Source organism: Haliotis rubra, unplaced genomic scaffold (genome assembly GCF_003918875.1).
Source record: "Haliotis rubra isolate DU_JTF1 unplaced genomic scaffold, ASM391887v1 Scf423, whole genome shotgun sequence".
In the NCBI taxonomy this organism is placed as follows: Eukaryota; Metazoa; Mollusca; class Gastropoda; order Lepetellida; family Haliotidae; genus Haliotis; species Haliotis rubra.
Window position 1 is genome coordinate 606,279 of NW_025767106.1, and position 72,089 is coordinate 678,367.

A 72,089-nucleotide genomic window follows, 5' to 3' on the forward strand; every position below is an offset into this window, starting at 1 on the left:
AATGGTGAAAATGACGTGCAGTTCTAGCGACCGAATGGGATGTGATTTTTCACAATCAGGAATGATTTAGCTTTAATTCAAAGCCGGTTGTCCATAAAAGTAGGCACTGAATCTTTTGTATTTAAAGCAATACGTTCCTGTCGTAATAGATTCAAATATTCCTTCGTGATAGCATGCCAACTGGGAATACACGATGACTATTAAAACCAATAGATTCATATGGAGGAAATGTATTATGATGACATGACTGACTTGATGAGCTTTTAGCAATATTCCAGCAACATCACGGCGGGGGGACACCAGAAATGGGCTTCACACATTGTACCCATGTGGGGATTCGAACCCGGGTCTATGGCGTGACGAGCCAACGCTTTAACCACTAGGCTACCCCACCGCCCCATACACTTAAGAGCTTTCTGTTATGTTGTGTGATTTTAATGAAAGTCCAACAGTATCTTCAACATATTTGGTATCGTTGTCACTGTGCAAAGCATGGAGCATGCCAAAACTACTATTTTCATGAAAATCGGTTAATCCAAACAAGAGTTATGAAATTAAACCATCCAGTTATCAGTTAAAATATATGATATGTTGCACCTTAAAAAGGGCCCTTGCATGGTAGTCCGGCACGGTAGTTGGTGACAACCGGTTTGAAATCAAGGCTAAATCATTCATGATTATGCAAAATCACATCCCATTCGGTCGCCAGAACGGCAACACCACATTTTCACCATTTTGGGGGTCTGGCTTCTGCACCATAAGAGCTAGACGTTCAAATGTTGTAGAATAGCAGATTGTTCAGACGAATAAAATAAAATTAGAAACCTATTATGGATGCAGAGACACAAGGGAAGCAGAGACTGACTTATGTTTTACAAGTTAGTTTTCGATGAGGATAAGTTGTACTATATTCTTTTACAAAACTATCATTGAATGACCGTATCATAACAACAACCTGTCTGAAACTGCCATAAAACTTGTTGTGGAAAATAAACAATATCTGAGTAACGATACAATGTCAAAAGCTAGGATCTGTCGCCAGCTGCAAAAGGAGGTTCACGACACTAGGAACGTTTCTTTTCTATATGTCTGGTTCCCCACCTTTTTCTTAGTCACTTGCCACCCTTGTGGAGGGCAACCCATGCTTGGCCTAAGCGGCGACTACTGGGATCGACTGGTCAGGCTCGCTGATTTGGTTGACACATGACATCGTGTTAAAACTCTGGTCAAGAGTCTATTATTAACAGACCGCCGACAGCAAGATTGAATATTGCTCAGTGAACAAATCTTGGGGAAGGGATTAATATCTGGTACAAATTTATTGTACCATGTACTAATACAATTCAGTTAAAACAAACCAGTACCATTTGTCAAAAAGCCCAATTTCTTTTGATGAATAAACAAATTATAAAATTGCAGGATATATTCTTAAAATGTCTTTGACTGACGATGCATTGAAATATTTATACCTTGTGATTGAAACTTCAAATCAATGAAACAGTATTGCTTGACCGTGATTCTCCTTCGGCATCAGGTCACGTGAGTCCCCGTGAGATTGCGCGTGAGGAATTGGGTCAGTGCGCTTATGGCTTTGGATCGGCCAGTTTGCTAATTACTGGTCAGCATTGCTTGTTCCGTTTCTTGGATTATTTGTGATTTGGTGACTTTCCTTTTATGCCTTTGGATTGATGTGGACACCTGGATTACTTCACCGATGGTAAACTTCAGGTTTGATTGTTGTTCCTCGAATTTTGAACTTTTTGAAACTGTAACCAACTGTTGACCCTGACCAAACAAAATGGCGACCTCGGGCAACGAAGGCGCTTCATGTACACTTCTAGAGAAAATGCAGATAGAATTTCTGGGTCGGTCAGATAAGGATGTGCCTGTAGATATCCCACTCTCAGTCAACAAGGGAGCCGATGGTTTTTCTCAGTGAGGATATAATCTCAGATGATAACAATGACAATGATAATATGAATAATGGTTCAAGCCCTGCACGGGAGAACCGAGAACAAAGACAAGTGACTCTCGAAGAGGGCACTGCCAGTGACAGAGAGATTCTCATGTCACTTCATACTATGCAAAAGAAATACATGGAAAAAGTTGAAGCGTGTGTGTCCTCGGTAAAAACATTACAAAATGAATGGGTGTCTTATCAGGAAGCATGGGACGGTGAACCGTACGAGGAGTATGCTAATTGTAGCATAGACGAGGACAGAAGTGCTGGTTTGCAAAATCAGGCGCTTACCGCGTGTCAGCGAGAGGTGGGGGGAGGGAGTGAGTGCCTCCCCTGCGATGACGTCACCTGTCATGGCGGCGCCCATGAAAGTTGGAACAAATACGTTGGAGAGCTCCTCTAAGTCTGTGATAGAGCAAATAGCAGACAAATTCAAGGTTGCCGAAAATTCCGGACCCCTTGTGGATAAGGGTGTGTCAGACCTTATTGATGGATTAGTAGCCACGCGGTTAGATGAGAAACAGAGGGCGGAACTGTTTGATAAACACCTCTGTCCTGCCAATGTGCAGAAACTTAAACCACCCAGGGTTAATACCGGTATTTGGCAGTCGATGGATTTAGAAGCAAGGCAACGGGATGCCAAATCCCAGAAACTACAGGAAATTTTCTTGCGTGGTTTAGTGCCCTTAATTTCGGCAGTTGACAAACTAAATGACATGTCAAACCGAAAGTCTTCTGATCATGAATTGGTCAACAAAGTATCCTCTGTCATGGGGGATATAGTGGATGGCGTGGCTCTCATTGCCTCTGGGAACTACGAACTCAGCATAAAAAGGAGAGATGCCATTCGACAAAACTTAAGAGCTGAATACAAACCGCTGTGTTCTCACAGCAATCCTGTCACAGAGTTTCTGTTCGGGGATGACTTATCAGACAAGATAAAGGACTTATCTGAAACCAACAAACTTGTTTCAAGACTTGCCTCCCCGGGGCGTCAGATGTCTGTGAGGGGGAGAGGCAGTGCCAGAGGAAGGGGCTGGCGAGGAAGGGGTAGAGCTACTTTTTTAGAGTACAACACAAGCAATTTCCACAGTCCAAACAGGTACAACCCCTATCCTCCCAAGTTCCAGAACCAGCAGGGAAACCGCGGGTCACCCCTGAGAGGAAGGAGACCACACCGGATGTAAAGCAAGTGAGTAGAGAGGATGCTCAGATTGCTGGTAGACTTAACAAGTATATTGATGAGTGGTCAAATATAACAAGTGATGAGTATATACTGAATATTGTCAGAGGATATAAGCTTGAGTTTGCTGAGAATCCCTTCCAAGCATCGGTCCGTGAGACTAAGCTTAATGAACATCAGGGTCAATATTTAGATATGGAAATACAGTCTCTGCTATCCAAGGGTGTTATTGAGACAGTTGATTACTCTACTGATGGATATATAAGCACGGTTTTTCTGGTGCCTAAGCCAAATGGGACTTATCGAGTGATCCTCAATCTGAAACAGTTGAACCATTCAATAGAGAAGATGCATTTTAAAATGGAACACCTTGTATCTGCTCTTCGTCTCATGACACCTGGCTGTTACATGGGCTCAATTGACTTAAAGGAAGCCTATTATTCAGTAAGTGTTGCTTCTGAAGACAGAAAGTATCTCAGATTTATTTGGAGAGGTGTTATGTACCAGTTCAAATGTTTACCATTTGGCTTAACATCAGCCCCCAGGATATTTACAAAACTTTTGAAACCTGTGTTCAGTGAGTTGCGACAGTTTGGATACCTATCAGTAGCTTACATTGATGATTCCTACCTTCAGGGTGACACAGAGGAATCGTGTTCAGAAAATCTTGAAATCACTAGACGTAAGCTGGAGAAACTAGGATTCTTGGTTAACTATGACAAATCTGTTTTGATACCATGTCAGGTTATTGTGTTTTTAGGATTCATTCTGGATTCTAGAAATATGACTATTTCTCTCCCAGAGAAAAAAGTTAAAAACTTCTTGGACAAGTATAAACACATTTGTAAGAATGATTGTATATGTATCCAAGAGTTGGCAGAAATAGTTGGAGTGATGGTATCTTATTCTATAGCTATGCCATTTGGACCACTATTTATCAAGCAGTTGGAAAAAGAGAAATCAGATGCTTTAAAGGCATCAAGAGGTAACTTTAATGGTTCAGTGACACTGTCCTCTGCAGGCAGACAGGATTTGGAGTGGTGGGCAACCAACATCAAGTCTAATGGAGCCCCTATATCTAGACCACCACCTTCCCTTACACTCACCACTGATGCTTCAGGGTTAGGTTGGGGAGCAGTGTTTGACTCTGGAGATCAAAGGACTGGTGGCAGATGGTCAGATGATGAAATTGAGTTTCAAAGCAATATTAACTATCTGGAACTATTGGCAGTGTTAATTGGTATAAAGAGTTTTCTGTCAGTATTGTCAGGTCATCATGTGAGACTGAGAATTGATAATGCAACAGCAGTTGCATACATTAACCACATGGGTGGAACCAAGTCTGTAGTATGCAATGTGGTGGCTAGAGACATATGGATGACAGCAAAGGCAAATAATATGTGGTTATCAGCAGTACATTTGCCTGGTGTTCAAAACTGTGAAGCTGATAAAGAGAGTCGAGTGTTTAATGATGCAACAGAATGGATGCTCAACAAATGTTTGTTTAAGAAAATAACTGAAATGCTATTTATGCCTGATGTAGATCTATTTGCTTCCCGTCTTAATAATCAGGTTGTGAAATACTTTTCGTGGAGACCAGATCCTAATGCTCAGGCTGTTGATGCATTCATGTATGACTGGTCAAATCTCAGATTTTATGCTTTCCCTCCATTCAGCCTGATAGAGCGAGTGTTGCAAAAGATTCGGGAGGACAGAGCAGAGGGCATGTTGATAGTGCCCAGGTGGACCACTCAGAGCTGGTATCCGATGCTGTTGCGGATGATGGTGTCACCACCACACCTCATTCCCCAAGGACGACAGACACTAGTGCTCCCATACAGGCAACAGGAGGTGCATCCACTTCACAAGAAACTGCGTCTGATGGCGTGCCACTTGTCAGGTCATGTCTGGAAAGACAGGGTCTGTCAGATGAAACCATTAACATTATCATGAAATCTTGGCGAGGGAGCACCCAAAAACAATACAAATCTTATCTGTTTAAGTATATGAACTATTGTCAGGGTCTTAACCTAGATCCTACTTTGCCTAATGTGAGTGTTGTGCTTGATTTCCTTCGTCACTTGTATGAAGATGGATGTGGTTATAGTGCAATTAACACAGCCCGAAGTGCCTTGTCATCAGTACTGCACCTCCAATCCGGTTTGCCTGTGGGTCAACATCCACTTGTGAGAAGGTTCTTGAAGGGTATATTCAATTTACGACCTTCACTGCCTAAGTATCAGATGACATGGAATGTGAAAATAGTGTTGGACCACTTAGAATCCCTAGGGAGAAATGTAGATCTATCTCTTAGAATGTTAACCTTAAAATTAAATATGTTGTTAGCTTTAGTTAGTGGTCAGAGAGTGCAATCCCTGCAGTCACTATGCTTAGATCATATTAATAGAGTAGATGACAAGGTAATTTTTTCTGTAGCTAGTTTAGTCAAACAGTCAAGACCAGGGGTGCATGTACAGCCTATAGAACTTGAGACTTTTGACAATGAGAAGCTGTGTGTTGTTCAATGCCTAGATGCATATTTACAGAGGACGGAACATTTGAGGAAGGACCAGCAACTTTTTGTTAGTTTTAATGAACCCTATAAAGCGGTGACAAGAGAGACTATTTCCAGATGGCTCAAAATAGTGTTACGGAATGCTGGCATTGACATTACTAAGTATTCAGGGCATAGTACCAGAGCTGCATCTACAAGTGCAGCACTTAGCCAGGGGGTACAGATTCAGTGCATCATGTCAGCTGCAGGCTGGGCGTCTGCAGATGTGTTTGCTCGGTTTTATCATAGACCTGTAGAGCAGGTTCAGACCTTTGGTCAAGCAGTACTTTCTCTGTCGAAGACTAGCAAGACAGATTAACACCTGTGACTTGTTTGAGAATGTCCAACCGGTTTAGCTAGAAGTGAAATATTGGATATTAAAGAGTTGTGGATATTCACTTCTTGTTGTTTGCTCTTTGGAAATGCTTTGAAGTCTCACGGGGACTCACGTGACCTGATGCCGAAGGAGAATTGAATAATTAAACGAGACTTACCTGTAAGGTGAAGTTTGATTGAGATTCTCCGAGGCATCAGGGAACAGTGAGGTCACGTGCCTCACCCCCCCTCCCAGCTTATTCAGCTAGGTTTTAACGTCATTTCCTCGAGCAAACGCTTTAAAGACTGACCCAATTCCTCACGCGCAATCTCACGTGACCTCACTGTTCCCTGATGCCTCGGAGAATCTCAATCAAACTTCACCTTACAGGTAAGTCTCGTTTAATTATTCAATTCCCTGGCAACATGAAATACATCTAGACTGATTTTCGCCTTTCAATAATTATCCAAGTATATCTGGTGTGGACAATACGACATCAACATTATATAACGCATTCTCTTCGGATCTGGACTGACAATCCACAACAGTGGAACCAATGCTTGGTTTACTTTCGTTAAAACTGGGTAGGACTTCATTTGATGTTACTTTGATCTGGCGATCCCTGTATGGTATCCGACCCGATGTCAAAATTTGCTGAGAGAATTGCCTTTCAATAGCAATGAATATTTTTTTCCACGACATGTAATATTAAAACCATTCACAAACAACAATACGTCAGTTACTACTTGTTATAGACTATTGATTTTACATTAACACAGATATCACTGCCATTTATAAGATCTTCAGAGTGTGTACCTTTACCTCTGTTTTTGTATCACGTCCCACAATTTTATCAACGGTGAGCGTGACTTCATCTTCAGTACAAAGAACTTACAAGTCAGTCACAGATATGGTACAGGTGGGTCGAGCCTTGGTTATATTTGTTGTTTTGAAACTATGAACAGGAGAAAGCAAATCACTGCATTGTTTCTACAATTGCCTGTTTGCAGCCATCGTTAACGTTTAACCTTGGTTGACGAATGTAGGGGCAAACAGAGCATTACTAACCATATGCACCCTGAACATCAGATTGCTGAATTGCCAAACATGGATTAGGAACAACCTGGAAGTTGCAGTTAAGAATAATACGACTATGGTGATCCATTGCTTCACCAACAGTGGTCACTTAGAGGTGATAGTGAATGGTACAAATTGCGCGGGCAAATATCAACTGCCTATCTACAGACAGGTCTCCTAACTGAAATTTGATGGCTTATATTTTTATGATGATAAAAATTTCCTAATGTTAACTTTTCTTTCTAAGGTGAGCATCATCCTGTGCTATCTCTGGGCCTGGCATTGATTTCCATGAATTTCCTTTCATATTCCAATACTAGAACCGATTCCGATTGTATCAAGTTTTACCATTGCACAGTTTATGTAATTTGTGCAGGCTGTCACGAGCCATTAACATAACGGGGATATTTCCATGGCACAACTAACCCTTGCCATTTAGCAACATGCAGTGGATTTGGTCCACATGCCTCTACTACTCCGATGTTGCAGTAACTGGCTGTAGTTGTTTGGGGGAAAGTTCCTTGTCATTCCCAAAGTAAACAGGTTGGTATTTGTTCTTACAATGTCTGAATCCTGTTTCGAAGTGGAACCTTATACAGCAGTGACTCATGGTACTTTTAACATGGTTACAATGTCTTGTTTTGAATCACAAAGACAACAACGTGACCAGTCTCTGACGATGGCTGTACACGAGTACAATATCCTGCACATGGAGACAACAACCTGTTTGGTGATAAACTGCTGTAGAATCATCAGAATGACATATTTCTACCTCTGTATGTGAATCACCTATTAGGGTAGTGGTGCCTTTCGATAACAACTTTACTCTGCACCTACAATAATAAGTTTTCGAAAAGAATGATGCTATTGAAGAGAACTAAACTGACAGCCAAAGGAAGCTTCGCCGCTACAAAATTGTCAAACATGAAAAGTACAAATACAAACTAAATCAATGTAGAATACATCATTCAAACACAAAACGTAAAGGTAGAGCCCAAATTGTAGAGAGCTTCCCTACAACCAACAAGGTGAAGGTGGAGTCATAATTGTAGAGAAGTTCCTTAATTTGAAAATAGGGATGGCATATTTACATTGCGAAGAGCTGTGCAAAAATATGTGTCCGCATGATAAGGTCCTTTTCATCGTTTACTACTTGCTGTTGGTGAAACCTTTGATTTATGCCATATCATCGAATAATATTCACAGCTGAAAGCTGTGATCATGAACTCCAAGCAAGTGTTAATATCACTTTAATATCACTACAATTTCGGACCTCTGCTCTACTAGTAAGCTGATGACAAAAACAACATAAATCATGCACCAACCAAAAAACGTTTTTCTATTTGAATACTAGTATATATACTATTAAAAATAGACAAATAGACTTGAGTACATGAATTTTTACATCAGGTTATAAGAAAGAAATGTCTATACTACCTAGTGGATAATTTTAGATAACGGACATGTTGAGCGCGATGTTGACGACGTAGCACGGTCCCGATGTCGGGCTCTCAGTCCAATCTTTCTCAACCTGTTCCGTACAGTTTGACCGGATATCCTCCGAAGCCCAGGTACCCCGGCTGCTGTGCTCTTTCACCCGTGGAGGTACGATCAGGCAAATGTAGTACCCGGATGTACCGATCTTGGGCTGCAGTGGTGACTCGAGGTCTGCCTGTACGGGGACGGTCATTTGTTATACCTGTTTGGTAGTAAGGAGCTGCAAATCGTGATATCGTGCTCAGACTAACATTTAGACGCCTGGCAACAGAAGATTGTTAATCTCCATCGTAGATTCTATCAATGGCGATGTTCCGTGTCGTAGCGTGAAGACATAGTAGTCACTTGACACTGAAACTCCTTCAAAGCGAATGCCGATTTTCTCAAGTTTCTTGATTTTTATAGCCAGAGAGTGCATGCTCTCTGCTGCACAATTTCAACATGAAGGTGATTGCTTTTGCGTTGTGGCGATGCCTTCTTAATCCTTCTAAGAAATCTAATCAAAATGAACATTTTCAGGTAAAGTTGATTTTGTTCTTGTGCAATTGTGTAAAATCATGTTATCAACACTTTTGTTACATATTTTGACGATTGTCTGAACACAATAGGTAATTAATAGATTTTTAAAAATACAAATCGCCTATGCGTTTCCTTTTTGGGATAGTACATATAAATACCGAACAATAAATACAGTCCCAAAGGACTCAGAACATTTTCTTTTAAGTTCAGCCCAGGGCTGAGGTAGTCTAGACGTGCCCAATCATACTAAACCTGATCTCCTGTGTCTGGGAGACCACATGCTACGAAAGTTTTGAAGTGAGACACATTGTTATTTATGGTAAATGAGCGGTGGTTGCTCTGGAGAAGTCTTCTGCCTTGAAGTAGTCTGTCCGAACTCGTACTGACGGTGATTAACAGCAGTTTGAGTACCAGATGGGATATTTGGATCTTCGAGCTGAAAACCTGTGTTTGATTATCAATGACTGTTATAATGATGAAAAGCCACTTGTCATCGCCCTTCAACTTGGTATTGAGGCAGATGTACTCTATATCCCCATTTAACAGGATCAGTCTATACGTACCTTCAAAAGCATCTTGAAATTGAAAGACAAGTGAAATTGATTTGTAAAAAATAATATAGAATCATCAGTGTTGGTTAATAAATTATGTAAGGGAGCGTAGGATGACTACTATTACTTGAGTGACGCGTGCCACAAATCTTTACGTATTTCAAACGTAGTATCTTTGTAATTTTATATTATGGCTAAATTTAACTACAATCACTAACGGCTGAAGGGATGATGTAAATCAGGCTAGGGTCGATGCAGGTAGCAAATGTACCATGGGGACCCTAGTATGGTGATCTAGCTTCAGTTGCTGGTGATCTATAGCCCGTTTTTTATATCATATTGTCCTGCATTATCATATAAAATTTAAATTACATGCTATTTTTATATCTCTATCTGTGATAGCCTAGTTGTTTTACTGTCCTTTGCTGATAGGTTTTCATATTTTACCTTTAATTATTAGTCATCTATGACTTGATTTAGTCACGATATGGCTGAAATACTGTCAATGTGACTTAAAATCTTAACTCAATCACTCACTCACAAATCTTTAGGACATGTCAACCGTACAAGTGTCTTGTTTGAAGAACACATCATCCGCTCTGTTGTTTGCCGAATGTCTTAGGGCAGTAACACTGTAATGCGAATTACGACTGGTGGACAAAAACACAATATTTGAAACAAAATCCCTCATACTCACTCTGTGGTAGTATTTATTGCAGAAAAATGTATTGCATACAGCTGTTGTAATAATCATTCGAAGTATATCTGCAATGCTATACTAAAGACGGAAAAAATGAAATCAATGATAGAAACAAATTAACAGTTGATCAGTAAGTTGAAATGACAAAAAGACGTCATTGGAATTGTAAAAAAATGTGTAGATCCTTGATTGGCGCAGCAGCAGTAAAATGAGCTGGAATGGCAGTTATAAACAGATACATTTTCTTGGCTAGTGGCAGATATTCGATATTTAGTATTAAGGCTAATCATCATGGATGATATTATGTCATAAAACGATAACATTGTTCAGTAACATAACTAGTTGTTGTCGTCAGTTAAATATAAATAAATATGGACAACAAACATGCCCTGAAAGAAGATTGCCTTGAAGGCACCAAATCCTGGAGAAAGTAATTGGAGAATCTCTTTCCCCTCCCCCGGCTTCAAAAACGCACACACTGACACGCATATAGACAGACACCTATATACACACACGCACCTAGGATATCACAATTTTGAAGCTTTGAACCGTTCTCCGTTTGAAATTTGAATTGTGCGACAGATACAACATCTTATGTATGATTTTACCTCTTACACAATCAGAATGACTCATTGTATTGAAAACAACACGAATACATAAGTCTGAACTAGGGCCCTGAACTTGTGTGTACATTCGAATGCATTTAGAAAAGGCCCTAAAATGTGACCTATGAAAAGACCTATTAAAATCCCTTGGAAGCTTTTCAATATTAGCATAAAATAACTGAAATATTAATGAAATAGCATTGAAATAACAATGTATCATGAACTTGTGTATACATACGAATGTGCATTTAGAAAAGTTCCTAAAATGCGACCTATGGAAAGACCTATTAAAATCACTTGGAAGCTTTTCAATATTAGCATTGATAAAGCATCACCAAAATCAAAATCAAAATTCAGTTAAAAAAATACAAACCCTGGTCCGAACCCAAATAAACCCTTTGGTATTACCAAGGTCCTCAAGTCAGAACTAAAAGCCCTCCAGTTTAAAACGTCAACTGATTCAGGCACTACATCAGAAATGGCAGAGGATCCAAACGTTGGAAAGCGACGCCGGATCAGCAACATGAGTAAAAACACTTTGAAAATGTGAACAAGGAGATGGATGGATACTCCAGATACTGTCTGCAGATCTACACCGAGTCGATGGTGATTGTTTAATATGATCGTTTTTCACTGCATAATATGTGGTCTTTGTGATGTATTAACGACGCACGGAGTCCCAATATCGATGCCAAACGTCGTTACACTGTTTGACGAGACCAACATTCTGTTCTTGATTGCATCGTCCTTTAAACCTCTTCATCCAAAAGTCCATTATCTTCATCTTTCTTCAATGGAATACTTTTATAACCAACCATGACGTCGCTGTTGCATGGTTTCTTTGATGTGTTCGCCGTGGTGTCTTCCAGTGGCACCCCCATTGTCTCCTTCATGACCAGCGACAACAACGTGCACAGAAACATGCTGATGCCCACGATGAGGAATGGTGGCATCAAGTCATCCCCTCCCTACAAATAATCATCCATTGCGTTTTGTTCAGTGAATTAGTAGGAGTATAACTGCTCTTGAACAGCATACCAGTAATCTCAAGACGTGAAATATCACTGATGGGGGACAAACAGTCTGTACGTTTTCACAATATTTGCAACATCTACAAGCATCGGTTTGGACCAAGGGTCATGATTCTTCAGTCAGGATTCGAACCCACGACAGGGGATCCTGTGAAAACTAAAAGGCGCATGCTTGACATACACAACTGACATTGAGTTTGACGTTGTTCCTACCCTTTACCATTATTAATTTGTTCATGTCCACATGTCAACTGTATGCAGGAAATCAAACTTGGTTGGAGGCGTTACAAACAACGAGAAAACTATAAAGACGACTGACTTTACATGACTAGTCTCCTACGTAATACAGTTTAAAGTTTGTGCGAAAACAAACGGGTACGACACATACAATGGCACAAAGGGGCATAAACTATACTGTCTTGTAATAGCCAATATGATGCATTCAAACACACGATCATTCAATGTAAGATTACTCACCATAGTAAATATATAAGGAGACACGATACTCCCTACTCGGGCAGCCGTGTTAGCAGCACCATAACCCAGGTTCCTAAATCAGGGTTGAGAAATACAATCAAACAATCCAAACAACCAAAACATAATTCCTTTATATCTGGAACACAACTGTAATGACTTCAACGTGCTATCGCCCGTGCAACAATTCACCTGAGAGTAAACTGTAAACAGTAGCAGGACTTCTGCCTAATAACTGAAGGGGGTAACTTTCAACGTGTTATCGCCACCTTTCCACCTAATGCCAGTAATGCCACCGTTTACCCGATAGCAAAAGTTGAAACCCTTTCCACCTAATGCCAGTAATGCCACCGTTTACCCGATAGCAAACAGTACAAACCCTTTCCACCTGATAACAGTAATGCCACCCTTTACCCGATAGCAAACAGTACAAACCCTTTCCACCTGATAACAGTAATGCCACCCTTTACCCGATAACAAACAGTACAAACCCTTTCCACCTGATAACAGTAATGCCACCCTTTACCCGATAGCAAACAGTAGAAACTCTTTCCACCTAATGCCAGTAATGCCACCCTTTACCCGATAACAAACAGTACAAACCCTTTCCACCTGATGACAGTAATGCCACCCTTTACCCGATAGCAAACAGTACAAACCCTTTCCACCTGATGACAGTAATGCCACCCTTTACCCGATAGCAAACAGTAGAAACCCTTTCCACCTGATGACAGTAATGCCACCCTTTACCCGATATACCCGATAACAAACAGTAGAAACCCTTTCCATCCTGATAACAGTAATGCCACCCTTTACCCGATAGCAAACAGTAGAAACCCTTTCCACCTGATAACAGTAATGCCACCCTTTACCCGATAGCAAACAGTACAAACCCTTTCCACCTGATAACAGTATTGCCACCCTTTACCCGATAGCAAACAGTACAAACCCTTTCCACCTGATAACAGTAATGCCACCCTTTACCCGATAGCAAACAGTAGAAACCCATTCCACCTGATAACAGTAATGCCACCCTTTACCCGATAGCAAACAGTAGAAACTCCACCTGTCCACCCTGAAACATGTAATACCACCCTTTACCCGATAACAAACAGTAGAAACCCTTTCCACCTGATAACAGTAATGCCACCCTTTACCCGATAACAAACAGTAGAAACCCTTTCCACCTGATGCCAGTAATGCCACCCTTTACCCGATAACAAACAGTAACAACCTCATTCCACCTGATAACAGTAATGCCACCCTTTACCCGATAGCAAACAGTAGAAACCCTTTCCACCTGATAACAGTAATGCCACCCTTACCCGATAACAAACAGTACAAACTTATTCCACCTGATAACAGTAATGCCACCCTTACCCGATAACAAACAGTAGAAACCCTTTCCACCTGATGACTGTAATGCCACCCTTTACCCGATAACAAACAGTAGAAACCCTTTCCACCTGATAACAGTAATGCCACCCTTTACCCAATAACAAACAGTAGAAACCCTTTCCACCTGATGCCTGTAATGCCACCCTTACCCGATAACAAAAAGTATAATCTCATTCCACCTGATAACAGTAATGCCACCCTTTACCCGATAGCAAACAGTAGAGACCCTTTCCACCTGATAACAGTAATGCCACCCTTTACCCGATAACAAACAGTACAAACTTATTCCACCTGATAACAGTATTGCCACCCTTTACCCGATTCAAACAGTAGAAACCCTTTCCACCTGATGCCAGTAATGCCACCCTTTACCCGATAACAAACAGTAGAAACCCTTTCCACCTGATAACAGTAATGCCACCCTTTACCCGATAACAAACAGTAGAAACTCTGTCCACCTGATAACAGTAATGCCACCCTTTACCCGATAACAAACAGTAGAAACTCTGTCAGCCTGATAACAGTAATGCCACCCTTTACCCGATAACAAACAGTACAAACCCTTTCCACCTGATAACAGTAATGCAACCCTTTACCCGATAACAAACAGTACAAACTCTTTCCACCTGATAACAGTAATGCCACCCTTTACCCGATAGCAAACAGTAGAAACCCTTTCCACCTGATCACAGTAATGCCACCCTTTACCCGATAACAGTAATGCCACCCAGTAATGCCACCCCTATAAGCAAACAGTAGAAACCCTTTCCACCTGATCACAGTAATGCCACCCTTTACCCGATAACAAACAGTAGAAACTCTGTCCACCTGATAACAGTAATGCCACCATATACCCGTTAACAAACAGTAGAAACCCTTTCCACCTGATGCCATTAATGCCACCCTTTACCCGATCACAAGCAGTAGAAACCCTTACCACCTGATGCCAGCAATGCCACCCTTTACCCGATAACATACATTAGAAAACTTTTTCCACTCGATGACAGAAATGTCACTCTGTACCCGATAACAGTAGGGGAACATTCATAATTATGGGATGACTTCTAACTGTCAGATGATTTGCCACCTGATAAAAAAACCTGACCAGTTCATGATAACATGCAGCCGATAACAGAAGATTGACTTTCTACATGACAGCACAGCATCAGCATTCTACTTGACAGAACGATTTTCTGAACTTCCCACAGTAACCTGTGAATGTCTTTCTGAGAACATTTTGTTGGCTTCTTACCTAATGACCGTAGGGTATGTTTCACTGGCGAAGACAAGATGGCAGGCCCACGCCGCCGCTACCCCGAGTCTACAGACCAGTGCGAGGACGGTGGTAACAGATTCACCTACAGCTGCATCTGAAGATTGTGATAGATTTACATTTCAGGATCATTGCAACACAGCTGGTACATAACTGAAGTAAAAAGGTGAACAGTGTTTAATGAAGTTCGGTGCATTCACAAGCATTATGTACTGATGGCAAATGTTTGTTGGATAGTTTCTGAAATCCCCACATTCAGCAACATTCCCCAAAGACTCGTGATTATGTACATATGCTTGTTCATCAAAGAGATTATTTTCAAACTCACAAACCATACTCTGTAATCTGTATGAATTTTACATTTCACAAAATCCCAAAGCCAAAATGTTAAGAGTGTGTTTCAAGCGGTGAATGTTTAGTTATTTTGTTTACAGATTGGTGGTGATGTACAACGTTTGAAGGGGTTTTGTTATGACGAGTACGTTTGAAAATTGATAAATCCATCAAGCTACAAGTATGGTGATATTTATTGTACCTGAACATTTTATCAATACATTTAAAGTGTCATATATAAATACACTATGTTTATATGAACAGATTCAAAACTAATTTGAAGCATCTTTACGACCTTAACAAATCCTGAATTTACTTGATCTTCCTTGAACACACGATGAGTAATGGATGTCTAAATATTAACAACCTATTGTATAACTCTGAACTGATGATAAACCTTTTACCAAACACCTGGTGTCAGTTGTCCAAACAGTGTTAGTTTGGTATTTTGTAGCATTGTATTGTTTGTTGTCTTTCGCCTTGTTGCACATACCAACACTGGTCACGAAGACCACAGCGAAAGCCGCACATGACGCCAATGCAAAGAATATGAACGCCGTCCACCGTCTCCCAATTCTGGAAGGTAAAATATATATCACTAGCACGAAATAAAAAGTGGGTAATGTAGAATATTTCAATTGTAGCATGGAATCTTTGTAGCTCAATGTACTGAAGCGTTTTTCTCAATTGAACACGTCTACGTTCAGTTATATGAAACAACCAAGCTGTTTTCAAACATCGCTGTTAATTGACATTAACAATCGTCGTAGTAACAACTTTAAAAAGTCTACATACATACGCATGCACGCGCACTTACACACACAGGCAGACACACTGACACACGCTCGTCGACATGGTTGATACGCGTCATCGGATCCCAGTTGCGTTGATTGGTGCTCATGACGTCAATCACTGGTTCAGTGTCAATTATTTACAGACCACTGCGCGGCGTTAAACAACAAGCACACTGAACTACGGTCAACGTGTCCACATATCGAGCACTGGAGTGAGTGAGTTGGGTATTACGCCGCTTTTAGCAATATTCCAGCAATATCACGGCGGGGAACACCAGGGTTTCCCTCATTGTAACCATGTGGGGAATCGAACCCGGCCCTTCGACGTGACGAGCCAACGCTTTAACCACTAGGCTACCCCACTGCCCCTATCGAGCATTGGAAGCAACGAAGTAGCCTCGTGGCCACAGATTTGACTCTGGGTTGATTTCCGTAATGCGATATTTCCCTACGAGACCTGTATTGTCCAAATTGATTGCTATCAATGTAATGATTACAATTAACGTGTTACATGATGATACTTACTTGTTGCTGAGGAAGAAAACGACTAGCTTCCCAGGAATGTCAATGATAGCCACTAGGAACATGTTGAGATAAAGGTTGCCCGTCAGACGCCCGACGCCGAATGAGATGCCATAATAAACGGAGGATACATTCAGCCTGAATCATAAATACATATACAGTAAGTACCGTGAATCTGTCTGATTCAGTAAACTGTTACCGAAGACTTAACGAATCTCACGCACGAAAATACGTCTGTAATTTTCCTGATAAGACAGCGGACGACTGGAAAGCTGGGTACTGAGTAAAGGGCCCGTGAGTAGGTCACGGCACTTCGCGAGACTTTAGTACTTCCGGTGACAAAAAACGCTTCATACCTTTCCGAATGATCCCATGGTTGTCGGTTGACAGTAAGGAACCGATAATCTTTGCAGGAATAACAAATTTCCGATCTGTGACAGCCATGACAGCCATGTATGTTGGTACAATTGGTCCGGTCTAGTAATGTCATATTTGGCGGTCGCACAATTTAGAACCAGAATTGGCTCTTGAATAAACGCTTGTCACCGGAAGTAGGCTGGCTCGCGCGAAGGGAGCTGGGAGCCAGCTTAGTACCGGAAGTAGCGCCTCGCGAGACTTACAGGCCCTATAGGAGATCCAAGTCTTAAGAGTTGGGGGCATGTGCGCCACAGTTCGCTGCGCAGGGTTGCCGTTCTTTGGGTGTGCCAGAATCCGTTGATTGTGAGCTCGAAACCAGGGGGAGAAATAATGATTTTTCCCTGCAGCACCACACCCGTGGTTTTCACCACAGTGGTAAAAATCAGTAAAAGATTGGCACTGTCCTCTCACATTATGCTGACATGCTTGACTTTAACTAAAACGAAATCTTTATTGTGTACGTAGAAACTAACTGCCTGTTTATAACGGAACAAATGTGTGGCTGAGCTTTTAAAAATTATAGATACTTTGTTTGTTAACGAAGTTAACGAAATCTTGACCAGAGAAATCAATGATCCTCAATGATCTTCATTGATTTGCCTGGTCAAGATTTCGTTATTTGTCTGGACAAGAGTTTACCAGCAGAGACAACTTTCCGATTTACATGTGGGTTTGAAGGGTCATAAAATCATTAAGGAGCATCATTTTCACAATTTGGCGTTATCATTGAAAATGCTGTGTTTTCGCATCTCCAATACTGGGTCAGACAACGTAATAATTGGTTCTGCTGGATGTGCTGATTTCTCTTTCTTGACGCGGTATGTTAGGCAATAATACTAAGTGACTTTATCAGACAAAACTACTGAGGATCAAATTGTTCCAATAGTAGAAGTATGAATATAAGCTGTTCCCGTGGTCTTCGTATGAGTGAGTGAGTGAGTGAGTTAAAATATAACGTCACCTCGCGAATATTTCAGAAATATAGTAACAAGAAAGTTTTGCATACACGATAAATAGTATTAAATATAAGTTGATAAATAATCAGTCATCGAAGGACCGTAAAATAACTACGAGTATCACAGATGGTGTCTAAAACTAGCATGGAAATCTAAAACTGTTTTGATTTACGAAGACAATACAATATGAAAACAGGATAAGTCACCAACAACTGAAGGTAGATCACCATACTAGGGATATAATTGGGTGAGTGAGTGATGTTTAGCGTTACTGTGAACATTATTTCAGTTACGTCACGGCCTATCACTTTCATACGAGTGGAAAACTGTGGCTTAGACGTTTGCCCTCCAGCAAGTGTGTTGCTGACAAAACAAAACACAAATTGAAATCTACTAACATCGGGTTCATAACGAATTACCGCGCCCAAGATGACTAGAACATTCGCATATAGAGCGGACCAAACCGTTTTAAAGGATACGGGTAACTCATCCTATTTAGAGTCACATCGGCAGTGTTGCAGCCATATCGTGACAAGAATAGTTTTGCATACAAACTAGATACATGTTATAAAATCCTGTTATCAAAGGACTGTGAACTGACTAGACGATCACAGATGTTGTTTAAGACTAGTATGTAACCATACTCATATTCATATTTAACAATACAAGATATAAACGGGCTAAAGATCGCCAGCAACTAAACTGAGATAACTACTGAGGACTAACGGAACTTACAGTGCCTTTGCTACCTGCATAGATCCCAGCAGGATTTGCGTCATCCCTACATCAACTGGAGATTATCAGCAAATTCAGCCAAACTCCGAATACCAAAATTTCTACGATTAAATCCCCGGCAGTGAGGTGACGAAATGGATGCCGTATTGACACTTGATGAAAACATGTATGACACAAACTTGCTTAATGAAATATCAGATTTTATGTTGAGTTCATATTTCAACATCAAATACTCTATGGTGAATAAACTCGGAACAAACGTGACATACGACGTCATCGAATCACCTACGCTTCGTCAAAGTTAATGTAGGAAATTATATGCACAGCTCACCAAACGATTTGTATGATAAATGATTTCCAGCATAAACTCCATGGTCTGTAGAGATCAAGGTAGGTATATTTTCGGTTGGACTCTCTCCCTCGAAGTTCCTCCTCAGCAACCTGTTTGAGGATGGCTGCGGTGTTTACTGGTTTCTTCGTGCCGTTGTACCTGGCCATCTGGTCCACCACCTTCTCAGCCTCCTCAAGATGGCCATGTGCCGCCAGCCACCGCATGCTCTCTGGGACCACGCTGTAGGGATAATGAATGACGAGTGAGTGAGTGAGTGAGTTTAGTTTTACGCCGCCTTTTTCAACAATCCAGCAATATCACGGCGGGGGGACACCGGAAATGTTCTTCACACATTTTACCAATGTGGAGAATCGAACCCGGGTCTTCGGCGTGACGAGCGAACGCTTTAACCAGTTGGCTACCCCACCGCACCGAATGACGACTGGGACTAGTTCAAGGAAGCTTTGAACAAAATGTCAGAATATTACGGTGCGATCACCAGCTATCGAGTGAGTGAGTGAGGTAAGTTTTCTTAACTTAAGTCGCTTCTAGCAATATTACAGCAATATCACACCAAAAATAGGCTTTACACTTTGTACCCATTTGGGGAATCGAACCCGGATCTTCGGCGTGACGACCAACCGTTTAACCACCAGCTATAGACGCACTCAAATACCTTCTTCTATTCTGGGGAGCAGACAGGTGGATCTTAGCGATTTTGGAGATATCCAGTTTAGTTTGTTTTAACATTTAACATACAAATCAACTGAAATTCGTCGTAGCCAATTTGATGTTATTAATGAACTATGGTTAATGATCTCGCTATTTTTAATTTCCTCTAGGCTAATCATGAGTCGTGAGTCACGAGGCATGCAGGTTTGAGGCGGTGAACACTTTCATGAACACCTGTATATGGTGCCCATAGACCTAAACACAATCAGATCAAACCGGTGTTCGAACCGACGATGATAGATACCTGGAATAAATGAGAGACGCGTCTGGGTATTGACGTGTACAACTGGGACACTTTGAACATTGTTTCATAGCATGGTAAATTGTAGTATACTCTTTCTGTTAAAGTTAGCAGTGTGCTATATATAGACTTTGAGTCGACTTTAATCCGGAGGTTTCCAGAACGGTATGGAACCATCCAGAAAAGAATGGACATTCTTGGAACTTCAACATATTTCAGACTTCAGGTTTGTTAGTACCGTAGATTCTTTCAAAAGTTTGCACATGTTGTTGACCCTCACCAACTTCCAAGGCAAAGGGGTGAAACTTGTTTCTGACAGTAATTGCCAGACTGTTTGTAAAGCCATTGTCATGAATTCTCCTGTTCTACCATTGTCATGAATTCTCCTGTTCTTTTGCTGTTTGTTGATTTGACATTATCTTATCTAGTAACACATTCATTACTTGATAACCTTTTTTCATTTTTTGAACAGTGTATAGTAAAGTAACAGACCAACATTTGTATCAGGAGCGATAGATACTTACAACCACCCAAACAGGAAGGGCACGTGGATCATAGCCGTTATGATATGTAGATAGGACCAGTTAGGGCACAGCCAGCATGTCATAGCGAACAAGGCTGACCCCACCGGCCAGAAAGGCATTGTCCCTGTCATTGGCCGCCAGTATTTGCCGATGAACTCCATGTAGTAGCTGAAGCTGACGACTAGTAGGGATCCGACCATGGCTCCGATGAAGAATCTGAAATCATCAAAATGTACGGAGGAAATGGTTTGTCATTCTTTCATTAAAGTAATGTTACAGGGGTACAGATTATCAGCCTTCAAATGTAAGCCCTTTTAGGGTCTTTTTAAGGCCCAATCAACAATTTTAAAGAGCTATAGAAACACATAGGACACACGAGTAGTTGATTACACACAAGGTTGGTCAAATGGGGGACTGACTGTCAGAGGGAAATAACTCTAGGTTACATCGCTGCACTGGGAAATTGTTCCATCGCGAAGGAGATTAATTAACACCCACTGTCATTGGAAGATATCTTTATCATGCATTGGTTTCCTGTAAAATCATATATTGACAAGTTTTGCTAAATATATGGCCTCTCTAGGGCTAAAACCAAATTACTGCCTTTTGGGGGTAAAATGTCCTTGGGAACATGTGGGGTAACTAGTAAAGTAATGCCAATTATAATGTCAATGTTACTTACATTGTAGTTCATTCAGTAAGGCAATGTTGATTACAGTGTCGTTCATTCAGTAAGGCAATGTTGATTACAGTGTCGTTCATTCAGTAAGGCAATGTTGATTACAGTGTCGTTCATTCAGTAAGGCAATGTTGATTACAGTGTCGTTCATTCAGTAAGGCAAATTACAGTGTCGTTCATCCAGTAAGGCAATGTTGATTACAGTGTCGTTCATTCAGTAAGGCAATGTTGATTACAGTGTCGTTCATTCAGTAAGGCAATGTTGATTACAGTGTCGTTCATTTCAGTACCTAAAGGCAATGTTGATTACAGTGTCGTTCATTCAGTAAGGCAATGTTGATTACAGTGTCGTTCATTCAGTAAGGCAATGTTGATTACAGTGTCGTTCATTCAGTAAGGCAATGTTGATTACAGTGTCGTTCATTCAGTAAGGCAATGTTGATTACAGTGTCGTTCATTCAGTAAGGCAATGTTGATTACAGTGTCGTTTATTCAGTAAGGCAATGTTGACACATTTCAAGCCAATAGATTTCCCTACAAAATGAGAAATACAGCACAAAAATTGAAGCTGTAATGTGAGAGCTAGGGTCTTCGGAAGCTCGAAATATCGTGATTTCTCGATTCCGAGCCAAAATCCCTGCTCAGAATTTGTAGCGGTAACTCACCCATTTTCTTGTTTATTTCACAGTATACACATACGACATGCATCAAAACATGTTGAACTGATGGCGCCTGTCAGCGCGCTGGTCGCCATTCTTTCGGAGACACTTACATCTCACTATCATGATGAGTTTACGTACATTTATTCATCGCAAACAGAATTGTGTCGTGCCCGTTCGCCATTGACGACCTTGGCCTTAACCTACCCCGCACTGAAAAGGGTCAGCGATTTGATAGGACATATTTTATTTTTAGCCAATGAGCTCCCTTGCTCTTTTAAGTGCGGGGCAGGTTAAGGCCAAGGTCGTCAATGGCCAGCGCGCTGACAGGCGGAATCAGTTCAACATGTTTTGGTGCATGTCGTATGTGTATACTGTGAAATAAACAAGAAAATGGGTGAGTTACCGCTACAAATTCTGAGCAGGGATTTTGGCTCGGAATCGAGAAATCACGATTTTTCGAGCTTCCGAGGACCCTAGCTCCCAAAGTACTGCTTCGATTTTTTGTGCTGTATGTCTCATTTTGTAGGGAAATCTATTGGCTTGAAATGTGTGCAATATGCAATGGGATAAATGCAGTGATTATTGTTGAATTCGCCCTGAAACGGACTTGGTGTGTTGACCTCGTTACATCCCTTTCCTTTTATATAGTACTAAGACCCCGTCAGTGACCGTATATACCTTGAGGGCAGATTTTAGCGTTACAAGCCCCTGTGATTCAATGAAACTTCACTTTTATTGTCATTAGTACATTAAGGCCATATTACGTGTTGGGTTCTTCATACTGTAAAGTAATTTTGTTATGTTATTCATTCTATAAGAGGGACGATGGGGTAGTATAGTGGTTAAAGCGTTCGTCGTCACGCCGAAGACCCGGGCTCGATGGGTAAAGCCTACTTCTGGTGTCCCCCGACGTGATATTGCCGGAATATTGCGAAAATCACTCTCTCACTCACTAACTCACTCACGCATTCTATAAGATATTGTAAATCATAATGCCAGTCTTATGGAATGCTATTGCTACAACACATTTGGTGGTTTTGCAAGATTTAAGACGGTTGAGAATCTGGTAGGTCAAAATAAAATGCAAAATTACATGCATTTCACAACACGAGCATTATGGAACCGAAACAGTTTCCTTTTCGTCCCCGTTTTGATGAGGTCGTTGATTTCACAATTATAAACAAGGTTATCCTTCATTACATACATTTCTCTACTGAATATTGATGAAAGTATATAGATTGAACTTTGCATATTTAATTTCAGGACAGAGACCTTAAAACTGTGAACATCTGCCACGACACGGAGAAGGCTGCCGCCAAGTTGAAGAAGACGTTGAGAAGGAGAGAGAGGTAGTATGTCTTCTTCCTCCCGATGGCATCCCCTGATTGTCCTCCGAGAGCAGCCCCCAACACCACACCTCCCATCTGTACAGCAGTGATAAACGGCTTCACGTCACTTTGCTCGCAAACTAGGTTCCACTGGAACAGATATTTATATGTTAGTTTATTATGGGTTAGTTATCACTGAACACAAATTAGGGTAATGTGTCTGAGTGCGTTTGGCTTACTCCGCTGTGAGCAGTGGTTCAGGTGAGTCCATTCATTTCTTTATTTCAGCACAGATGTGGTCGTACCGTGTCGACCCGTGAAGATCCGGGACAGAATTGATCTTCAGTAACCCATGTTTGTCGTAAGAGGCGACCAACGGGATCGGGTGGTCAGGCTCGACAGCTGGCTTGGTTGACACATGTCATCGGTTCGCAATTGCGTAGATCGATGCTCATGCTGTTGATCACTGGATTGTCTGGTCCAGACTCGATTATTTACAGACCGCCGCCACATAGCTGGTATATTGCTGAGTGCGGCGTAAAACTTAACTCACTCACTCACTCGTACCGTGTCAATCTAATAGCGGGAATGTCCGAAGTGATAAAGAGGCAAGAGGTTTACAGGTTGTAAAATTCACCAATAGGAGTAAAGTGTTAACAAACCAATTTTGGATTTGAACCCATGACAGTTACTGGTTTCTGGGCGAGAACGTATTGGACATTTGACGACTGAGCTTATCACGACCTTAAATTAGTTGTTCAGTGAATCTCTGTGATGTGCACCCGCTGAAATACTGGTGTGTTTGTTTGTTGTTTTAACGGTGCTCTCAACAACACAACAGCTATATGACAGCGGTCTGTAAATACTAGACCAGACAATCCAGGGATTGATGTCATGAACATCGATATAGGCAACTGAGATACGATGGCATGTGTCAACCAAGTCAGCGAGTCTGACCACCTGAAACAGGTTCATCGACGGATTTGTTACAGGCATTCGTGAGTGAACACCACACTCAACAATATACCAGCCACTTTACGGAGGTGTGCTTATTATCAGGCATCGACCATATAATCCAGTGATAGAAAGAAGGAACAAATATAATTGACAGATTTATACCAGGTGCAACATACGGTAATGTTCCTGTTTACGTGTACATATTCCGTGGGGTTGCTGTAAGGTGTAACATCAATCTGAAACGTCGTGTTGCAAAGTCATCGGTAACAACGCAGATCTGTATATTCCAGTACGAGGGGCGTTCAAAACTTAGTCAGCCTATGTTCTCGATGTCCAATGTTTTATTTTGAAGGAATCTCTAGCAAAGCCATATGCAAAATTTCACATATGTGGGTAATGTGGTTAACGAAATATTAGTCATCACAACACATTGGGGTATAATATTTCTTTAAATTATTAAATTGCAGAAAATGAAAAATGATATGTCATTTTGATATACATCTTGGATAATGGTATACCCTCAGATACCATGATAAAAGGCAAACAAAATGGGCATCATGAGGCTGGAACATAGCAAAACCAATTTGCTTGAGGATGACAGATAATATGTGGAGAAATAAAACATAAAAACAGCTGCATTTGTATCATTTTCTAGGTGAGGCCGACCATTTTTTAACCAACCCTCGTATTGTAAGTGAGTGAGTGAGTGAGTTTAGTTTTACGCCGTACTCAGCAATATTCCAGCTGTATGGCGGTGGTCTGTAAATAATCAAGTCTGGACCAGACAATCCAGTGATCAACAGCATGAGCATCGATCTGCGCAATTAGGAACCGATGACATGTGTCAACCAAGTCAGCGAGCCTGACCACCCGATCCCGTTAGTCGCCTCTTACGACAAGCATGGGTTACTGAAGATCGATATTCTAGCCCGGACCTTCACGGGTTTCGTATTGTAAGAAAAGTGTGCATGCGATGGCGTAATGCATAAATTTATTTTCTTAACACTTCTCTGTTATGATTTGTCAGTTAATTGTGAATCAATTATCACCTGATTTAAACACCTAATTCGAAAAGTAAGCATGACATTGTATTATTACTATGCATATATTTCTGTATACTTTTTCAAATTTTCAGAGATTATTATTAACAAAGGAAATAGGAATACATGTATTTGCAAGCGGATGTGCAAAGTGTTTCTCGTTTATAGCACGACTTGTCAAGCGCAGGAGCAGTCATTTAGCAAATGCGTTCACGCCAACATTAAATGGATTTATCAAACACGAGGGGCGGTGGGGTAGCCTAGTGGTTAAAACGTTCACTAAACACGCCGAAGATCCGGGTTCGATTCCCCACATGGGTACAATGTGTGTATCGTATTTCTGGTTTCCCTGCCGTGATATCGCTGGAATATTGCTAAAAACAGTGTAAAACTAAACTCACTCACGCTCTTGTTATAAGTTTAGTTGCCAGTGTCTAATTCCGGAAATATAATATCATTTTACCATGTAGTAAGATCTCTTTATTCGGGTCACTCTCTAAATTCGACTTACTGTATTTACCGAAATTATTATCTTGTGAATGCTTTCTAAATAGAAACATATGAATGCGTATAGTTAGTGAAATTAGCATGGCATACAGTATACATTGTACATATATATACTCAGGTATATTTTAACATTAGTTATAAGTCGTTACTGTAGTTAACGCAACAGGTACAACGAACACCATACTTGTTGGTAGGCGCACTTTTCCGTACTTATCCCATGCAATTGTCATGAATATAATAATTTATCAGTACCGTAATGCAGCGTAATGCTAATTATCAGTACCGTTATTACTCAAGTAAATGTCGCGATATTTGTATGTAATTCTGTATGCGTTCTGTTACGATACATATTGCCTATATTACCTGAGACAGTTTGTATTATTATTGTATTTTTGTATGTCAGTATTATGTACGAATTAATGCATTTTGGACTTTGAATGTATGTTAGAGGTGAGGTGAGGTGAAATTGGGTTTTACGTCGTGCTTGAGAATATTTCGCTCATATGACGACGTGGTATGTTAGAGACGTGCTTGACTAAACATGACGAACTCCAAGCTATCTCGTGTCAGGTCGAGGTCTGTCAGTACATTAACTCATGTAGAACCAAAACACCGGCTTTTAAACGACATATAATAATGGAATGTTACGCTGTTTTCAAGCTATTGCGCAATTATCATATATTTTCATATAAATTGTGCACTCATATTACATCTGTTTTCATTTATGAATTCTTACTGAAGTGTGAATCATAATTACAAGGGATTGGTTTATTATTGATTGAACAAGTTGTTCGACGACATTCTACAACCTGCTCAATTTCACATCACCTCACGACCTTGACCTCTAACGGTATCAAAGTTCTATTACGGCGTTAATTTCAGCCAAAATGAACCCCCACCCGCCGATCCATCCCTCCCTGGTAGAGCACGGGCCTGATATGGACCCACCATGGATCCTAATCAGGGTGATTTGCGACAACCGTCAGCACCACAACCGGCAGCGGTAACAGTCACACGTGAAGGTCCCCCAAATAATAATCACACGAGGATACTACCCGAAAATTATCCCATGGGATACAATATACTTTAGTCTGTCTCACAGTCCCTGAACCACATTATTTTCTATAATGCCCAGCCCTGCATTGCTAAAGCCCTAAATGAAGCACGTCTAGATTTCCCCCGGTTCCTGAATCTCCCAACAAACTGGGGCTGCTTTTAAATTTAAATGGGTTTATTTGTTACTGTCAAAATAATTTATATTCAAGGACTAAGTGTTAGTCATTTCAAATGGGTCACGTTCATATATATATATGTATATATATATATATAAATACACACACACACACACACACACATATATATATATATATATATATATATATATGAACGTGTTATATATATATACGTTCATATATATATATATATATATATATATTCGTTCATTTATTTACCTGCACATACATACAATGTACTCACCTCGTTGATCACAGTATCCTTCTCCTGGCTGTACACGAACGTGCACGTGGTGTTGCTGTCCAACGATGGGCACTGCTGTATGTGTGTGTAGTTCATAGCGCCGTTAGGGGCGACACTAGCGTTCTTATCACACCACCAAAAGTCTGGGGGGACGCCGGTAAACGACATCATCAACATGCCCCATGGGTGAATGACTTTGCTGCCAATGATGAGGAAGAGGAGGAGGAGCTGGAATCTGGACATGCTCCCAACATCTTCTATGATGTCATCTGTATGCATCGTTAAGCCCTTGCCTGCACCCAAGAATAGTTATGGATTCAAAAATACCAAAAACAACATACTTCTGTAAGTACTGTTTCACATCCATTTCAGAAGTGTAACTTACAAATCTATTCCCTCTTTCTCAGACAGCCGTGAATATACTGTAATGGCTGCAATGCAGTTGCTGAAGCGGCTTAAATCACTCACTCACTCACTCGCTCTTTCTCAGGAGATTAGAGAAAGAAAACGTTTGGGGACGGGTTTGGGGCGGTGTTGAGGAGGGAGGGGCAGTCGTCTGTAAGTTTGTAAGTGGCGTAAACCACTAACCTTTGTCCACGGGTTCGAGTCCCAGAGTACATTCATGAAAAGGCGTTACCAAGTTTGATGATTAGATGATCTTACAACTTTAAATACGTACATCGCCTACAGATGGCTTTCATCTAATCTGCACAGACTCCGTGGTGTAAGTGGTTAGAGCGTCCGCCCGGAGAGCGGGAGGTCGAGGGTTCGATCCCCGGCAGTGTCATACCAAAAGACGTTAAAATATGGTACTTGTTGTTCCCTGCCTGACGCTCGGCATTAATGGGTAAAATAAGGACTGGTCGTCTTGGAGTCAGTATAATGTGTCTGAGTGGGGTATTCATGCTTCATGGTATCTCAGTGGGCTAGCACTATAAAACCAGTTTAAGTCTGAGCTAGTACAAGCAGCCGCACATACACTCGCACACTCGGCGTCATATGAGCGAAATATTCTTAAGTGCGACGTTAAACCCCATTTCACCTCACCTACTTTGATCTGTCTCCCAGACACAAGGGCACAAATTACAAAGAAGTCCAACTCAAGTCTAGAATGATATGGTCCAGTTAGCCTCAGCCTCAGTCATACATTAAGCTATCGAGCTACATGTATTCATTGCTCCTTTTGAATTTAGGAGGGGTAGCCTAATGGTTAAAGCGTTGGCTCGTCACGCCGAAGTCCTTTTGAATTGTGTGTATGCTTTGGTAGGTAATTGTTTCAAATATGAAAAATGTATTTACGCGACTAAATGCCCCCTCTTTCATACCATAGTTGACAAGTCACGATGGCATGTCTCGCGGTCCCTGAACAAGAGACTAAGCGTTAGTCTAAAGTCAAGATAAAAGTGACAGTCTGCCCAAAGCGACGGGAACTAAAAACACTCGTTAATATTGGTCTAGGAAACAGGGATAGGAAACCCTTGCTTTGCTATCAAACTGTACTTTCTACTAATTTGTAGCAACGTCTATCAACTGTAGGATAACTATGATAAAAGTACTTTACCTGTCGACAGACCAAGTGGAACAAGTCGTCCTGGCTGCATCTACTGCGGTGTCCGGCAGCTCCTCACACAGCAGTCCCTGTAGAGAGTTTGAGAGTATAATGGTTCATCTGTCTATGCAGAGACCATATTATATATGGCCTCGGGTCTATGTAAACTTAGGCTCAGTATTATTCGTTACACTGCTATGCTGAGTCTAACCAGGGATACTCTACAACAGGGATAGGTCACTCGCTTGCTTTCTTTACCATTTGTACTAATTAACGTGTGCCTCGTCATGCTCCAACGCACACAGTGACTTGGTTCGGTCCCAGCGCAACTTCGGCTGCGTTTAACAGTACTTCAGCCAGTGTATTGTATAGGTCGGAATTTTACAATGAATGAATGAATGAATTAAGAGCAATAATTTTATGTGAATGAATGAAAGAAATTAAGAAAAAAGAACAAAAGAAAAAGAACATATCTGAATGAATGAAAGAATAAATGATACACCACGGCCATCCCTCCCCAAACATGTTAAAGAACGCAAAACTATCGGTAGAACACATGTTAACATCAGCTATCCTTTTTATAAAAAATCTACTTTGAGACATTTTTTTTACATTAGTAACTAATTCAGATATCTTATTGCATGTGTGGAATGACATGGGCATTGACAGAATGTTAACTGACACTGTCACAGACCCCTCAAGAACAGAAAGTTTAGAACTATCACAAAGCCTTGCAAACACCTTTCCAGTTTTGTCAAATACTAAGATCAACAAGAAAGAAAGAAGTTTTAGAACTATAACACTCAAGCATCACAAGCACCAATGGTGTATCAGAACAGATCGGCGATATGTCATATTTTTCACACACCTCAAATACACACTAACCAGGGAGACTCTATAAGGGGGAGTGGTCACTCCTCGGAAAGCTCCTAAGCTATGCCTCGGCTCGTCACGTGACCAGTGCAGCCAATATGGCGGCAGCGTAGTTTTTAAGATTGAGCCCGGTTTATTTTCAACAGCTGATTACATACGCTGAGTGTTGTGACAACTGAAAACCTACATGTAGAAGATAAGTTACCTATTCTGTCACTTCATTTTAAGTCAAATACTTGTTATTAGTGTCAGTTAAAGTACAGTAGCTTTGTAGTAAAGTTTCAAGTGGGCATGTTGTAGCTCACTGGCTTCAATTCTCAGTACACAGCGAAGAAAGACTAACTTATATCGCTAAAAACTTCTTTCACATATTCGTTTAATTTTTAGAAGGGAAATATACCTTTTGTTAAAAGGTGTTTGCAAGTAATAGTGATATTTTTATAACTAAAAAAATTTGTTAGGGTGTATTTGAGGTGTGTGAAAAATATGACATATCGCCGATCTGCCATTGAAATACTACAGGGCGTTGTTTGAGTGTTTCTAGTTAGTGTTCAAAACATCTTTCACATACACCTTCAATTTTATGAGGGGAATATACCATCAGGTGAAAGGTGTTTGCAAGTAATAGTAATAGTTTTATAATTTAAAAATTGTTAGTGTGTATTTGAGGTGTGTAAAAAATATGACATATCGCCGATCTGCCATTGAAATACTACAGGGCGTTGTTTGAGTGTTTCTAGTTAGTGTTCAAAAACATCTTTCACATACACCTTCAATTTTTATGAGGGGAATATACCATCAGGTGAAAGGTGTTTGCAAGTAATAGTAATAGTTTTATAATTTAAAAAAAAAAGTTAGTGTGTATTTGAGGTGTGTGAAAAATATGACATATCGCCGATCTGCCATTGAAATACTACAGGGCGTTGTTTGAGTGTTTCTAGTTATTGTTCTAAAACATCTTTCACATACACCTTTAATTTGTATGAGGGGAATATACCATCAGGTGAAAGGTGTTTGCAAGTAATAGTGATAGGTTTTTTTGGTTTTTTTTGTTAGTGTGCATTTGAGGTGTGTGAAAAATATGACATATCGCCGATCTGTTCTGATACACCATTGGTGCTTGTGATGCTTGAGTGTTATAGTTCTAAAACTTCTTTCTTTCTTGTTGATCTTAGTATTTGACAAAACTGGAAAGGTGTTTGCAAGGCTTTGTGATAGTTCTAAACTTTCTGTTCTTGAGGGGTCTGTGACAGTGTCAGTTAACATTCTGTCAATGCCCATGTCATTCCACACATGCAATAAGATATCTGAATTAGTTACTAATGTAAAAAAATGTCTCAAAGTAGATTTTTTATAAAAAGGATAGCTGATGTTAACATGTGTTCTACCGATAGTTTTGCGTTCTTTAACATGTTTGGGGAGGGATGGCCGTGGTGTATCATTTATTCTTTCATTCATTCAGATATGTTCTTTTTCTTTTGTTCTTTTTCTTAATTTCTTTCATTCATTCACATAAAATTATTGCTCTTAATTCATTCATTCATTCATTGTAAAATTCCGACCTATACAATACACTGGCTGAAGTACTGTTAAACGCAGCCGAAGTTGCGCTGGGACCGAACCAAGTCACTGTGTGCGTTGGAGCATGACGAGGCACACGTTAATTAGTACAAATGGTAAAGAAAGCAAGCGAGTGACCTATCCCTGTTGTAGAGTATCCCTGGCTGAACATAGCGTTTTTGTAAACATTCAAGGACGTCTTGTGGAAATATAAGCTAATAGTAACCATGTCATTGGAAACCCCCTGAGCGTATATACTGCAGGTCAGATATCTGTGTTTTATGCGGATTTTCGATTGTTCATAGATCAGTGTCAGCGACCAGGGAAGAGAAAATCCAAATCCGAACCCTAACAAGTAGTCGTTGTCTGATTGGTTAAATCCGTTCGGCCGTCTCGCCTCTGATTGGACGGTCATAGGTCGCTCAAAGGTTAGCTGACGCGACCTCCTACTAGGGTTTGTTAGCCTCAGTATAGCAGAGTAACGAATAATACTGAGCTAAGTTTACTTAGACTGAACGCTTCATACGATGAAAATGGGTGAGTGAGTGAGTTTCACGCCGCATTTAGCACTATTCCAGCAATATCAGGGCGGGGGAAAGGTGAAATGGGTTAACACATTGTGTCCATGTGGGGAATCGAACCCGGGTCTTCGGCATGACGAGCGAACGCTTTATCCACTTGGCTATCCCACCGTCCCACACTGAAAGTACTAAAGTTATGAAACGTGTATTTAAAGACTTTCTACGCAGGGTTCAAAACGATATTATCTAATCCGGCACGCGGTGACCTGTGACAACTAAAATGCGATTAAAAGCCGTTCATCTGTAAAGAAAGGTTGGAAGGCAGTTAATATTCCCACGGTATTATACCTAAAAACACGTTACACTCTGCTATCAAATGATCCACAGGTTCACCTTTTGGCGGACACCTGGTAGCAACACTATTTATCAGTGATTCATAAACATATCCTCGTGATATATAGGCGGAATTATGTAAAGTACTCTGCTTTATAGCTAAAATACATGGAATTATCATGAAACGGCCCTCCTGTTATCAGAAATTTGCGGTCCGCTGCAAATGATATTGGACCGCTCAACCTTAACGACGGGCCACTATCAGTTCTGTTGTCAAGTGACGTCATAGTTCGACATTAGTGGCTTTCGACTGGCAGATATTCTTGGTCAAACAAGTCAAAGCAACCCAAATTCCCGCTTTAAATAGAGATAATATTGGCTTTCTTGTTGGTGCTAACCTTAACAATTGCACTATTAAGACTGTTGGTGGACCAAAACCGAACACTGTCATAGCTTGACATGTTGCAGGCTATGGTCTTGTCAAAGGCCAAGGTCGAATATCGTCACTTTCTGTTGTGACGTCACTTGAATTGTTCGATGACGTAATTGCATTCGGGCAGTCAAGCCCGTCAGAAGTTGATTTGGGTAAACGTACAGTCAAATTCCTTCATTGTTTCCTTTTTCTTTTCAACACAAATTCCATGTATTTTAGCAATAATAACGGTAATGCTATTTTTGAGGGCATTATCATTTGCAGAAGCCCTCGGTCTTTATCAACTGCCCTCCTTCGTCGGGCAGTTAATGGAAGACCGCGGGCTTCTGCAATGATAATGCCCTCAAAAATAGCATTACCCTTATATTAACCAGACGTATTTTATTAAAAAAAAAAGAGTTTTGTCGCTTATATTATCACAATAGATTGTTGTGAGCCATGGCTCAGACCACGTATCTTTAGGCTTAAAGCACTCAACCGCTCTCGCTTGTATCATTTTTAACCGAATATTATTTCAAATGTCCATTGTTGATAAACTACACAATACACTCTAGACACACATCTCCCCGTTGCCGGCGCTTAACTGGAGGTTTACATATTCCGAATTCCCATAACGTCACTTTCTCACCAAATAATATGGAAATTGTGTATATTTAAATCAGAGAACATATAATTGAGTCTATTATATGGTTCCTGTTTAGACAAATGTTGTGCTATATGAAATATGTTCGCTTTATCAGACATATATACATGTACATTCAGAACCACCTTGTATGTGGTCAGGAATTCTACGATCTGTATGACTACTTATCACTTTGTCCGCTTTATGTACGAACTGACTAAAACACAAATATTGTTGTGCAATATAATGACATGACATGACAATCCATGACTGATATTACATGACATGACATGGCAATACATGACCTGATATTACATGACATGACATGACCTGATATTACATGACATGACATGACAATACATGACCTGATATTACATGACATGGCATGACAATACATGACCTGATATCACATGACATGGCATGACAATACATGACTTGATATTACATGACATGACAGGACAATACATGACCTGTTATTACATGACATGACAATACATGACCTGATATTACATGACCTGATATTACATGACATGACATGACCTGATATTACATGACATGACCTGACCTGATATTACATGACATGACAATACATGACCTGATAGTACATGACAAGGCAGGACAATACATGACCTGTTATGTCTAACTTGTTATTTCTTAGTAATTATTGTCTAGTACTGCAGAGTCAGGTTTGAAACATTCCTACGATATTGAAGCACTTTTAGAAATACCTACCATTGTAAATGCTAGTTCTAGATATATCCAGGGACATTTTTATGCACATTGCGTCGTGGGCTCCTCAAGTTTATGTTTTTCATGTACAAACGAATGCTTCTGTTCTATGTTTCTACACTCATGTGTATATCCCCAGTCTTTGTTTAGTTTTATTCATTTGCGTGTTAGATCTGTATATGCAGGTTAGATTCTCGCTAGTAGCCTAGATTCCTAGATAGTTTAGTCACAAATACAGTTCCGAGAGTTTACACGATTATTTCGAGCAATGATGAATTTGTAGGCAGATCAGTTATTCCGTATTTTACGATAGTCCGCCGATCAAATAATATTCGAGTAGATGTCCTGCAGATACGTGCTCACAGAATAGTGAGTGAGTTCAAATTTATAGTCACATCGGCAATATTTCAGCCATATTGTGACTTAAAAAGATATAAAGTAACAATAAACACAATTACATTATAAAACACCTGTCGACGAAGGACAGTAAAACAACTAGATTATCACAGGGAAAAATTTAAGACTAGTAATTCAATCTAAATATGTTACTTTTAAATGACAATACAATATAAAAACCGGCTACAGATTGCCAACAACTGAAGGTAGATCACCATACTAGGGACCATTTGCTTCCTGCATGGACCCTAGCTGGATTTACACCATCCCTTCAGCCGTTAGCAATTTAGCAAATCTAGCCATTTACTTCGGATGTTTTGGGACTTACATACCCTCTCAGGAGGACAATAATTTTACAGTACTTTAACCCCCCTCGAGGATACAGCCACTAACAATCTTAGTTACTAATTCAAACTTCCAATCTTAAAATATTTATGTATTTACAAATCATTTAACAAATCTAATTCTTTTAAAAATGCAATAATTAAATGAGAACTGATACTATTAAAAAGATCCTTCATAGTTCGTGATTTAAAATAGATATCCGTAGATTACCGTAATCATTAGAAAATGGTATTGCCTACTTTTCATATTACCCGAAAATATACATTCAAATCCGTGTAGTTTGCAATTCCGTATTTATTTAGCTCCGTAATTTTAAGAAATACGCGTAGCCAATGACAATAGCGCCGTCCTAGTATATTATTACGTATTCATTTAACTAAGTTACTGTCTTGTTTTGTAAAGCACAAAAATGTACCTTCCGACATCCCTTGATTAAGTGTAGCACTACTGCATTACATATATTCTAGGTCATGGCTTAACTTCGTATATGTCGAAATTGCACGTTGCCAATAGCAACATCACCGTCAAAATACATTCCCAAATAATTCAGGATGGAACAAAGTAGTATTCTAGCTAAAACTATATCGTCTGTCCCCGTAGTTACATATATTTATATTACTCTCTAGTTTCACTTACCGTATCTACCGAAATTATTGTATTGAGAAAATAAATGTTAACATTACAGTTAGAATGCGTACAGTCAATACCGGAGTTAAATGATATATGTCAAATCTGACCACCTTGAACCGTTTACCGTACTTGCTCAATACATGTATTTTTACTGAATTTTACTTACACTAGTCGTGAATCGTTACCGTAGTTAATGCATTAAGCGCGACATACCGTAATAGTTGTAAATTCCTATCGTAGTTAATGCATTAAGCGCGACATACCGTAATAGTTGTAAATTCCTATCGTAGTTAACGCATTAGGCGTGACATAACGTAATTGTCATAAATCAGTAAAGCAGTTAAAGAACTAGGAACTACATGCTTTAATTAAACCGTTGGGCGCTCCACTCAGTACTTGTCCTCTGCAATTGTGGTTGATGATTAATTTATCCGTCAGGTTATGTTATTTATCAGTACCGTAGTTACTCAAGGAAATGTTGTATTATTTGTATTATGTTTCTGTAAGCAGTTACCGTACATACCCTGTTGTACCACACATTGCTTGTATTACCTGACTTAGATATAAACTGTATTAGGATATCATTGATTATCATTTCTATTATTGTATGTCATTGTATGTATGAATTGAGTACTTTGAATGTCATGCAAGAGACACTTGCTTGAATACACCGAAGGAACTCACAGCTCTCTCCTTTCTTGTTTCAAGGCTCGCTCCCCTATAGCTAATTCCCCAAATCGAGGCCTGACAGCACCTTTAGCACACCTAGCGCTAGACTAATGCTTAGTCTCTGAATATATATAATTTTGATAGTAACATACAGGCCCATTTAAATTGAAAAGGAGCCCCAGGGAGACCAGGAAATCTAGACTTGCTTTATTTAGGGCTTTAGCAGTGCAGAGAGAGGGCTTGGCAGTAGGGAAAATAATGTGGTTCAGGGACTGTGAGACAGACCTAGCGCTAAAGGTCGTCCTAACGGACACAAAGCATAGCTGTCTTACATACATAGCCGGAACGGTATCTAAATAACAACATCATTCTCATTTTGATACCCAGTTCACATCCCCATTATCATCTAGTCTTGTTAACATCTCGTAACATTTCCTTGTATATCTATATTGCAGTTAACATAGAATTCTCGTCCAAAACGAAAGGAGGCTGATATAAGCATATATTTCAATAGGATAACGACCGCATTCTGCTAGAGCTGCTTTACTTGATGCCCTAGAACCAATCTGTAATATATGTTTACAAAAACTTGAATGAACCTTTTCAACTGGTTTACGCTTTTCCCATCCCCGAAGCTCAGCTCCATATAGAGTAAAGGCTTAATCTTGCCATCAAATAATTTGAATGCTGCCTCAGTTGGCAGATTTTAAATTTCTTAATAAAACGTTTAATTGGGTAAAGGGCCTTTTCTGCTTGTCTCACATGCTTTTGAAAACATGTTTCTGAAGGAGAATACAATGCCAAGATATTTATAATAAGATATAGTTTCAATTGGTTGTCCATTAATAAACCATTTTTCATATTTCGATTAAAATGCCCCTTCTTAAAAACGACAACTTTGGTTTTATTTTTGTTTATAGTTAGGCATTTCTCACATTATCTTACCAAAATATACATTTTCTTTTGGAGATTGATAACAGAATCTGCAAATATAGCTACGTCATCCGCAAAAAGCAATATTGATAATGCTTCCACAGATTCATCAATAAATATGCCACTGTCGACAGATTTCATTATTTCATTTAAAAGTTCATGAATACATTATACATAAAACTGGTGACAATATATAACCTTGTCTCACTCCACATGATGTATTGAACATACCAGTCATAGTTGTTTTACTGCACCTAACTGAAGCCGTAACGTTCTTGTAAATATTTGCTAAAAGTTTATGTACTTTACCATGACTACCTCTTTGCAACAACAAATACATCAATTTGCTCCTGTTCACTGAATTAAACGATGTCTGGAAATCTATAAATATACAATAGAATTTACCTCTCTTTTTCATCATAAATGTATGGATAGCTGAATGTAAGATAAACGTGTGGTCACTGGTGGAATATTCATCTCTAAAACCAGCTGAATTTTAGAATTCACTCTCTGTATAAAGATTATGACTGGGCAGCGTCTTTTCACGGAATAATGATTGTCACTATTATCATATTAGGAAAGAAGTGTAAGACACGGTATTTAATTTGTAAGGACAAAGAAGGTTGGACTGAATTATTATATTTTATGATTATATTTATGAACCGTTCTTTCCGTGAAAATACGTTCATTTCAGAGCCTAGATGTCGGTATACCTTTAAGAGATAACTGAGGGAATAGACTTGAACAACCAGTTCAGGTTAGGTACGTTTCAACCAACCTGCTATGTCTAAATAAAACCATCAGTAGTGTTTCGGAAAGTGGTTGGACTGATTCGACTGGAACCCTGGTAGTGTGCCTCTAACATAGACGAACGCTTAGTCTCTGAATATATATAATTTTGATTGTAACAAATAAACCCATATAAATTGAAAAAGAGCCCCAGTGAGGTGGGAGATTCCTGAACCTGGGGAAATCTAGACTTGCTTCATTTAGGGCTTTAGCATTGCAGGGAGGGTTAGGCATTATGGAAAATAATGTGGTTCAGGGACTGTGAGACAGTCTAGCCTCTAACCGAGATAATGTGTTTTAATGGTAATAGTTTTGTGATGGATATATTGAGCAGTCCAATAAATAACAATGTCCGTCAAGTGTTGATAAATACATCTGATGAAGTATGGTTACTCTTCTGCAATGGAAGTGATGAAGTCAAGTTTACGCTAGCCTTTGCTGTGAGACTCGGTGCAACTATATCTTAAATTTGCGAAGGAAATTTTATATCAGAGTTAACAAATTCATATTTTCTACTGTATTCCGCATTCTACTTCAGAAAATTGTTGTTATATTTAGGAGTAAACTATATACACATAGAAACCATCCCACACCTTAGACGACATAATAAACGTATTTGGAAGACGAAGAAGAAGAAGAAGATGATGAAGAAGAAGGAGAAGAAGAAGAAGAAAACTATATTAACATGCTGAATTGCTCATACAAATCACAAAGTTCAAGCATCTGAAACATCATCTGGCCACTTAGCCTAAGATATCAGTACAGTCGAACCTCGTTATCTCCAAGCCCGTTTTCTCGAATGTGTCGATATCTCGAACCTAATCTCCGGCGCCAACAGCCTCACTCTGAAAATACATAATACATTTGCCCGCTTATCTCGGAACAGATATAAATACGTAGCGCTATCTTTATACATTGCCTGGTCACGTGAGGGCTGTACAAGAACTTTAAACGGTACTGAAGCTGTGATAAAATTATCTTGTAATTCTAGGTGGAAAATAGGAACTATAGTATAGCCCAGTGCGAACATGAATAATACTGTTATATACAGAATCTCACCCGAGTGTCTTTTGGTATTAAATATTTATCACCACGAGTTGATAAAGCTACAAATATCTGAGGCTTGCCGAGGATAGTTATACTTTTATCAACGAGTGTTGATATATTTGATATCAGAAGACACGAGGGTGAGATTCTATTTATCATAAAAAATCACTCTTCATTAGTTTTCAATGAAAAATGTACATCTCTGAACAGGGTTCTGCCATTAGACTTGCAGTGCAGCGATGTCACAACATTGTGACGTCATGATGTTCATGACGTCATAGCATTGTCAGGGCATTGTACAAAATCTACTGTAAAAACGATATCTCCTAGTGGGAGATATCGTTTGATCTCACACAAGCAATATCTCCTGTGGAACACAGTTCTGGATTATAAACAAACATATTCATGCGAAGATGGTCACACAAACGTATATCTTCCAGCCATGTTTGAGGATGTGTAGACATGAAATAAAAAAAGGAATCACAGGATATTTGATTGATTGAGTGAGTGAGTGAATGTAGTTTTAGACCGCTATTAGCAATAATCCAGCAATATCACTACTGGGGACACCAGAAATGAACTTCACACCTACCAATGTGGGGAATCGACCCGGGTCTTCGGCGTGACGAGCGAACGCTTTAGCCACTAGGCTACCCCATTGCTCAAGGGTATTTGATACAGGTGTCATATAGTTATACTACTATGTTTTCGACCTTAACTTTGCAGTGTTTCAGCAACTCTTCTAGGTCTATACGCTTTGGTAACATTTTTATTTTTTGTCAAATTATGTTTTCAAGTGTATAGTTTCTTATGCTCGGTAGAGCATGTTGCTCAAAGATGCACATTGTAATTGACGTCATTCCAGTCGAACATTTGCACACACAATAACAGTTTGAAAAGCAATGACGCACACACATAAAAACAGACACATCTCAATATATGCGCGCACACACAAACCAGTTCAAGCATGTGCACACGTATCGCAAGCGGACCCATAAAACGAACCTACTCAAATAGGCATAACCAATAAGGTTCAAACAGGCACAGACATAATAAGACGAGACGACACGCATAAGCGTGCATAAGCATATCGAAATATGTTATTACTGCAAACAAATGCAAACTTCGTTTTCTATGCTGTAGTTACATATATATATATATACTTTCATTATCCTCCATTGCGGAGTAGTGGTTAGAGCGTCCGCCCGGAGAGCGGAAGGTCGCGGGTTCGATCCCCGACCGCGTCATACCAAAAGACGTTAAAATATGGTACTTGTTGGTCCCTGCCTGGCGATCGGCATTAATGGGTACAACAAGGACTGGTCGGCTCGGAGTCAGTATAATGTGTCTAAGTGGGAAATTCATGCTTCACTGCGGCATGGTATCTCAGTGGGCTAGCACTATAAAACCAGCTTAAGTCTGGGCTAGTAGAAGCAGCCGCACATACACATACACACGCATGCACGTCATCATATGAGCGAAATATTCTCAAGCACGACGTAAAACCCAATTTCACCTCACCCCACCTCCATTGCGGAGAGCTCATACAATCAAGAATTACATCAGGAATACGATGAAAATTATAAATTTACATCATAAATAGAGAGTGACTCAGTCTTCTTTCTATCAGTACTGGAAGGCAGTTTGTGTTTTGTAGTACGCAGCACACATCTTGTACACGTACCGTACAGCTGCCAGTGTGAATTGTGATCTATCACTTTCACTTAAAGTGAAGTTAGGATTGCAGGATAATAGATTTAGAGTCAGATCACCTTCAGACATATTGTGAAGAATAACACTGAAGTCAATTGGTCCAATATTGGAAAGTTCACACCACAGATCATCCCGCACTTCAGATGTATATTTACATGACGTTATGATGTGAGACAAGGGATCCGAAAAGTAAGGTGAACTGATAATGATATATGCTTCATTTCTTGGAGATCTGGGTCGCTATGGATCCGCTCAGTCCAAGATCTCGATTGAAAGTCGAATACTGCAGATTTTACTTTCTTTTTCCATAAGGTATAACATGGGAAATTGCCGTTGTCGAGAAAAGTCCTGATATGATCCATTAAGTCATACTTATCGCAAAGTCTATAGATATCTGGCACCAGACCTTGTTGATTTGGTGAACATCCATGGTGATAGCTGAGCAGTCTAGTGAGGAGTATCTTGTATGGAAGATATGACGTATCCATTTTCAATTGCCTGCCGAAGAACAGTAGTTTTCTGGAGTCTATCATGCCTTCAAGTGGCATAACACCAAGCAGACCCAAACATACGTCAGTACGAGTTAGTTTCGGCAATCCTTGAATACACTTAATTATATATCTGTATGCCCTCTCCAGCATCGTAATTTCAGTTTTCGTTAGGGCTGACCAGAGCTCACATCCGTATAGGGCCTTGGACAGTGTTATTGCTTCAACGAGTGCGAGACAGGTTTGGGGACTGACAAACTCTGGACTAAATCCAGACCTGATGAGAATATCTACACTGGCTGTCATTGTCGTACGGGCATTCAGTGTTCTCTCTGTTGACGACATGTTAGCAGCTAGGGTTATTCCTACATTTACATAGTGAGTGAGTTAAGATTTTAAACCGCGTCGGCAATATTACAGACACATAGCCATGAAAACAAGTTCTTCTCTTAAAACGTGTTGACAAAGGGCAATTAGATAGTTGGGTTTCAGAATATAACCACCCTGATGGAAATTAAGACAGAAAGATAGTCAATAGATTCACTCACGTACATACGGGATCTTCAGAACAACAGGACGAGGTAGTGTGCGTTTTGTTATGGAAACAATAAACATGTACTAGAAAACAAGTACAAGTTACGCGGTCCTGGACATAGAGTCCATCCTGTGACACCACCCGGGGTAGGCAAAATTGATTCAATGTTTACAGCTAAAATACCACATTACAGTCTATGAAGAACCATGTTGCGGTATCTGTCTATGGGGGTCTTAATATTCGTTTCAGCGCTCGTTTGCATGAATGCCATCGCGAGACGCTATCATACAGGCAACGCGTCACCTCTACCATCTGCCACATTTGGGATGTTTTCGACACTGAGTAGACAGGGAGTGGGTTGCCCCCATCCATAACAGCCCGAACCAAAATCAGTAGTGAGGAAAAAAGAAGAAGTAAAAATACGAAACCGCCAAGATGGGGTGGGATCAGTCTGGGCGCTCATGTTCTGTCTGATATGTAAGTTCCAGCACGCCTATCCAGGCGAAAAAGTTTTTAATTAAAAATATTAACATTTTTTAGACCGTATAGCAAACATAATGAACTGATTATTATTCAAGATTGCTCGCGTCACTTATGACAGCTACGGTTACATGTGGCCCACTTTCAAATGAACATACAGTCACTGTTCTCATATAACCACCCACGGTGATACAAATATTGGCCAAGTCGTCGACCGACATAACACGACGGTATTTGGTCTCGGATGACTGGAGAACTACGGTGAATCAGTCAACCCTATATGACTATCGCGACCTTTGAGACAAACGTGTCTCAGCAGTCCAAAACAACGATTGCAAAGCTTACACCGTGTTCTCGCGCCGACAGGACAAGTAGGCCTGTTATAATATCCTGGAATGACCGCGGGCCTGTACATAAACCACCGTCTTATGTCTGGTTCCGCGTGCAGTCAGTCATGGCTGATGAGGTGACAATGCCGGGATTAACTACAGACGATAAGTGGATATGACATTCTTTATCAAATTATTACATATACACACTACATAAAAAATATGATATTGATTAATGTTTTATGCTGAATTAATTCAATGGAAATTGAACTGGGATTATTAACATGTTAATATCTATGTAATTACGTAAATTAGTGATAAAGACTTAATGTCATGACATTAACTTTGTGTGCTTCGGGCTGAAGCCTCCTCTTTACTCACACGTGTGTTGTTGTTGTGATAGTGAGTGAGTGAGTTTAGATAGATTAAAATTAAGATGTACGTATGGTGCTTAATTATATAATCAGGTGTCATTCGATAACTAATCAACGGAAAGGTGAAAGAAAATTATGTACACGTAGCTGAAGAAGATTTCCAAGATGTTTGCACAATATCAAAATAAAATGACTACTACTCAATTTATGAAAATTATTCTTGCAAGAGTTAATTAACATGTAAATCTATGGAAATTTTACTAATGATGACTCGCTTATGGCCAAGTACTGTATGCATGTAACATGTAATATATAGGGTTCAGTGGATAACAAGCGGCAAAGTGCACTTGTTTTCCATGCAACCCAACTACTTACAACACAGCAAATAGTACTTGCTTACTGTCAACGCTGTTGCATGGTATAGTTGTACATCTGTATACTTATTGTCATGCAGTTGTTGTTCGGTTAACTAAGTGAATTAATTGTAATTATAATTTAGCAGTACCACTAAGGTTATCTGACACGGTTCCAATTTGGCGTCTCTCGAGTCAGAGTCTTTAGTCAATCTACGTAAACTCACTAATCCATGTCTGTTGTGGCGAATGTACTACACCTTACGTGTAACGTAACGCATGAAGTGTAAACGGATAATATGATTATTATTATAAAGGCATAACTTGCCCTGAATTTATAAGAGTTTACACCTGAAGAGGCATATCTCATTTGGTGCTAACAGTGCTATGTCGTCAGCATAAAACAAAATTGATAACATTTCATCATCAAGAGGTATACCACAGTCCATGTCTCTTATTTCGGCTGCTAAGTCGTTTATGTAAATGGAAAAGAGAGTTGGAGACATTCTACAACCTTGTTTAACACCTTTTGTGACATTGAAGGAGTCAGTTATGTAGTCATTTACACGTACCGCACACGTCTCATCTTGGTACATGGCTTGAACGGCATTATACATCTCAGTAGTAGTAGTAGTAGTAGTAGTAGTAGTAGTAGTAGTAGTAGTAGTAGTAGTAGTAGTAAAATGTTTATTAAAGTGTCACACGCACAACATTTACAGTAAAATACAGAATCACATAAAACAGTTTAAAGGAAGTGCGTCCAGCCATACATGGGCTTACGAGACACTATAAATATATTATAAGTACATTAATGGTACACACATGATAGAATATAATATGGGAGATAGAAATTTAGGCAGATTGTAGATAAGACACACTGATAACAACAACAGACTCCTCGATGAAACAACAAAAGAGAAAGAAAAAGAATAACAGGAGATTCTTAAAATAATCATGATAAATTAAGTCCAAAAATGAAAATGCATAAATTAGATATACATTGTATATATAAAATTAACATTATTCCGCCATTGCCGTCTTTTAAACATTTTATAAAGTGCATTTGCTAATTCTTTTTGTAAAACATCGGAATTCATTATATTAAACAATTTATCTTCATCACAAAGGTGATTAAAATTACCGTTGCTTTCTGCAGCTGCCTTAAAAAGGTTAAATCTAATGTCTTTATAAAAAGTACATTGGATCAAAAAGTGAAACTCATCTTCAATAAAATATGTACAATCATTTTTACAATATTTACATAGCCTTTCTTCAAGTGGTATAGAAGGCTTGGTATATCTACCCGTTTCAACATACAATGGTAAAATTCCACACCTAAACTTAGCTAAAATACGACGATGGTCTCGAAAGATAACATTTTTTACATAAAATTCTACAGCATGGGAGACCTTAAACTTTCTGTAAGTTCGTAGCTTATTCTCATTAACATTACCGTCATCATCCCAGAGCTTAGCGTGCCATTTTAATACGTCCTCATGCATTAAAACTTCTTTAAAATATTTTACACAAGATTTAGTTTCCCAATTATTATTTAACAAATGGGCACAGTTATATTGTCGAACGATATTCATTAACTTGTTATCCCAAGAGGAAGGAATCCCATTTGCCCATCGATGAATTACATATGGCAGCTGATGTTGCTGCAAAGATTTCAATCTTAATAAATATCTGAAACCCTCTACCTTTTGTCTTACAGACACTGAAAACCATCCCATGTCCCCTCTAAGTGCAATAACAGGCGCATTCTTACTTACACCAAGAAACATTCTACATGCTCTATTTTGTACAACTTCTACTTCCCTGTAATTGTTCATACCCCATAAGCTAGAACCATAATATAAAACCGGTTCAACCAAAGATTCATACAATTTGGTAAAAACTTCATATGACATGCCACCAGCACAAATAAATATAGTATACAGAGCAGATAATGCTCTACTAGCCGCTTTACAGAGCTCTTTAACAGTTTTATGCATATCCATATGTTCGTTTAAACACAAGCCAAGATAACGGTAAACACTGTCATACATGACAGGGTTATTATCACAGGAAAATTCATAACAAGATCGGGAGACAGATTTGTTTCTAAAATGTACAACTTTTGTTTTATCATTATTAATACTAATACGGCATTTAAAACACCAATTGCTAACTGTATCCATCATTTTCTGGAGGCATATCTCATTTGGTGCTAACAGTGCTATGTCGTCAGCATATAACAGAATTGATAGCATTTCATCATCAAGAGGTATACCACAGTCCATGTCTCTTATTTCGGCTGCTAAGTCGTTTATGTAAATGGAAAAGAGGGTTGGAGACAGTCTACAGCCTTGTTTCACACCTTTTGTGACATTGAAGGAGTCAGTTATGTAATCATTTACACGTACCGCACACGTCACATCTTGGTACATGGCTACTATTGAACGGCATTAACCCATCTTTGATATGGCTAAATAGTCGCATACATGATCTATTATGTACATGTTTACAAAAGTATGCCATTGCCTTTGAAGATTGCTCACGTGTCACAGCAACCGAGGACATATCGGTAGCACAGGACGAACACTTCGTTAACCCGTTTGCCTTGCCATTGATTACCCGGCCCTGTTGCTAACTCCAGTGACCGATGTCTGTGCCCCCATCATACACATCCGTGGTTGTGGACAATGGCAACACGTTCATCAGGAACCTGCATCTAAAGTACACGCTATTGTTATCACAAATACATTGATAACAGGTCAGGTGCGTGGATATTTTTATAGTCACAGAACAATACCTCAAGGTCTTTGGGTGGCTCTTAGGATTGATACACGCGAATAATCAAACCTATGAATGTCATGTTCTCTAGCTATAACGAGGAATACGACGAGGAACATATCCAGAAACGTCGGGTTCCTCACAATACAAAGGTTTACTTCCATACATTTGATACTTTAACACATGGACGGGCTTCGAGAACACATTTCAAAGTGAACTGATATTCTAAACTGGACAGGATATTGATCTTTATGACAAGATATAAATTTGAACAAAAATTCATTCATTCATTCATTCATTCATTCATTCATTCATTCATTCATTCATTCATTCATTCATTCATTCATTCATTCATTCTACACTGGACATATAACTGTTTGGCGAAGACATCAACAACACATCAAGATCGTTTAATGGCTCTAAGAAGTGATACACACGAAGCAGCATTTCTGTATTATCAGAAATACGACTATAACTATTTTAAGAGGGCTGTGCCACATTAAAGCTTGTTCATCTGATGCTGTGCACTCAGGCAATCACAGTCAACGGTTTCTACGCTCTTGTTTATAAAAGCACACGCGCACACGTGTGCTCTCAGACTAATTACGTTAATATATATTGCGTATCCCGCCAGCAAGCCCGTGCCCAGGGACCCTTGCATGGGCGACTGAACAGGTCAGTTGACCTCAACAGCCAGTTGCTACAGCAACAGAAGTTATCGTCAACAGCCTTCTTGCTGCATGCTTGAACGCTTTCACAACATGAGCAGAGAACCCAGCGTGTAATCTGCTGATCACTTGCTGCCTAAGCATGTTGTATAAAAGAAACTTGGAGGCACACATGGAACTAATCAAACCAGAGCCGTTTTGTGACAGGATACAACAGGAATAACATCAACGACAACATGGTGTATCGTGAATTACAACCCAATACAGGCAATGTGTAGACATGCACAAGTTGGATACAATCGTATCAAAATACATACCTATTTCTTCCGAAGTTCACACCGAGAAACCATCCAGTGAATGTTGCAGGAAGAAGCCGTGACTAAAGTACATATACTCGTCCCAGTTAGAGCTCGATTCCTATGTGGAAACTATGTCAGCGTAAGGCTCATTCTACGCCGAGAGCTGAATGGTTGTGACTGGGCTCCCCGGGAAGCTTTAGATGCATGCAGGGGAGGGGCTTGTGGGGAGGAAGTGGATTCTTTCGGTCCGTTTGTATATGAAATGTGCACGTGGGCATATTTTAATGTTGCAGCTGATTATGCCACTTGTACGATGGTCAAATATTTATGAACGTTGGCTGCAAACAACTGCGCCCTGCCCCAACCATTCGGGTAAATATATGTCACAAAACCCTTTTCACTTCAATGAGGAAAACACTTTTTTCCTGATCTGTGGCGTAAAGTGTAGTCTCTGAAATGAACATATTTTACTGGAAAAAAACGTTTCTAAATTGGATTCATAATATAAAATAAAAAGGAGCCTATGGACTTTCTACATTTTTAGTAACAGCCGTAATCTAGACTTGCCTCGCAATACAGACTTCATGGGCTTTCATGGATATATTTGTTTGGGGATAGATTAACCGAAAGCTGCAATCCTTTGTAATAGGGCAAGCTTCTGCATAAGGATATAAACCTCTGTTAGTATTGTCCAGGACGCTACACCATATATATTTGATTACAATGATTTGGAAGATTTATTATGTATTGGCGATAACCGTTAGCGATAAAATTCCTGGAAACTAGAAGGGTAGTGCCCGTAAGAGGCGATTGATCCACAACGAAACTAAACACCGATAATTGGCATCTTAGATTAGATTGAAGAAAACATGTCGGGAACATATATTCTATAACTGTTAGTTTATCCCCCTCCTTACTCAATATATGGAACTTAAATCCAACCCATGATTAAATTTAAAACTTAAAGGAAACTTATCACCAGTAATTATCTCGTGACTAGAATACAGTGACATTTGTACACGGGTCAACTACTTGTCTCAGCATTACGCCGCTTTTAACAATATTCTAGCACGGAGTGGGACACCAGAAATATGCGTCACACATTGTACTAACGTGAGGAATTGAACCCGGGTCTTCGGCGTGACGAGCGAACGTTTTAACCACTAAGCTACCTCGCCACCCCACTACCAACTGAAGGTGTCTATTTTTTTGGAATCTAAAGCTGCCGCCCAAGTGGATGGTTCTTCTGATAGTATGTTTTAGAACCATATGCCTCTGTAACAGAAAGCTAAAATATATTCGAACCGGGGTGTTCTAACATTTATTTCGAAGTCAGGACATATTTAACGCTTGTAAGGTGTAGTATCAAATAAGATATTTAATGTTATATTTACCTTTGAAACACAGGATGTACCGCATACTGTGCCATATTTTGTATCTGCATACATTAGCACGTGTTACGGCTGATAGTCGATGGATAATAACCAACATGTCGTGCAATAACTCTCAATGACATGCCAGCATTCCAATACCAACTTGCCATTTTTGAGCAGTTCTCCCTTGCGGAAGCCTTATATTTTTTTTTATCAATAACAAAATCAATTGATTTTCCAAGTCACCGAGCTGCAAGACCAGTATACTGAAACTCGATTTTCTGCTAAATGATGGGTGCACATATTGCTTATAGCAAGTGCACATCTAAAATGAATGTAAGTTGCCCTCGAAGGGTCAAAATAATCGTGAAGTCGTGAAGACGTCCCCGATGACACGACCTGACATGTCTGTTGAACGGACCAAGTAATATAAGAATACCTATATAAAGGCTGAACCAATTTAGCAACTGTAAAACGTCCTCATATCCGCCAAACAAGCTCCTTCCTTCTGTCATACTAGAACTTTTAAAAATTATTTACAGTTTAGAGACTTGCAACTGGGATCGACAATTTTTACTTGAAAGCCAGTGAATAATGTTTAGATAATTTAATGGTATGGTATGGAACTTCCAACTCTTCATAAAACAAATACAAATATATAAGATTATTATTTGGATTAAGATTAGTTGGAGATGAACTGTTAGCCTTGAATTGTTTTTCGAACACAATGCTTTGGTCCCGAGTAAGTGAGTGAGTGACTTAAAGTTTATAGTCACATCGGCAGTATTTCAGCCATATCACGACTAAAAATAGTTATACATCCATGATAAATACAGTTAAATGTTTAAAAACCTGTCGACGAAGAACAGTAAAAATATCACAGAAGCAAGAATTAAGACTAGCATCTATCTGTATAATATGATATCAACCAGGACAATACAACATAAAAAAAACGGGCTCAGTATGGCCACGAACTGAAGATAGAATACCATACTAGGGGCCATGAGGATTTGCAGTACATTTCTTACCTGCATGGACCCTAGCTGGATTTACACCGTCCCTTCAACAGATTTTTTTTGGCCCCCGAAACACACGATACCAACCTCGATTCAGCTTTACACTGTGAAATACATGTACATGTGTGTTAGTGTCTATTTCACTGCCTCTATATTCTATAATAGGTTAATTTAATTCACCAGTACTTCATCAATTCTCACTTTTCCATTATTACTGTTGTGAACACGCACTTGGAAATCATGAAATACTGATAGGTTATTTTCCTTCATCTTTCAATCGTGATTTATTGATGTAATTTTGTCACACATGTAGACCCAATGACATTGGTAAAAGGGCAAATTTCTGTGAACATTCGAATTGACCTGAACGGACATGTGGCCCTATTCCTCTGCCATCTTTAAGTTATCATAATGTCAATGTGCAAATGTATGTACTTTACAAATGTCCGATGTTGGACCTTTCCATGCAATCAAGGCATGCGTTTTGTCTTGCGATTATATTAAGCTGAATTGTCATGAATAGAATCTCTGCTCACTTACCTACAAACCTATTTTTTAAAATGAAATCTCCTCGGTCACCATTGTATGTTTATGTATCAGAAGTTTAACACCGAACGATAATCACATAACTTGATTCTATACATTTTATGCTTATAGATGGACATAGTCACGTCACAATATAACACTGAAAAGAATGACGTCATACATATGTCACAGGACTAGGTACCGACAATATCTTTCATGTTGAGCAGTTAATAAAAGCCACAAACCCCTCTTCCTAGTCATCAGAAAAACCTGCCAGAGTCGACTGCACGATTTCGACCTCAGCAGGAGCATCTGACCTTATCTCTACCAGTGATGACATGGAGTGCTCTTGAAAAGTCGAGTTCAACCGTGCCCCACCGGTGGGGCTGCTATAAACACATTCAATGGCAGGCCAGTTATTCACCCTGAAAACACAGTATCACTCGGTACAAGAGTGAACGGGACTTGCGTATTTTGTAATTGTCAAGTCCAGAAAAGCAGTCAACACGTCGGAAGCAAAATATTTTGAAAACTGCATCAAGATCAGCACAGGGCACATTGCCAATGAAATTCAAGCATAACGTCTAGAACGTGAGGTATATTGACAGATATGGGGAATGAAATCCGATATATAAAACACAGACAACCATTCCCAATGCCATGTCGTCATGGCTGGAATGTATGTAAATAATCCTGTCATTTGTATCACTTTCGAAAAGTATTGAAACAGTGGAGGCATGATAGTTTTTGTTCCAGTAATTTTAAAAAAAATGCATTTTTCCTGTTAAAGTCAAGCACCACTAGATAGATAATGCCATGTTTGAATTACGACTTCATGGCAAAAACACAGGTACCTTTTCTAAAACACACATTTCCAGTGTACCCCGCCGTGCTTTTGTTGGCATGTTGCAACAACCGTCGTAAAAACTTAGGGACCGTTCATAATTTATGGCTGGTGTGTGTGTGTGTGTGTGTGTGTGTGTGTGTGTGTGTGTGTGTGTGTTCATGTGTGTGTGTGTGACGTTCATTATTATGAGAAGCATGTATAATGTGAATGACCCCCCTAAAATTTATGTACGAAGTCACTAACCCCCCTGCATGTCATGTACAAAATCAATGATCCCCCCATAATTTGTAAGCATATTTTGAAATATTTTTATGTACAAACTTGCTGACCCCTCTAGTACATACGCGTGTATGTACAAAATTGATGGGCCCCCTACCTCCCCAGAACAAGATGGGTGAACCCCCTTAAATTCATCATCACCCAACCGAACCATACATTTGGAAAGGTCCTTACTCACTCTCTCTCCTGATGGTATCGATCAAGATCGGACAGAACCACAAGCAGGTGAATAGTGGTGTGGGCAAGACACATCATTTGATCAACTTATCATAATTATCAAATTATTCATACTGGAATATTGAGGAAAGTAAATACAAATCTACCTGTATTCAAGAGATAGATACATACAATTAATAACAAACGTGCTATTTTGAAGTGATATTATTGGAAACTAAGTTGTATGATTGAAAACAGGATTTAGAAAATTATTTTATTACTGACCCCGTTGAAGATATCACTGTTTAATAAATCTACAATGTTATTCCATTGTGTAATAACATTGCGTGCTGCCGGAACTATTTGCACTCGGTCACATGACCAAAGTAACGTGATCAAAACAAAATGGCGGTTGTCATTCACAACACGTCTCGAAGTCGCGATATTTCAGACGTTTTATTTAAACTTGTATTTTTTTGTCGGCTTTTTCTCACCACAGCGATTGTACTAATGACCTTGACCTTATATGGAATGTGGCTGCCAAAACGCTGATCGCTTCAAAAGTTTAGAGCTGGCGCATACAATTATGAGTATAAACAGTAATGAATTTGTTGCCATAATTTCGAACGATTCTCTTGAATTTCCATGAATGCTCATAAAATTTAGGTTAGACAATTATTGAGTTTTATAGTAACGTTGTATATCTTTAAAATAAACTAAACTAAACTACCAACATATATTACATGTACATGTGTGCACAGTATGGCCTTGACGAAGCATTAAAAATATATAATATGACCACCTCAGCCAGCCCTTTACCGAATACAGGCAGCTAAACAGACCAAGCCCAGTTCCGCACAAAATGTCAACCGCTTGAAAATACCCGCGGTCACATTCAATACAAGTCGTCAGGTAAAAAGACAGCACTCAATATGTAAAAATCTAGTTAGTTTAAATTACTGCATGGATGTACATTTAAAATACACAAATGTCTGCCACAAAGTCAACCACTGTCAGATGTTTCAGTCTGCACTGAAGGCTGAAGTTGTGTTCAGTTTCGTCCCGCTCAAATATAATCCATGTACATTTTCTCGTGACAAGGACCGTGATACAAGCCGCAAGACAGATATCTAATATGCTTCCATTTCTAATGTGACATTAGTGTGTGGAGGATATACTCAGGTGTTTATTAATATTTATACAGCATACATACACTTTCACAGTAAAATGACGATTTCCAAAAGTTAACTGAATCAAGTTAATTTCTTACAAAGTACTGGAATCAATAAGAAACGTTACTTATGCTATGTCTAGTCATTGGGTTACATATTTAACATGATCATTTTTCCAAGTGTGTAATAACCTTACGCTCGTGACAGTCGAAATTGGAAAATCGACTCTGCCTTTAACAGAGACGTCTTGCAAATATTGAAAGAGTTTGATCCCTATTATTCATATATGTGAAATGCTATGAAGACCTTTATCTTAAATTACGCACAGCCCCTTAACCCTCTTCATAGCGTGCCCTTGTGTTCAGGTATCAGTGTCCAGATATCATGAGGGGCGATGGGGTAGCCCAGTGGTTAAAACGTTCGCTCGTCACGCTGAAGACCAAGGTTCGATTCCCGAAATGGTTACAATGTATGAAGCCCATTTATAGTGCCACTCGCCGTGATATTGCTGGAATATTGCTAAAAGTGTCGTCAAACTAAACTCACTCACTCAGATATCATGAGGTATGTGATGTTTTCATGCATTTCAGGTTAATGTATCGCGTTCATATTTCGCTTCCGCGATCCAAATGGCTGGTAAACCAGTTATCTGATTTCATTGAAACCTGTTTAGCAGTTTTTGGAATAAACCTTGACACGTGCAGTTACAGAATGGAGTCGGCTGTACGAGTTCGTCCATGTTCTTTCTGTTGAACACAACAAGCTACATCTCCGCGGACTTTATGTATACATGAAAATAATTCACGGGTATGAATGAGCCATCATTAACATATATGATTACATGTATCTATATATATATTTAAGCGCTTTGAGCATGCATTGATGAGTGGAAAAGCGCGATACAAATGGAACTATATTATTATCATTAACATAAAAGCGCAAACATAGCTCTAGTATCATCTACGCCTGATATCCTTTTATCACAATAACTATTATAGTGGAAAGAATTAGTACATGTGCACATAAATATATTCCCAATGCTTGCACATATATGTCAAAATGTATCTCTGTATACCTGAATTTACTTACATTTATTCATATGTGAAAAATTCATTAGTCCATTAGGATACTCCAGTGCGATTGTTAATTGCAATTAAACATTTTGTAAAGGTGTCTTTAACCCATTGCACGGCAAATGCAAAATACAAATTGTTTGTCCGTATCATATATGGTGCTAACAATTTTAACAATTTCAATTTTGAAGCGCTCTGTAGCGTCGAAAAATCTCAATGAACCCAGTATGGCTGGCAGCAAATGTTTGGAATATTTATGCATAGAAATACCCGCATAATGATTTGAAGTTATTAGTTGTGAAATGTATCGTGAAATATATGTGTCATGCATCGTAGAAATGTCCTCATCGATGAGCATATCATTTAAGGCATAAATGAATCATAAATGTATATAACTAATGCGAGTAGCATGTACTAAATTTATAGTAGTGTAATTAGTTTAAGAGCAGTGTGCTGTGTGGCTGATGATGTCAGATGTACGTAATACATATAACACTATCAAGAGGGATTTGATTGGTCTTCACCACTCTCAAGCACATGTGACATGTGTGACGTCTGCTTGTAGCAGTTGCCCAGTGAGTTTTAGAAAGTCATAAGCTTATGACATCTGTTTGCGTTATGATCTTTGTCTTGATTTCTATGATTACTTTTTCCATGGAGTTTTAGAACGAGTTCTATCAGAGTGTTGTTCTGGAGCGGCGATTAACACCAGTTGGTCCCTATTGGTGTCTCTGAGCAGACAGTAAATCCAATGACATGAGTCACATATTTATGGAAGATGAAGAGCCATATGAAGAGTCATATCTTTGTGATATGAAGAACTATAAGCCAGTGGTCATTATGAGTCATATGTTTATGTGATATGAAGAACTATAGGCAAGTTGTCATTATGAGTCATGTCTTTATGTGATATGAAGAGCCACAGGTCAGTGGTCATTATGAGTCATATCTTTATGTGATATGAAGAACTATAGGTCAGTGGTCATTATACACTGCCGCTGTTACAGGTCATTGGCTCCCTCCCTCTGCAAGCCGTCTGCGGTCTGCTGTTTATTTTGTTGACAGTTACATAGACAGATTCTTTAATACAAATGCATAAAATCGGTGATTTACAATGTGATTAGGTTGTCTGACAAAACATCCACTTGCACAGTTTGAGATTGATTGGGTCATTGGATGAAGTGATATATACAAAAAAACGGGTCCACATGCATTTCATGCCAAACTATAATGTAACGTTGCATTAAATCGACTCTCGCGCCCTCTACTGACCGAGTATTATTGAGTGAAATCCCTTGGAGCGCGCTTTACGAATATACTATTTTTTAAATTTATAATCTATTTATATTGCGCCGGGTTCCAGTCAGGCCTCTCGCAGGCGCTTTGTATGTCAATCTCAACGGCATACAGCTAGGGTTAGGTTAGGGTTAGGGTTATGGTCAGAGTTCGAGGTTAGGGTTAGGGTTCCTATAACTCCTTTGAAAACAGAATCCTGTCCTGGACAAAACACGTACGCGTTGAAACCGGTTCGGCAAACACCGAAAACACCGCTTGCGACAGTTTACGATGAACGGAGCAATTGTTTACATTCCATTAATGGCAAGTGTTCTCTGTTTGGGAGCTGAACTTTCGAAGTTTCAGTTATCGATTTCAGGCAAGTCGTAATGGATAATAGGTGTTTTATTGTATAATTAGGAAGCTAAAGTGAGTGCATATGCCCCTCCTCCAACATATATATATATATATATATATATATATATATATATATATATATATATATATATATATATATATATATTATAGGTCACAATATTGTCGTTAATGTGTGAAATTGTGCCTTTAAGCACCGTTCGCGTTGAGGTCGACCAACTCCTACGGATGATACAGCCTTCTCAGACTCACAAGACTTAATCCGCTCATGTCAAGGGGAGTGTTAAAAACAAAGCTGAACAGAAAGGTCCGAAATCAGGAAGGTATACAGACAGACAACCCATCCCCCGTTGTTATCGTCAGAGCGCAAAGCAGGACGACTACTTTCAAGCTCGACGTCACCGGTATTTGAAGTCATGGGGAATGGTCCATCAGTCGGACTGATGGCTGATTTTCAAGCTAGTGTTTCGCGCTATAGAAACACTACATATGCGCAACGGAAAATATTCGAGCAAGTGCCGTTTGCTTCTCACGTGACTGTAAACTTGACCTTGTGACGATCAGATATTATATTGGCATATGGGATACTGGCATGACATTCAGGGCTATTGCCACAGAAATTGGTTGTTGTCCGTCGACTATCAGACGATTGGCCAGAAAACGTCAGCCAACTGATGTCGTTAAGGTCCGTCAGCGTTCTTGTCGAACACTACTGAGACCTCACCCGTTCATGTCAGGTGGAGCGTTAAAAACAAATTGGCTTCAGCATCGTCGTTTGCCCAACAGAACGATCCGATAGCGACTTAAATTGGCTGTGTATAGAGCCCAACGACCTATCAGACGTCCGTTGTTATCCCAGAGCACAAATCAGGAGAACTACCTTCCTGTCAATCTCGACGAGACTGGAATTTGAGCTTGTGTTTGGTGCCGCGGAAACAAAACTGCATGTGCACAACGGAATATCTTGAAGCAAGTATCTTTTGCATCTTACATATCTGTAAGCTTGACCTTGTGACGATCAGACAAAGGCTGAGTGGACAAGGGCACACAATTGTCATCATAAACAGGGTTGTTGTACCACATTTTCATGCCCATCCTCTAAGCTCAAGGTAAGTCTTTAGAGGCGACAAAGCCAAGTCACTACTCTGTAGCTAATCTATCATATCCCATCAGGAGTCCCGATCTCAATCCCAAAGAGTATGATCGGGACATTATGGGTTGCAGAATACACCAGAGAGATACGCCAGTACAAATGAGTGAGAAAGTTAATATTTAAAGTCACATCGGCAGTATTTCATCCATATCGTGACTAAGAAAGTTGTAAGTTTATATATGAATACAAATAAAGTTAGATATTATACTTACCTGTCTAACTATAAATGAAAATACAATATAAAACAGGCTATAGATTACCAACAACTGAAGGTAGATCCCCACACTAGGGACCATGGGGAATTACAGTACATTTGCTTTCTGCATGGACCCTACCTAGCTTGATTTACACCATCCCTTCAGCTAATAGCAATTTAGTCAAACCTAGCCATATATAAATCCCACATATTCTACGACTAAAAAGGTGGTAAGAATAAATTTACCTTGAATGTTTTGGGACTTACGTATCCTCTCAGAAGGACAATAACCTTTCACTATTTCAAACCCCTCCAGTACAAAATCTTGATGACTTGACAAGCCCGCCATGAAGAATGGACAAGACCCAAATTTCAAATTCAGCCTCTGATTCATCCGATTCATACAGATGTTCCAAAGTATTCCAAAGTGGAATAAATAATGTTAAAAGAATCGCAAAATCACTGAATGTCTGCAACCATTATCAGCACAATGATCATGTGCATGTTTATTTAACCGGCCTTCACCTCAAAGAAATAAACAAATATGTGCAGGCTAGAATGTTGACATATGACATTACTGCTGGTGACCGAATATCCCAAAATAGCATGGACACTGACATCAGTACCCGGAACGTTACGAGAGGACTTTCGATGATTTAGGGATCGCGTGTGCATAAATGGATCATGGAAGTCGAATAGAAACATTTTGACTATCTGTTTATTCATGTTTATTTTTTTTTCATGTGTAACCAAGAGAAACTGTCAGTAATTTCTCCTTCCATTCTTTCCTTGTATACTTACAGCGTGAGCCAATGTATGTATCTTATGAACGAAAGGATCATGAATAGGAACAGACACCACGCTGTGCAAAACAGAATTTGCTGATACACTGGTGCACGTGAATCGCGATGTTGCAAACTCGAACAAATAAGGGTGACAGTTTAGTTCGGCGAGTGAGAAGATAGTGGACAGTTATAAAGATCGGCCCAGTGACGCATGGCATTGAATCGGACGATCTAGTGATGCCAGTGGGTATGTCGTTTGCATTGAATAAAGTATAGTTACACATACTGTTGTAAATGTTAAAACTACCGTCCCCATCATCATACTACGAAGACATATCCTTATACACGCTGAGTGTGACTATCGGCAATCGGATACTGTACTTGATTTTGATGATCATTTATAGAAGGTCAAAACCAACAACGCACAACCGACCTCTTTTACTCTTTCTTCAGTAATACTGCCTCGTGAGATCAAGTACACAGTGCACAATAATTTAAACAATTTCTCATCCATGCTCCATCTCCTTTTTCTTGACATTCTTCATCTTCAAACAAAAGTTTTCTATGAGGTGAGGTGAGGTGAATTTGGTTTAACGTCGTGCTTGAGAATATTTCGCTCATATGACGACGTGCATGCGTGTGTATGTGTATGTGTGGCTGCTTGTACTAGCCCAGACTTAAGCTGGTTTTATAGTGCTAGCCCACTGAGATACCACGCCGCCGCAGTGAAGCATGAATACCCCGCTCAGACACATTATACCGACACCGAGCCGACCAGTCCTTGTTAATGCCGAGCGCCAGGCAGGGACCAACAAGTACCATATTTTAACGTCTTTTGGTATGACGCGGTCGGGGGTCGAATCCGCGACCTTCCGCTCTCCGGTCGGACGCTAGTTGTCTATGAAATCTTCATATCTTTCAGAGGGTTTCCTAAGATGACAACGGATATTAGACGAAAATGATATATCACAATACGTATACGTTACAGATTTGTCATAATTGTATCATATCATTTCATTTGGTTATAAAGCCTGATATAATCACTCTGGAACCAATGTGGGAAGAGAACAACTCATTTGCACAATCCTGAATGTTTGGGGCTTACGATTTGTTGTTAGTTTTCATCCACAATCATTTGTAATGATTTGGGATTAATATTTCTGCAGGAATTCTTCAGTTACTCCTGAACAAAAGTAGAACACGAACGAAAATGTGTTATTTTAGTTCATAGATTATTCGCAAGGACAACATCCGAATGACAAATATAATATGTTTAGCGGAGCAGAGATATGTCCCGTAAGAAGATTGACCATTTCAGGGAGTGAAATATGTCTTGGGATGTAATGTGATGTTCCGATCATCTTCCGGACCTTTGTACTGCCCTTCAATGGTATTATCGTGCTCTGCATCAACGGTCGCGTCGACATCTGGCATGAATTCACAAAGAATTATCGCAAGAAATCTAGAAACATGACACAAGCGCCTGTGAAATATATTGAGATTCTTCTCAAATCGGCACTGTTTCAGTTGTATAGGCCTTTCAAGAGAGTTAAAAAATAAATACGTTACTGTATTTTTAAATGCTGCTTATAGTAAGTATACTAACCAATGATTGTGCCAACTCTCTCTCAGCTCAGCTTGACAACGATATTTGAATCTATGTCGAAACGACACCTTTCACAGAATAAAAGAAGTAAGTTGTATATCAATCAAAATTGTCATCATTCTTTACCTGAGTTCTCAGTGGAGAGCATCGAAGCGCCTTTTGAGCCACCCAAATGCCTGATCTCTGGGTGACCTTGTTCGTTTATGTGAAGAGTTGAATCGGCCTTGCTCGGGGTAGATGATTTTAGGTACGGACTCATCAAATACGGACGGCATGCGTATCCACAGTCACCGAGAACAGCACCGTCCTGTAGAGTGGTATGAGTTTCAAGGTGTTGCTGCACATTACTCATCTTGAACACGTGGCTGTCATGCCCACTGCCTGGCCGCTCGCCACTAGGGTAAATTTACGAGGCAAAACGGTACATCTTATACAGTGTGACCAGGTGCATGTAATAACCAGTGCAAAATAGCTGGAATATTATTGAACGTGGCGTAAACAACAAATGCTGGAAGCATATCATCATTAATCTATTTCAGATTCTTATTTCGTGTACATTGTGTCAAGGTCGAAAAGCAGTTTCCTTATGATGATGGCGGAAGGTTTTATGTAGGTGTTAAGGTGATGTTTGCTTCAGAATTGTAACCTTTTTTTACTGACATTGGCAGGTTCGTTGACTACAGGTGCTTAAAACCTAACATGTGGCCCGTCGATATATCTGATGACTCCGGGAAATCTAGATAGACAGTAGAACTCCTTTCTAATGTCTCCTATAGGACTCTTTGAAGGCCAGGTAACAAACATTGATTGAAGAGAAACAGTGGCAAGGGAAACATTTCAAACATCTCGTGCAACTGTTGGTAAGCATATCCCTGTTGTGTCGCCAATGGTTTGCATTAGCCCGATAAGCCCGATAAAATGGTTATACAGATGATTATCATACGTTTCACAATTGTTTAAACACTTCTACAATGCTTATGACAGCGTTGTTATTTTGCGACGTTTCAGTACGATAAGTGGTTATAATGGCTATAAGATGTGAATGCTTTAAATCAAAAGCTTTTCTCAGATCGGGATAGAACAAGCAAAAGTTGCCAATTCCTTCAATGTATTTAAAGATATTGGTATAATTCTTGACGCAATATGAATGACCTTGCCACATTCGTCGGATCCGTCGGTGAAGAGGGATCCACTGTCGGTGGGACCAATTACCGATGAGGAGTCAAGAAAAATGAGTGAGTGAGTGAGTTAAAATTTTACATCACGTCGGCAATATTACAGCCATATAGCGATAACCCAAGGTAATCATTTTAAATATCTGTCGACAAAGGACAGTAAAATAGGTGGGTGTATCACAGTTTTAAAATAAAACCAACCTGACCATAATTAAGATAAGAAGACAGTAGATTCAATTCTTACCAATTAAAACCAGCCTATAAACCACTAACAACCAAAGTTTGACCACCTTACTAGGGATCAATGGGACCTACAGTGGAGTCAAGAAAGGTTTATATGTCAATGAAGTATGTAATTCGATTTTGGCAGCTGTAACATAGGATCTCATCAGAATCCAAAAAGGTGGAATGACGTTGTTTTTTTTCTGAAACGCCGCACTCAGTAATATTCCAGCTATATTGCGGCGTTCTGTAAGTAATCGAGTCAGGAACAGACAATCCAGTGATCAACAACATGGGCATCTATCTACGCAATTGTACACGATGACACGTGTCAACAAGGTCAGCGAGCCTGACCATCCGATCCCGTTAGTCGCCTCTTACGACAACCATGGGTTGCTGAAGACCCGGATCTTCACGGGTCTCCATATAGAGTGTATAGAGTGTAGTATCACAAACAGGGTGAGAGGTGAGGTGAGGTGAAATTGGGTTTTACGTCGTGCTTGAGAATATTTCGCTCATATGACGACGTGCATGCGTGTGCATGTATATGTGCGGCTGCTTGTACAAACAGGGTGAGAAGGACTTGACCATATAGATCTTGTTTGTTCAATTTTGTGTTTCTATATTGCGGTGGCCGTCATAAATCGAGTCTGGACCAGATATTCCAGTGATCATCAGCATGAGCATCGATCTACGCAACTGATATACGATGACATAATGTCAACCAATTGCTCAAGCTAGGCTACCCGACCAATTTTGCAATACATCAAGGAGATACCTGAGGGAAAGAAAATAGCTTCCACATAAAGGCTGTCAGTGGGTCACATACTGTATCAGGCTTTGATGGGTCTGAGATAGTAAATAGGCAAACGTGCTCATTAAACTACAATAATCTAAATCGTTAAAAACACCCCGTTTCTATGTGGTATGACAAACCTTTACTGGGCACAAACAATACAAATTGATACCGCATACCTAGTAGTATTTAATATAAATAAACCAAGCATGCATTATTATCGACTGTTGTGATTGTTGATATCAAAGAACCAGACTAATAGGGCTGTACACTCGCGGCTACGAAAAGATATATGTCGAAAATTTGAAGGATCTTAGTGGCCATGGTCAGGTTTTGATATGTGTACCACAATGGCATCATACCCCGAAGAATATAAATTCACAGAAGTCCCCGAATTTCATCAGATAATCAACACAGAGCTTCTACACAGGATTCTTCCACCTAGTTGAAGCCGCGGTGGCTGAATGGGTTAGTCGGTTGACTTCGTGTGCTGGCGACTAGGTGCCTGTCTCTGAGGGTGCGGGTTCGAATCCCGGATGGGAAAGTGAGAAAGTGTAATCCCAAATATACTGAGTCAAAAAAGAAACTTCACATTCTTTCTTCAGGGCACTATAAAAGAACATGAGATGGTAAGATGGTTAAATTGTTATTATTTCATTGCTGGGATCTGTGTGATGTACTCGATACACTGACAGTGCCATAATCAGTTCCATTAGGCTACACCGCCGTTCCAAAACATGGGTATACAGAATGTCAAGTCACAAGAATAAAAATTCGAAATTTCTCGGTTCAGTATTGTGCATGGCCGCCCCGCGCATTCACCACTGCCAAACACCGTCTCCTCATCGACTGCTTGATGCTTGTGAACACGTGGTTGGGGATTCTGCGCCATTGCTCTTGCAAGGCAGCACAAAGTTCCTGCAAATTCTGAGGTTGGTTCCTAAGACCACGAAGCCTTCTCCCAAATGCATCCCAAACGTGCTCTATTTGATTAAGGTCAGGGGACCTCGATGGCCAGTCCATGACGTTGATTCCAGCGTTTTGAAGGAAATTTCGTGTCAACATCGCGGTATGCGGCCGAGCATTATCATGCTGGAACTGTAGACGTGGGCCATGAGCCGCCATGAAAGGAACGAGTTCAGGGGTGAGCACCTGGTCGCCGTAAGCAGCAGCTGTGAGGTTTCCACGGATGACCAGAACTCGGGAACGGTTGTTCCCACAGAAAGCACCCGGCACCATGCAACTTCCGCCCCCGAATCTGTCGACTTCCTGTACACAACATTGGGCATACCGTTCACGACGTCGTCTCCAGACTCTATGCCTGCCGTCCGCGAATCTGAGGGTAAACCTGGATTCATCGCTAAAGACGACTCGATTCCAGTCTCTCTGGGTCCATCGGAGGTGACGTTGGGCCCACAGCAGACGTTGACGTTGATGAAACGGCGTCAATATTGGCCCACGACATGGACGTCAAGAATTGAGATTGGCAGCCCGCAACCGATTTCGAATGGTCTGTGAGGACAGTCGACCTCTAAACATCTCAGCCCTGGTTCGTGTAGCCGGCAGAAATCTGTCACGTAGGTGACGTAGGACGATTTGACGGTCTTCTGCTCGTGACGTCACACGTGGACGACCCGACCTTGGGCGATCAGAAGTGGTGCCAGTTTGTTGTAGACGACCTCGCAAGTCATACACAGTACGACGGCTGCATCCCATTGCTCTTGCGACGTCAATAACTGATCTTTCAGCTTGCCAACGGCACGTTCACGTTTCACATTTGACAATCGTGGCATTTCAAGTACCATTAGAACTGTGGTTTAAAAGTGTTTTTTCAATTCTTGAGGCCAATGTAAACACGTGCATATGAAGAAAACTTCGATGCGAAGATCACGTGATCGACTGCACGTGCAAAACCTGATTTGGCACTAACGTTATTTGCACGACGAATGGATGGGTTTGAGTGGGTTTTGCTAACGTTTTTCTAGAGTCGAAAGATAGGGATCCCATTTCGGATACATGGATGTATCATCAGAGAAAAACAATTCATTATTTTTAAAAAATACATTTTGTGAAGTTTCTTTTTTGACTCAGTATAGAATATATGTTAGGATTCAGAAGTTTTTTGTTGTTGTATACATGCTGCGCATTATAGTTTGATAAGTATATTTTAACTATGTCCTGTCGGCTGGAACATGTCACCGCCTTCTTACAGTCTATAACAACCCCTTACTTTCAGATTCTAATATTTATATACTTAACGAAATTATTGAAGGTCTCCTATTTGTTGTCAATATCACTACGATGCCTTTGTTTGTGACTGCATGAATAAAAAAATCATATGGACCTTGATAAATGCAGTAGCATTTGATAAACTCTGACCACACTGTCACAGATTAAAGTATTCATGGTCACGTTGACCGACAAACAATTTTCAATAGCTGCACGTATTGTTTACACTTGGTTTGGGTCATGAAGAGTCTTTGACAGTCTGTCAAATTGAAGTTAAGAATCCGCTTTGTTCCTTGCATTTCCGGGAGCAGGAAGTGCTGAAGACGCTGGATGTATCAAGAAGGAGTATTTATCTGCTTAACCCACGTGATAGCTGTGTGGTTTTAAAGAGATGCAACAGATACGTTCAGTGTTCTGGTCACAGCTGTGAAAGAAACGCACACTAACGAGTTGGTGGTCGAGCTGCAACCGCTTGGTATCAGGATAAGAGATTTTACTCTCTTGTTTGATTGTAATAATACAGAACCCAAAGGTGATGAGGGCAGAGTTGTCAGGGCAACTGTTGATGTCGTTATTTTGTTTACGTTAGTCTTTGGTTCTATACATGATTGGACCGCCTCCGTGGTTAGAGCGTCGGCCCGGAGAGCGGAAGGTCGCGGGTTCGATCCCCGACAGCGTCATACCAAAACACGTTAAAATATGGTACTTGTTGGTCCCTGCCTGGCGCTCGGCATTTAATGGGTACAACAAGGACTGGTTGGCTCGGACTCAGTATAATGTGTCTGAGTGGGGTATTCATGCTTCACTGCGGCATGGTATCTCAGTGGGCTAGCACTATAAAACCAGCTTCAGTCTGGGCTAGTACAAGCAGCCGCACATACACATACACACGCATGCACGTCGTCATATGAGCGAAATATTCTTAAGCACGACGTTAAACCCAATTTCACCTCACCTCACCTCTATACATGATTGAAAGCTATGCCCTCTTGTTTGGCATGTATAACAACGGGGAGGATTTGGAATATGGATCTCCATCTCAGTGTTACAGTATCCTGGATGAGTGTGCAGCACAAATGTAAACTGATAAGTAAACAGATGAAGCGTTTGATGTTAGGCAATCCTTGATCTTTTATCTCCACTGTTTGTTCTCCTTCGGTCAGATCAGAAAAGCGACGCTCCACCTCTTTTACACAAGTGTTATGTAGTGAACCTTTCACCTGGGTGTCAGCTAAACAGTTTTCGGAGAAAGATGCTAGTCTTACCTAAGGGTAAAACGCATCGTGAATGACTTGGACTGCATTTGTATTTCTTGTCACGTTTAACTAGAAGTGGGTATATAGCTTCTTAAACAACAGACATCGGTGAGGGTGCTACACAGACATATTACATATTCTACGAATTTGTTCAGAGAGGGGTTAGGGTTTGGTTTTTTCATAATTGTCAAGAACATATATAGCTTGAAAACGGAATAAGTATCTATATCGAAACGTCGCTAATGTACAAGAAAGAAGAAGATCATCCAAACAGACTTGTCATTACCATATATAGACATGCTGATATTTTTGAAAGAATATGGCTTCTTCTTTTCCAATGCTTAAACTTGAATACTAGGTAAACACTTCACATACACTTCAGTTAGGTATGCGCTTACGGTTATATCAAATAGGTTTTGAAAACGTTTGAGCATCATAAAAAATAGACCGCGACATTGCCATAGAGAGTAAATTCATCAATACACCATACGATCTGACGAATCCAGTCTCTTGATCTTTAGTATGTGGCCCCAAAATGGTCAGTGAACAGAGATTTATGTATTTCACTAAAGAATAAAATCAACATTTCGAGTTCGAATAATTTGTACATACACCCTGGTTATAATGCCCTTGGTTATAATGCCATCCTGGATATAATGCCATGCTTTTTTTCCAGAACGGATTTCCTGCCTATATAAGACCCTGGTTATAAGCCATTTGCCAATGCTTTTGGGAACAAAATTCATTCATTTTCATTGCATTGCTTTAACTGTCCTACCTTCAAGTTGTTATAATGCCGCCCTGGATATACTCCCATATTGTCTCCTGGACAAACGGTGACATTATAACCAGGATGTACTGTATGTATGTTACAGTGTAATCCTGAACTCAATTTTTTAAGCAGTGATAACAATGTGAGATCTTATGTAAGGTTCGGTCAGACGGTGTCTTTCACCAGCATCGACCCACCTAAGGACCCCTGCAGTTTGTCAATGCGTATTTTGACAAATAGGCCCTATCTATTAATAGCCGACATCGTTTCGATGATTGTGTGCTTACTGGCGGCTTATTGAACTGTATTGATCAGCGCCGCATTCAGAACATATATCCTCATGTACACTGTGTCCATTTAGACAACAACAGATGTGTGTGTGTGTGTTTATTTTTCATAGATAATGCAAAAAAAGTAAAATAAGGGTACAGCATACATACATGCACCACGCACGCACGCATGCACCCCCACCCCCTACCCACACATACACATACATGCACGCACGCACGCACACACATATATACATACATTCTTTTAAACCTTAATATGGCAGATCTTACCTACATGGGAAATTACCAGTCAGGTAAAATTTAACATTTAACAGTGACTTAAGATGTATGTCATAACGGGACTTTGAAGACTTAGATAAATTATTCAACCTTTCTTGTTGAAGATTATCACTAAATCTTTGCTTTAATAGGTATCCTCCCATTACCCCATACATCCCATTACCCCTACAGCTTATAACAACAAAGTTCACGGTCCAATGTACTGCTAATCCCCTTCCTGTTACCTGGACAATGGACTAGCCCAAACACATGAACACAAGATTTAATGTTTTAATTTATGGATTTATTTACACAAATACTTGAATATAATACACATATATCTTCTTGGTCGTGACATGAATATGAGCAGCAGGTAATGTTAACTTTTTTAATGTTAATTTTTGTCTTTTAAACAAGTCTCTTTCCCAATTTGAGGAGATGGCCCACAGCGTCAAGGAACTGCATTGGTGTTTTCAGCCAAAGATTGAGCTGCTCCTTGAGGCGACACAAACGTAGGGGTACTGGGATGTAGGGGTAATGGGATACAACCGTCGAGGATGTGACCTAATTGATTCACACTACCACGAAATCAGTTACTATCAATACAACAATGAAACCTACGAATAAAGTCAATACAGCACAACATACAGTCATTACATATCGACGTGTGTACAGCGGCATCCCTCGCCTCTCTCACCCCAGAATGTAACACGTGTTTGACAAATCCAAATAGCAGTAGAAAGAGTGTAAGAGTCTACCTTATACCGAGCCTTGAATGTCCGTGTTCCGTCGTCGAATGTGTGAAAAGGTAAGCTTGACCACGTGGTAGAAATCATGTGACCTACACGTGGAATTCTAATAACACACAACACGTGTTGTGAACAGTCATGACATTCAATGCTATGTCGTTGGTGGGACATCTACAATACAAACGACTGAATGTACTGTTCCAGGAATGATCTCAGGTGTTAAGTTTGGTCCCTTCGATAGGATGCACGTTCGAACGTTTCAGTTTGTTTCAATTCATATGCATTAATGGCAACGTTGCTGCGAATCGTCTTGAGAGGGACATAGGATCTGTCCAGATAGATACTCGCAACTATCTGAGAAAATCAATATTTCGGAAGTTCAAATATATTATGTATACATTATATAAATGCATGCATTTGTATTCATGTATCCGTGTCACTGTGTGCATTTGTACCATGTATAGTGAGGAGTGTACTTATGACTGTATGTGTTATGGCTATTGCTCACTCAGTGCTTTAAACATATTATGCACTGTCACAATGCACATATCACAGTAAAACGCAATGTATAATAGAGGACTCGTAAGTGTTCCTCTATAACATTTTATTTCAATGATGTTTAAATTTATTATGATTTATCCATGATCATACTTGTTTCTTACTTTTGGATGTTTTAATTGCTCAGTTTTATTCACACTTGTCTATCACCAGTGACACGAGTGTGCGCTTTGACGACTGCCAGAAGCACCATACGCCATTGTTAACGTTGCTATGGAATCCAAGAAGGGACATTGTCGCGTTGTCGCATTGTCGCCCTATCTAAGATGTGTAAAAAGAAGCCTAAAAATTGACTAAAACGCGACACGCCACAATGCGACAACGCGACATTTCATCAAAAACGGAATAAGTATCTATATCGAAACGTCGCTAATGTACAAGAAAGAAGTAGATCATCCATACAGACTTGTCATTACCATATATAGACATGCTGATATTTTTGAAAGAATACGGCTTCTTCTTTTCCAATTTTAAAGCTTGAATATCAGGTAAAAACTTCACATACACTTCAGTTAGGTATGCGCTTACTGTTATATCAAATTCAAATAGGTTTTGAAAACGTTTGAGCATCATAAAAAAAAAAAGACCGCGACATTGCCAACCTTTGTCGATATAGAGTAAATTCATCAATACACCATACGATCTGACGAATCCAGTCTCTTGATCTTTAGTATGTGGCCCCAAAATGGTCAGTGAAAATAGAGATCTATGTATTCCACTAAAGAATAAAAATCAACATTTCGAGTTCGAATAATTTGTACATACACCCTGGTTATAATGCCATCCTGGATATAATGCCATGCTTTTTTTTCCAGAACGGTTTTCCTGTCTATATAAGACCCTGGTTATAATGCCAAACTGGGTATAAAGCCATTTGCCAATGCTTTTGGGAACAAAATTCATTCATTTTCATTGCATTGCTTTAACTGTCCTACCTTCAAGTTGTTAAAATGCCGCCCTGGATATACTCCCATATTGTCTCCTGGACAAACGGTGACATTATAACCAGGATGTACTGTATGTATGTTACAGTGTTATCCTGAACTCAAATTTTTAAGCAGTGATAAAAAATGTGAGATCTTATGTAAGGTTCAGTCAGACGGTGTCTTTCTCCAGCATCGAGCCACCTAAGGTCCCCTGCAGTTTGTCAATGCGTATTTTGGCGGTATCTTCCCATTACCCATACATCCCATTACCCCTACAGCTTATAACAACAAAGTTCACGATCCAATGCACTGCTAATCCCCTTCCTGTTACCTGTTACCTGGACAATGGACTAGCCCAAACACATGAACACAAGATTTAATGTTTTAATTTATGGATTTATTTACACAAATACATGAATATAATACACAGATATCTTCCTGGTCGTGACATGAATATGAGCAGCAGATCATGTTAACTTTGCCCAAGATTGAGCTGCTCCTTGAGGCGACACAAACGATGCTCCATCTCTCTGTACACTGTCCTTCTGCTTCTCTGTGCTTCTCCAAAGTTTATCTGGGAAATTGTCGCTCTCTCAGCGTGTTCAACTTTCCTGATCACCTCCACAAATCGGTAGACGTTGGGGTGTCGATGTGGGAGTCCCCAGTTCAGGCGGTTGTGGAATCCCTCTAGGTTGTTGTTTGTCCTTGGACCTGTTGTTGAGTGATGGTTCCACAGTGGCAGATGGAATCTTGTGTCGTCGTCGACCCAGGTAGTCACCATGTAATCGTTGAAGGTGATGGTGTGCTTACTGGCGGCTTATTGAACTGTATTGATCAGCGCCGCATTCAGAACATATGTCCACATGTACACTGTGTCCATTTAGACAACAACAGATATGTGTGTGTGTGTGTGTACGTGTTTATGTTTCATAGATAATGCAAAAAAAAAGTAAAATAAGGGTACAGCATACATACATGTACCACGCACGCACGCATGCACCCCCAACCCCTACCCACACATACACATACATGCACGCACGCACACACATATATACATACATTCTTTTAAACCTAAATATGGCAGATCTTACCTAAATGGGAAATTACCAGTCAGGTAAAATTTAACATTTAACAGTGACTTAAGATGTTTGTCATAACGGGACTTTGAAGACTAAGATAAATTACTTTACCTTTCTTGTTGAAGATTATCACTAAATCTTTGCTTTAATAAGGGCAACAAAATATTTGCGTTCCCAGTTGATGTGATACCCAATCTTGCGATTTTTCTCTCCTTATGTAAATCACACTCTATATGTCACGTGACATCAAAATGTCCCGTTTTCGCATTGTCGCGTGTCGCGTTTTAGTAAGTTTTAGTCTGTTTTTACACATCTTAAATAGGGCGACAATGCGACAACGAGACATATTTTGACCTTGAAAATTGTCGCTATGTCGCGTGTCGCCCTTTCGAGGAATAAAAAAAAACATTATTCGAAACGCGAGACGCGACATCGCGACAATGCGACAAATGGGCGAAATGTCGTGTTGTCGCGTTTTGGTTAATGTTGCTTCATTTTGCTTGTATTTGAGAGGGCGACAACACGACAATGCGACAACGCGACAATGTCCCTTCCAGGAATCCATACGTTGCCGATGTATACCTAGCCGCTCTGGTGTCAGTGTCATGTCCGACAATGTACAGTGTAAATGTTGTGGGTATAACGAATATGTACAGAATATCGTTAACTACATATTGGCATGAAAGTGTATTTCTTTTTTTATTTCAGTTAGCGAACGTGCCCTCTAAAAGTTACCATTACCAGTTGTGTGTAAAATATATAACTTCGTTGATCGCATTATACAACAATTTAGGATTCACGTTTATGACAAAGTCGTCGTAAAAAGTATTCGAATTTTAAATCGTAATGTTACGATATTGAATGTATAAATCTGAGAGGCATTATGAACAGGCGTTGTTATATGAATTGATTTGAAACCTATCGACAGATTGAAAGATTAATTCAGACGATTTTTGTCGGAAATGACCAATCTAGATGTAGCAAAAGAACCTGTCCAATCTTAAAGAAATCTTAATATTTACCGTTTGGAGCAACTGACTAGATCTGACAGTATTTAATGTAAAGTTCGCGTAGTTTTATATCTGAAGTTAAGCGACTGTTTTCGGGCTCACGAATATATGATAATGTTTGTAACATTTGGGTCAGTCATAGATCAATTAATATTCCAGCTATATGGCGGCGGTCTGTAAATAATCGAGTCTGGACCAGACAATCCAGTGATCAACAGCATGAGCATCGATCTGCGCAATTAGGAACCGATGACATGTGTCAACAAAGCCAGCGATCCTGACAACCCGATCCCGTTAATCGCCTCTTACGACAAGCATGGGTTAGTGAAGGCCAATATTCTAACCAGGACCTTCACGGGCCTGCAGCCAATTGAAGCTTCTTCGCCACTTCTTCCCTACCCTGGCGTATTGTCCTGGAGAAATGCCATACTGGTAATCTCTTTGTACATTTGTAACACTGGTTGTTATAAATCCAACTAAGGGTCCATGCAGGTAGCAAAGGTACTGTAAGTCCCCATGGTCCCTAGTATGGTGATCTACATTCAGTTGTTGGCGATCAGTAGCCTGTTCTTATATCGTATCGTCCTCTACAGTTAAACGGTTTTAGATTTAATCACTAGTTTTAAATATATATCTATGATACGCTGGTTGTTTTACTGTCCTTCGTTGACAGGTGTTTATAATTTAATTTTAATCATTACAAATCTATAATTTGTTTTAGTCACGATATGGCTGAAATATTGCCGATGTGACTTAAAAAATATTAACTCACTCACTCACTAACACTGGCTGTTACTGTTTACAAACTGCGACGGTAGGTTTGGCTAAACATATTTTATTATCCAAAAGACAACGGGATTAGGCACACGTGCACCACTTATGGTCGCCTTCTCCCTAAATACAGTTACTACATAATGGGGATGTACAATCTACAATGGCAGCTTGGCATTGAGGAAACATATGCAGTTTTGATATACATATATACAGTGTTTTACTGGATATATACAGAAAATGTGCATCTCTACATTTGCAAGTTCTATACAATACATCATGTATATATACATAGAACTATAGCAACAGGTTGGAAACAAATAGTTCGTGAATCTGTTTGTAGATTCAATACGTGTATACGTGTGTACAGACAGGAATATATTTTTATTCATCAAATCGTTTAGGTTAGGGTAACCGAATAAGATAGTGTGCCGTGTCCTCCAAATTTATCAATATCTGAGAATAGCAATTTTCTGAAGTCATCATATAAAGTACATTCGAAAAAGAGAGAGTGAGTTAAAATTTAAAATTTAAAGTCACATCGGCAATATTTCAGCCATATCGTGACCGGAAAACGAAATGAAATGAATTTTCGCATGGCGCGCCACATAGACAGGCAAAAATATCAGATAAGTTAACCCGAAACAGGTTGGAATTTAATGTGCTGCAACTATGCCTCAATCTAGTGTGCAATATGTTAGTGTATCTCTTACCGCAATTGTAATATGTCTGTGGCAACGCGGATTGCTCGGATACGGCAGTTTTAAAAGATGATACCGACGGATTGTTTCTGACTTTTGGCGGTAGACTATTCCATTGACATAAAGTATCTATAATATAGGATCGTTTAAACGCGGATGTCCGTGCAAAAAGGTATGACACAATTGTGACAATTCCTGAGATTATATTTGGTGTTTTCTAGCACAGGTGGTGGTATAAGATCGGTAACATATGATGGACATTGATTATTAATTATTTTATACATGTGTACAAGTTTGTTGACGTTTCGTCTATGCGCTAGAGGTTGCCACCCAGTTTCATTATATAGGCTTTGACGTGATGAAAATTTGGTTAAGCCTGTTACTATTCTGGCTGCCTCCAGTTGTAGTAATTCTAATCTACGAGCATTATAGGAAGAGCAAATGTCCCAGACAACAGAAGCATACTCTAATGTGGGTCTGATAAACACCAGATATATTTTTGCCAGATTCGATCTACTTAATCGATATTTAAGCATTCTCATCGATGAAACCATTTTTGAAGCACTTATAAGAATAGTGTTGATATGATAATTCCATTTCGTGTTTTGTTATAAGGTAATACCAAGATGCTTGTGGCAGTCTACCCTT

The 72,089-nt window shown here is 39.8% G+C and overlaps 2 protein-coding genes across 3 annotated transcripts; one reads left to right on the forward strand and one right to left on the reverse strand.

The window, feature by feature from the left end:
- Nucleotides 1–2,266: 2,266 nt before the first annotated feature.
- On the forward strand, nt 2,267–4,955 carry LOC124288767. Its single transcript, XM_046725295.1, has 2 exons — nt 2,267–3,152; nt 4,820–4,955. The coding sequence occupies exon 1, from the start codon at nt 2,299–2,301 to the stop codon at nt 3,145–3,147; it is 849 nt and encodes a 282-aa protein (XP_046581251.1). The 5' UTR covers nt 2,267–2,298; the 3' UTR covers nt 3,148–3,152; nt 4,820–4,955.
- A 5,394-nt stretch (nt 4,956–10,349) lies between these two features.
- Nucleotides 10,350–46,974, reverse strand: LOC124288759 (solute carrier family 22 member 15-like). 2 transcript variants are annotated; one of them, XM_046725290.1, is made up of 11 exons: nt 46,837–46,974; nt 28,934–29,010; nt 27,373–27,665; nt 23,337–23,542; nt 20,724–20,939; nt 19,227–19,466; nt 16,791–16,925; nt 15,965–16,047; nt 15,118–15,235; nt 12,471–12,543; nt 10,350–11,930 (listed from the first exon to the last, which is right to left on the reverse strand). In XM_046725290.1, exons 2-11 carry the CDS (start codon nt 28,971–28,973, stop codon nt 11,712–11,714), a joined length of 1,623 nt encoding a protein of 540 aa, XP_046581246.1. In that variant the 5' UTR covers nt 28,974–29,010; nt 46,837–46,974; the 3' UTR covers nt 10,350–11,711. The 2 variants fall into 2 exon arrangements, with proteins under 2 accessions (XP_046581246.1, XP_046581247.1); XM_046725291.1 differs by lacking the exon at nt 28,934–29,010.
- Nucleotides 46,975–72,089: the final 25,115 nt, after the last annotated feature.

What these genes read in the sequence shown, in the direction of transcription:
- LOC124288767 (XM_046725295.1), top strand. Translation starts at nt 2,299, where the DNA reads ATGACGTCACCTGTCATGGCGGCGCCCATGAAAGTTGGAACAAATACG.
- LOC124288759 (XM_046725290.1), bottom strand. Translation starts at nt 28,973, where the DNA reads ATGCAGCCAGGACGACTTGTTCCACTTGGTCTGTCGACAG. An exon ending in CCCTTCCTGTTTGGGTGGTT is followed by an intron (nt 19,467 to 20,723) that starts GTAAGTATCTAT and finishes TTATCCCTACAG; the next exon opens with CGTGGTCCCAGAGAGCATGC. An exon ending in ACATACCCTACGGTCATTAG is followed by an intron (nt 12,544 to 15,117) that starts GTAAGAAGCCAA and finishes ACCCTGATTTAG; the next exon opens with GAACCTGGGTTATGGTGCTG.